The 70,500-nt window shown below is 32.6% G+C and overlaps 8 protein-coding genes and 1 non-coding gene across 13 annotated transcripts in view; 4 read left to right on the forward strand and 5 right to left on the reverse strand.

Annotated features, from left to right (window-relative positions):
• Nucleotides 1-1,427: 1,427 nt before the first annotated feature.
• On the reverse strand, nt 1,428-4,689 carry LOC105132296 (pectinesterase 2). Its single transcript, XM_011035707.1, has 2 exons — nt 3,723-4,689; nt 1,428-2,478 (listed from the first exon to the last, which is right to left on the reverse strand). The coding sequence occupies exons 1-2, from the start codon at nt 4,576-4,578 to the stop codon at nt 1,790-1,792; spliced, it is 1,545 nt and encodes a 514-aa protein (XP_011034009.1). The 5' UTR covers nt 4,579-4,689; the 3' UTR covers nt 1,428-1,789.
• Nucleotides 4,690-15,626: 10,937 nt separating this feature from the next.
• MAP1A (methionine aminopeptidase 1A) lies at nt 15,627-20,488 on the forward strand. Its single transcript, XM_011035716.1, has 17 exons — nt 15,627-15,882; nt 15,984-16,034; nt 16,114-16,272; nt 16,390-16,465; nt 16,724-16,771; nt 16,892-16,936; nt 17,984-18,083; nt 18,229-18,280; nt 18,365-18,406; nt 18,664-18,725; nt 18,811-18,909; nt 19,228-19,301; nt 19,396-19,465; nt 19,637-19,702; nt 19,790-19,878; nt 20,108-20,161; nt 20,212-20,488. Exons 1-17 carry the CDS (start codon nt 15,800-15,802, stop codon nt 20,233-20,235), a joined length of 1,194 nt encoding a protein of 397 aa, XP_011034018.1. The 5' UTR covers nt 15,627-15,799; the 3' UTR covers nt 20,236-20,488.
• Nucleotides 20,489-21,332: 844 nt separating this feature from the next.
• TTN1 (ARM repeat superfamily protein) lies at nt 21,333-30,505 on the reverse strand. Its single transcript, XM_011035728.1, has 17 exons — nt 30,097-30,505; nt 29,476-30,023; nt 29,285-29,387; nt 28,956-29,132; nt 27,968-28,159; nt 26,861-26,977; nt 26,650-26,754; nt 26,036-26,206; nt 25,736-25,951; nt 25,174-25,372; nt 24,276-24,481; nt 23,955-24,179; nt 23,306-23,863; nt 22,939-23,208; nt 22,528-22,572; nt 22,059-22,244; nt 21,333-21,960 (listed from the first exon to the last, which is right to left on the reverse strand). The coding sequence occupies exons 1-17, from the start codon at nt 30,262-30,264 to the stop codon at nt 21,670-21,672; spliced, it is 3,777 nt and encodes a 1,258-aa protein (XP_011034030.1). The 5' UTR covers nt 30,265-30,505; the 3' UTR covers nt 21,333-21,669.
• A 115-nt stretch (nt 30,506-30,620) lies between these two features.
• Nucleotides 30,621-30,693, reverse strand: TRNAE-CUC (transfer RNA glutamic acid (anticodon CUC)). Its single transcript has one exon. It is a non-coding gene; the product is annotated as a tRNA-Glu (tRNA).
• Nucleotides 30,694-30,962: 269 nt separating this feature from the next.
• Nucleotides 30,963-31,859, reverse strand: LOC105132320 (21 kDa protein-like). The gene has a single exon (XM_011035741.1). It carries the CDS (start codon nt 31,850-31,852, stop codon nt 31,172-31,174), a length of 681 nt encoding a protein of 226 aa, XP_011034043.1. The 5' UTR covers nt 31,853-31,859; the 3' UTR covers nt 30,963-31,171.
• Nucleotides 31,860-33,257: 1,398 nt separating this feature from the next.
• Nucleotides 33,258-34,917, reverse strand: LOC105138181 (myosin-4 protein (DUF641)). The gene is given in 5 exon segments (XM_011044209.1): nt 33,258-33,395; nt 33,397-33,483; nt 33,485-33,534; nt 33,537-34,141; nt 34,143-34,917. Coding segments are annotated over 5 exon segments (1,257 nt in total). The 5' UTR covers nt 34,520-34,917.
• A 1,795-nt stretch (nt 34,918-36,712) lies between these two features.
• On the forward strand, nt 36,713-39,388 carry LOC105132324 (arginase 1, mitochondrial-like). 2 transcript variants are annotated; one of them, XM_011035763.1, is made up of 7 exons: nt 36,713-36,879; nt 37,023-37,165; nt 37,237-37,396; nt 37,519-37,652; nt 38,064-38,273; nt 38,605-38,715; nt 38,824-39,388. In XM_011035763.1, the coding sequence occupies exons 2-7, from the start codon at nt 37,040-37,042 to the stop codon at nt 39,082-39,084; spliced, it is 1,002 nt and encodes a 333-aa protein (XP_011034065.1). In that variant the 5' UTR covers nt 36,713-36,879; nt 37,023-37,039; the 3' UTR covers nt 39,085-39,388. The 2 variants fall into 2 exon arrangements, with proteins under 2 accessions (XP_011034065.1, XP_011034056.1); XM_011035754.1 differs by having other exon boundaries at nt 37,038-37,165.
• Nucleotides 39,389-40,582: 1,194 nt separating this feature from the next.
• Nucleotides 40,583-46,075, forward strand: GCP1 (glycoprotease 1). Of its 2 annotated transcripts, none has more exons than XM_011035778.1 (13): nt 40,583-40,974; nt 41,056-41,100; nt 41,269-41,343; nt 41,448-41,544; nt 42,107-42,197; nt 42,403-42,452; nt 43,114-43,304; nt 43,442-43,561; nt 43,650-43,736; nt 43,838-43,921; nt 44,046-44,160; nt 44,740-44,828; nt 45,463-46,075. In XM_011035778.1, the coding sequence occupies exons 1-13, from the start codon at nt 40,711-40,713 to the stop codon at nt 45,592-45,594; spliced, it is 1,440 nt and encodes a 479-aa protein (XP_011034080.1). In that variant the 5' UTR covers nt 40,583-40,710; the 3' UTR covers nt 45,595-46,075. The 2 variants fall into 2 exon arrangements, with proteins under 2 accessions (XP_011034080.1, XP_011034089.1); XM_011035787.1 differs by having other exon boundaries at nt 40,584-40,974; nt 43,442-43,527; nt 43,661-43,736.
• A 23,234-nt stretch (nt 46,076-69,309) lies between these two features.
• Nucleotides 69,310-70,500, forward strand: part of RAD51C (RAS associated with diabetes protein 51C) — a 3,591-nt gene continuing 2,400 nt past the window's right edge. The window contains exons 1-2 of one of the 3 annotated variants that reach the window (XM_011035815.1): nt 69,310-69,475; nt 70,089-70,197. In XM_011035815.1, the coding sequence (XP_011034117.1) occupies nt 70,113-70,197 (85 nt within the window). In that variant the 5' untranslated portion in view covers nt 69,310-69,475; nt 70,089-70,112. Of the gene's footprint in view, nt 69,476-70,047; nt 70,198-70,500 lie in introns of all 3 variants that reach the window. The other 2 variants (XM_011035808.1, XM_011035799.1) reach the window with 2 other exon arrangements.

Here is a 70,500-nt window from a genome sequence, read left to right on the forward strand (position 1 = left end):
CATGGATAATCGTCTTGTTTTATGGAACATTGAGGTGTGGGTTGGGCTTGGGCCTCGAGGAAAATAAATTCTCCGGTTGTTAAAATATTTTTATTTTAGACGCATCACAGAATATTTTATGCTCAAGACTGTTAAAATATTTCATTTTAGTGTATTTCGTAGGCACCATGTGGTTTTGTAATTTTTATTTTTCAATATTCCCATTATGAATTATCATAATTAATTATTATTTTATTTTTGGCTTGATGGATGCACTTTCATACCATACTGATATGTTAAAAAAAACGTCTAATATATTAAATTTTAAAATTAAATTATAAAACTTTTAGAAAAGTAAATTTCTTTGATCCACTAACCGATGTTTTGAAGTTCATAATTAAGTTATTGAGTATTAATTAGGAATTGGTTGGGCTTGAAGGGAGAAAAAAATATTTGGTTTGTGAAAATATTTGAGTTTTTTTTAATTGATTTTTTTAAATTAAGAATTAAAGTTTATAATTTGATTTAATTATTTTTTTATAAATTTACAATAATTTTATGATTTTGATTGCAAGTTTGGAGAATTAATTCATATTGATTCGGATAATTTTTTAAAATTTAATCTTTAAATATTAAATTGATCAAATATTAACAAAAAAAAATTTGTTAATTAATTTTTTTAAATTTAATTTTTAAATATTAAATTGATCAAATATTAACATATTAATTCAAGTTAATATAATATATTAAATTTTTTTAGTCAAATTATATTTTAATAAATCATTTAAATTATTTTCTAACTATTAAAATTAATCAAGCTATATCAAATTAATCCTAACCTATCATTTTTTTTCCGCTAAAAAAAACTTGTTAAGAGCGCATATCGGTGAGAGAAAAATCCTCCAATTGCTAAAGTATGTTCCTTCCCTTTTCTTTGTTTTTTCCTATGTGGCATATTGTACATCGTGGAGTCCTTCTAAACTCAAAGTGAATAAGTTTTCCATTCTCGAATCAACTTGCTCACTTTCTTCAGCATCAAGGTGTACAAAAGTCAACATTTATGAACAAAGCATGCAATTTTCTCGGTTGATTTACATGGGTTTGAGTTTTTATTTCTTCGAGTCTCTAGCTTGATCAAATTGAACAGGCATGTTAACAACTATATACATAGACTCTAGTCGGACCATGATGTTGTTTGGTTGAAATATACAAACATGTTTTTTTTTAATATTTTTTTGTTTTGACAGTATAAGAATTTATTTTAAAACTTTTTGAGAGACTGATTTATTTTATATTATATCTCTTTAATTAAATATTTTTATATTTTTTTTTATATCTGGGACAGTAGCTAAACACAGTAAAAAAAAATTAGATAAGTCTTTGGGTTGGAGCATTAATCTTGCCGCTTTGACTAGACAAAAAATAAATAAATAAATCATTACAGGATAAAATCAAAAAGCTCTTCATCAAAATAATAAAATATCTTTAATTTTGCCAAGGAAATCATTAGTACAATTGCTATTACAATTGTGATTACATTGATATGAATGAAAAATCACATTTATTTCTTACACTGAAAATTTCTTTGAATCACATTTATTTCTTACACTGAAAATTACAAAGAAAGAAAACTATACTTGCTGGAATATACATGATAAACACCTTGTAAATTCTTCCCTTTTCTGCAAATGAAAATTTAATAATCTTATTTTTTTTTCCCAAAAGAAACTAAATTTAGTATACCCCAGAAAGAACATTATATGCAAATAACAGCCCCTTAATCAATCATCTACATAATCTGAACGAATGATTAAAGGCCGGCGGTGAATGGCACTTTGGTGGCCGGCAACCAATTATTTCCCGAAATGAAGTTGGCTACAGTGAACTGTGATGCCACGGATGCACTAGTGATAACGTGGTAGCCTTTCCAGTTAACTCTATTGGCAGTAGATGATCCAGGGCCAGTATTCATGTATTCTCCATAATATAAAGTATCAAGAGCAAAATTACCACTCCATGGCATCCAACCAGCTGAGTTAATCAAGCTGTCAAGGTATGTTTTCATGAAAACAGTCCTTGAGTATTTTTGCCATGGCCTGCCGAGGTATGTTTTAACGGAGCTTTGGACTGACTTTAAGTCGGAAGCAGCAGTTACCTTACAATTGTGAATTGAAATTCCGGTGTTTTGGTTAGGGTCTGTCCTCCCCTGAGCGGTAACGGTATTGGTCTTGTTAGGAGGGTTTCGTGCATAGATGTTACAGTTTTGAAAAACAACCGCAGCGTTGCCAAATATGAAGTCAACAGTGCCATAAATGTCACATTCTCTATAGAACTGTCTCTGAGAATGGACATAGAGGGTGTCTTGGTATCCTTCAAAGCTGCACTTGTAGAACACCGATAAATCTGAGCCGGAACGTAAGGCAACTGCCTGATGATTTTTAGCGCCGGCTGTGTTTCTAAATGTCATGTCTCGAGCAATAAAATTATCTCCAACCACGGCTGAAGATATTCAAAACGATGTTATTAGATTTCAGTAATTATATATTTTTATTAAAATAAATCATCGCGATTATAATATTGGTATATGCATAAAAGATGAATTAATTTGTTGCAAAATAGCAAAAATCGAAATTAACTTACTAACACCTTCTGACTATAATGGAGTATAAAACTCAGGATATATAATTATATAAAATGCCTGTCTAATCATTGATATAGTTAAATCATAATGATTAAGTATATATCATGAACCGACTTTTCTTGACAATTGATATCTGGTATCTTAAAAGACAGTTGCCATGTTAATTCATTAGGGAAAAACAAATGAATAGCGTTCGGTTTCAATGTCAGTCTGATGAAGCAAAGTAAATTAATAATTAATAAATAATAAACAATCTTAGAATATAATGATTGATGGCACAAAGATGATGCTTGTACTAAATTAATTATTCCTAGGCTAGCCTCTAAGACTTTCCGAGTGGGGAACCCCCTAGCTTAGACTTCTAGCTAAAAATAACGTTGTTTCTTCCTCTCAACGCAATCAAGAACCTATTCGCTACAATGCTACCTTTTAGCGTCGAGGACCATCCAAACCTATGTAGATACTGTATGGTCCCTAATTAATACGAGAGACGGGTTCCGAAAGATTCAAATTTCTAATTATCAGTTTTGTCCCTTTCAAGATGATATGCAAAACTAATTAAGGACCCTCATGACTTGCATTTTCTCGAGGTTGGAACTTCGCAAGTTCTTTCATGTGTAAACTAGTAAAAGAAAATAACAAATCTAACTGCGCCTTTCTATAATTTCTTCTTTTTTTTAATCCAATAGAAGATTCAGTTAGTGTTTGTGCACGCTTTGATAATTAAATATTTAAAATTTTTATTTAAAATTATTTTTTATATATTTTTAAATTGTTTTAATCTGTTAATATAAAAAATAAATTTAAAAATAAAAAAAATATTTTAATATATTTTCACATAAAAAACTATTTTAAAAATAACTATTACCCCGAAAAAAAAATCAAAAGCTAATGAACCGATGCATGGTTCATGTGCTGATTCTAAATTTTCATGGGACCTTTTTTTTTGGCGTGACGTGTCACCTTAACTAAAAAGCAATATCTATGAATCAAACTTTCCAGCCATGTATAATTAATTATCAGCAAGGTCAAAAATACTCATTAAGTTATCAAGACAAATTGATTGAAATTAAATGTTTATGAATTGATTGGGGATCCTCACCAAAAGTGGCTGACTTGAAAGTTGTAGTGCCTCCTCCGACGCTTTTGCTACCGGTGACAATTGTCTTCCCTATACCATCACCTACCACCATAACATTCTTCACTTTCCGTGCTATCTCAACGTTTTCGTTGTATGTCCCTGCCTTCACATATATCACATACCTCCCAGACCCTGATCTTTTCGATGCCGCATCTATGGCCTCCTTAATGGTCTTGACGTTCCCTGACCCATCTTGTGCCACCACAATGTTTGCCTGAGAAGCTGGTGAAGATGATTGTAAGAGTTTCCGGTCGCCAGGTCTGACCCATGAAGGGAACCCACCATTGAAACTAGGTTCGCGATATGGTGCCTTGTTAATAGCCAAAGTATTGCTGATTAACTTGGACACATTATTACTCATCAAAGGCAAAATATAGTCAGTCATCCCGAATTCAGCGAACCCGGTTCTGCACGTTGCTAGGTTGGTTAAAGCCGTGCTGAGCCATGTTTGTGCATCATATTTTGTGCACTTGCTGCCAGTAGTTTTGTTGAGCCAAAGAACGATCTCTTGATAGAGCTCAAGGCAATCTTCCCATGCAGCTTTTTCAAGCCCATTCCTGCATTTTGAGCCTAGGGAGTACGTATTGACTTTATCATGCATGGCACGGTCCAAGGCTAGTTCAATAGAAATTTTGAGAAAATCGGACTCATGTTGAATGGGGGTATTTTTTGGGTTATGGCTTAAAAAATACTCACATGGTTGTGGATTAGGTGTTTTGCTACACCAAGACTTTACCTCATCGTGATTGTACCCCAAAATGGTCGAGGAGAGAAGGAAAGACACGAATAGAAATGTTTGCATAATTCGAATAGCCATGGATATTGGCTTATTGAAGGCACACGATGGCAAGTGAAAAGTGGATTTCGAAGAAATAGATATGATTTATAGAAAGTTGATGAGGGTTTATGATCAGTTTGTGTGGATTCGTGTTATAAATCGATGGCCTTATATAGCAGCTGAGTAGTGAGTTGGTTGTGATAAACAATGGATTTTCAATATGCTTGCACAACCTTCTCTCTTGATTCAGCATTATTTGATTTGACAATTTGCTTAGACACCAACTGTTGGCTAGTTTTGGATGAGGAAAAATTGTAGATGATGGGAAGCAAGATTAAGTCATGAAGAATAAAATCAGGCGGGGTCTAGGATATTAGTTTTAGGGATTAAATTAGAAAAAAAAATTAAAATTAATTATTGTTAGAGTTAAAATTTGAAATCATTCAAGAAAGAAGCAGGGGGGAAATTTTCTCATCTTAAGACTCCTGTGTATATAATGGAAACTCCTGTGTATCGATAATTTATGTTAAGACTTGAAACTGGAAGGGGCACGAAACGCGACAGTGAAAATTTCTTATGCATGCGGCATGCCATTAAGAGTTATTAATTACTAGAACAAAGTAATTAAAGTATCCATGCACAGGGAATCAAGGCTCAATTAAGAAAACACTGGATGATTTGACGGGGGCGAAGGAGAAGAACACCCAGCTCCTTCGCGGATAGGCAGACCGTATTATCCAATACTAGTCAACGATTCTGCTAATCCGTTGATATTAATTATTTATATGCATTCATTTGGATGGCCAAATTAAACATCGAAACGGTGGCCTGTTAGGTGACTTGATTTTACTAACTGCTTTCCACCAAGGGAAAATGGGCCGCAGTTGGAAGTTGAATAACAGTATTAATACTGTTTATTTTTATATTTTAAAAAAATTAAAAGTTTTTTATGTCTTTGTTTTAAATTTATATTTTTAGATATTTTTAGATTATTTTGATGTATTGATAAAAAAAAATAATTTTTAAAAATTAAAAACTATTATTTTAATAATTTTTAAAGATTAAAAAATATTATTTTAATACATTCTTAAATAAAAAATACATTCTTAAAAAAAAAATACTTTAAAAAATAAACAAAACTCTCAAATATCTCCCTTGGATATCTTCCAATTACACTCTCAAATATCTCCCTTGGATATCTTCCTAGGCACCTTTACTTATTGTGATGGTAATGTTAGAAGAAAAGTAGTGATTATTATCTTCCTAGACACATTTACTTATTGTGATGGTGATGTTAGAAGAAAAGTAGTGATTATTATGTAGTTTTATTTCTCACGGTTTTCCATAGATGTTTAAATGATTAAGATTTGGAGCACCATTAAAAAGTTTTAAGCTCAAGACATCATGGGATTAAAAAAAACACTTGAAATTAGAATTTATACAGATATACTATTATATATCTTGTATTCTAAAAGTTATAACGGATCCATAAGAAAATCCTAGGATTAAATCAACGGGTCTTGAAAGACAAATCACAAGTGAAAAGGGTATTTAATTAAAAACATATCCTATGTTAAATAAAATAATAAATAATATGATTGATATAAAAATATGTCACCAACCCTTTAATATCTTATATGGATTGCAAACTCAATCACCATTGAGCCTTTTGTCCAACTAGATAAAGAAAATATTTTTGTAAATTAAATGTTCACAGTTTCAGTGCCTCTTCAAATTTAATGTTTTCTGTATTCATATTCTTAAGTTTTCTCTTGCAAGCCCGTAGGCTAATTGAAGAACACCACTTCAAAGCCAATTTTGTTTTTTGCGGGGGACCACAAATCCATGTAGTTCCCTTTTATTATTATTATTATTATTATTATTTGGCTTTTAATTTGAAACCATCCTAGATGGATAGAGACTGTAGATGATGGACTGGAGACTTTATTTCTACTTGCGAGCTACGACTTTTGTCACCAGCCACGACATCGAATAATTGAAAAATCATGGAAGCTGGAACTAGTAAATAACAGTCAAGTTAGACAGGTATATTTTTATGTAATTTTTTAAATAAAAAGTCAAGAAGGAAACATGTAATTTTGACTGCCAAGCAGAGTTCATTTGTTCAACGCAACTGAAATTTTAGTACTGTATGGTGCTGTTTTTTTTTTTAAAAATTAAAAATAATATATTTTCAGAATATTTTTATATTTTTAACATTATCATATCAAAGTCATTAAAAAATACTTAAAAATTATTAATTTAATATTTTTTAGATAAACAACAATTTCAAAAATATAATTTAGGATGAAATTTTTCTTTTCTTTCCTTTCCTTTTCTTTTCGCAAAAAGAATTGTATATATAAATATATCCATAGTTGTACCTAACGAAATGCATTAGGTTTATCAAATTCATACATATCTAGAGTAACCCTGTGGTCATTTATATTGGGGCTGGATATTTTAAAAGGACTTATTTATGTTCAAATATCATACAATTAAATTTTTGGTGTATATTTGTGCTTGTTTCCTGAATAAATTTAAGATTAGTTATAGCCTTGGAGGGTGGAGGCCCCTTCGGCTGAGGCCAGCCCATTCGTGGCCTCGAATAAATATTACTAGATTGTTAGTTGCCATTAGGAACGCTAAGCAACCTATGAAGCATCAAGCATTGATTCTATATTCATTAAATAATGCTCAAAATCTTCCTGTACTTTCAGGTGAAGGCTGTCTTAAACATTTTGGGGACATGAAATCTATCGGCGGTTTTCATTTACAGAAATACACAGCTATCAAATTCCCTTGAAAATAATTAAAAGAATTAGAGTATCTAAGGTCAAACTGAACAAGGAATTTGAATTATGATCTTCACCATGGAGTAGTTGAGCTTTAGCATTTTTGGAAAATTGAAATTGAAAACAAATGAAGTTGTACATTCACGGGTAACCTGTTATGTATATTCTGTTTTCATTATATCATGATATTCATGATTTAAAAGTTTTTTTTTAATTTAAAAAGATATTAAAATAGTTTTATTTTTGGTTAACTTGATACTCTTAACTTTCTGATGTGCAAAATGGGCTGGGTCTCATCCAACTCATTTTGCCACGCATACATACATGAATGGATGAGATATTAAAATAATTTTATTTTTGGTTAACTTGATACTCTAACTTTCTGATGTGCAAAATGGGCTGGGTCTCATCTAACTCATTTTGCCACGCATACATACATGAATGGATGAACTGAAGGAGCTCAAATTGAAAGCTGAGGGATCAATTTGAGAGAGAAAATTTGGTGAAGGGTTTGATCTCAAGTATCGATAAAATATATGTGTTTTCTTGACCGCAAGTATAAAGACTTGAAAGGTAAACTTTTGCTAGCGCTTAGCCGGCAAAAGCTACACTCAGTGTTTGTGTTTATATAATACCAAGTGATTTGAGTCTATTGTATCTCCCTTCGAGTATCTGGAAAGCACATAGAAATAACCGAAAGAATTTCTTTGGTCAAAAATTAAACAAATGTATGCTTTGAAATACTGACCATTTGGAATCTGCCTTCTGCAGTTAACATCTACTAAAAATGCAGGCCTACCAACTTTAACTAGTTAAAGTGTGTATGCATTGTTTTTTTTTGTTTTTTTTCCTCGTCTTGAGAAAAATTATATACATTGTTTTTATGGTAAAACATGAATGGTATACAATCATGTGCACGGTGCACCAATGTGGATGCTTCACGCAATACTTATCTAGTTGATAATTAGTATCATGTATATTGAATATATATAGCTTTGGAATCCAGGCTCAACACGGGGGATGTGATTATCTATTATATGTTTCCCGATAGTCTTGATGGTTCTTTTTCACATTAGTATAAGAAATTTTTTATTTGCAATTTGCAAATATTTTAGTTTTGTTTGAAACCCTTCACCAAAATTAAACCAAATTGTCAATCATTTGTACATTTAAGTAGCAATCCCTTGTTTTAAAGGGATTTATGCACTGTGAGCTTCATCATCATGCATTTTTATTTTTATTTTCCACAAGGAAAGTCAGCAATAGAAATTAAGTACATTTTTTTTAATATTATTGTACAACTATCCTGATCTTATCTGACAAGCAGGATTATGCCTTCCGGTTGGCTTTATATATGCCCTCCGATAATTAGCACCTAACTACATAATTGAAATTAGGATATTTAAATGTTTAAAATTTCTAATGTTCATGATTAACCAGATCTGTTTATTAGCAATCATGGAAGTATGAGATAATTTGGCTGTTGGGGAGGATACGTGAATAATTCTCCTTGCATTTATATATTCTTGAAAGAAAGACTAGCTAGGACATTCTTGCGTCTTTTTTTAGTAGAATGATATATATATGCATGCTTCTCTCTCCGCAAAAATGATATATATATATATGCATGCTTCTCTCTCCGCAACCCGCAACCACTATATGAGAAAACAATGCTACAAACAGTCTCTTCATTAGCTACAATTGTCAAATTAAGGCAAACGGAAAGCCCATAAAAATATAATATATATATTGCAAAATTAGATGTCGACATCATAATCTCCAAGATGATCAATAAACATTATCAACAACACAATCATTAACAACGGTCTCTCTTGGTTCTCTCGGTACAAGGCAATATTGAAACCACAGAAGCTTCGGTTGAAGAAGCTGATATGTTGGCTCGATCCAATAAGAAAATCAAGATAGATTCGATTCAATGAAACAATGCAATTTTGTCGAACGCTCTGATGCTATGAAAGAGGGGGGTACGTCGAACATGGAATTTAGTAAGAGGGACTCATATTTGGATTGAACTCTGTCAAACACAAACAATATACAAGAATTTCTGTTATATGATAAGAAGGGGGAAGAGGAGTTGATATTATATGAAATTGCGGATGGGTTTTAATGTTTCAACTGTTCGATGTTTGTAATTAGTTTCGTACACTTAAAACTCACAAGATTGAGATGATATTAGATCAACTAATACAAGATTGGATGACCTATTTTAATTGAAACATATAAATAACTCACTGCAAATTATAAAAAACTTCTTTCAATAATCATGAAGATAAAATCACATATTAGTGATTTGTGTGTTTTTTATTTATTTTTAGCCACAACTAATCTCTTTCTTTTTCATTGTCATCTCTATTTTAGATTTATTATATTTTATTGTCATCTCTATTTTAAATTTATTATATTTTAACATATAAATATTTAATTTTTATATTGTTTTAATTTCTTTTTATATATATGATTTTAATTTATTTTAACTTTTTTTCTACTATAATTTTAATTTATTTTAACTTTTTTTCTACTTGTGTTTATATATATTTTTTAAAAATATATATTTTAAAATATTACTGACGATGTTAACTATAGACCATATCCGTCAGTATATTTCATAGAATTGAAAAAAAATTACTGTAAATATTACTATTACTATTAACTCTTCAATAAAATTATATATAATTTTTTATCAATGATATGTTATATTTACCAAAACACACATATATCGATGAATAGTTAAAAATATTGGTGAAATTGAATATAGTATTATGTTAGTTATATAATAATTTTTTTGAAAAAAATATCGATGGAATGAAATGGATAAATATTTTTTGATATGTTTTCTATTTATAAATCACTCAGGAAATTTATTATTAATAGACCAAAAATTATTGATAAGAATTTTTTTAATGAATTATTTTTATACGTGAGCATGATATTAATAAAATATTTATAAATAAATTATAAATATAAATAGCAATAAAAAAATTTTGTCCATAATTAAGCTTTAAACCCCAATTAAAAAAAGTACACAATCATTACTGGAATATTTTGACTTCCTCCTTGTCCTCAGACAGCTTGGGTTCATCATTCAAAACACGGCAGTACCACAAAACCATAGTTGGTATATCAATTGAGTATATCAATTTCATATTGAATTGCTAGCTAAACCCTTTTGACCAAAAAGTAGTTGTGCAAAACGTTCCGCTCACAAATGTTTTCCTTCGCGCTTGTAAAGATAGACCAAGAGTTTTAGAAGTTAGAAATTAATAAATAACATGTGTGATTTTACAATAACGGCTGTATTATAAAATATTTATTATTTAAAAATATATTAAAATAATATTTTTTTATATTTTAAAATTTATTTTTGTTATTAACACATTAAAATGATATAAAATCAATAAAAAAAATTATTTTTATTTTTTTAAAATTATTTTCAAAACATAAAAACAAACAAACTAAAACAACATGAATATAAAGTTATCACGCATTTTTCAATTGGGCATCATGTATTACATAATGTATGTCATTTAGACGAACAACCTCAGCAGACATGGATAGGTGGACTCAATTGAAAAATGTCTAACACCTTTGAGGGAAAAAAAAAATTCATAGTTTAGCAGGTGCATGAGAATTGGTAGATAGTCGATGAGCTACTTTAAGGTTTGCTCATATCATTTTCATTTACGTAAGATATGGTTTGAATTGAAATTTTAGACTTGATGGCTATCTCCCCTGGTTAGAATTCTCAATTCTCATTGTATTTATAATAATAATAATAATAATAATAATCTCTTCCTTCTGATGCGAATGCCAGACAGAAATAAAACAAGATACAAAATTACAAATCAATTATCAAGGACAGTACTGCTACTAAGGAAGTTGTCTCATAAGATCAGCACGTATCAAGGACAGTACGGGTACCCAATCTACCACGTTGCCAAATCACCGCTATCTTACTTCTATTAAACATTTTTTTGTTAAGAAAGTATTTGGAACTCTTTTTTTTTTTGTTAAGAAATTATTTGGAAATATGGGAGAATTTATATTTTAAAACATTTTATTTTTTATATATTTTTTATTATTTTGATGAGTTGATTTTAAAAATAATAAAATTATTTTAATTTATTTAGCATTGAAAATACTATAAAAAACAACAGCAACTATATTTTTAAATAGCCTCATATAAAATAGCTTTTATTTTTTAAAATGTTATTTATTTGAAATTTATTAAAATAATATTTTATTATTTATTAAAATTATTTTTAAAATTAAAATGTTTTAATAATTTAAAAAAATTAAAAAAAAAAACAAAAAAAAAACATGATTTTAAACTACATCTTCCCAAACAAACTCTACCAAGAACATTGTTGCCATCACAAAATTTGCTTCCGCACAAAAAGCTCTAAAACAAAACCAGAGTGAGAGCCTTTTAGTGTTTTTATTCATCTCATATTATTGATGATTAAACAAAATCTCATGAATATTGCCGCATACAGCAAACATCAAATATATATCAAGAAAAATTAAAGTTATTATCTAGTAATTAAAATAAAACTAGTTTTAAAGATTCATATAATATAATGAATTAGTTATGTCTTAAAAAATAATAATGTCACTCTTATTATATTCTTTTTTATTAAAGGTTATCTTAACTTTCTTCTAGATTTTTTTTAATTGCCATTAATTATACTAATATTTTAGTTTATTTTTTATTATATAAAATAAAAGAGTTTTAACAATGATCCTAAAAACAAGAGACACATTGATTTGATTACTAAAATTTAGAATCAATCTTGAAAAAAAAAATAAACAAAAAACCCTTTGATGTCGGTCCTAAAAAAAACTTAATAAGAAGAAAAAAAAGATAAATTAAAATTAAAAAAAAATAGCAGTGCCAAAAAATTCAAAATCAAAATCAAATTCCCAATTGCTTAAAATATCGGCGAAAAAACTTAAGTGGGTGTGTGTGTGTGTGTGTATGAATTAATCTACTACTTAGTCTGAATCAACGCTAATTTAAACGAAACAAATCAACACGTCGGCCATGCAAATCCACAAAGAGCATTTGTGAGTCCGCAAGAAATATGCAGACCTAAACAAAACTAGAAGTCCAAACCAAAACAAAGTTGTCGGCCCATTTACAGGAAAAGCCCACAATAAGAATACAAAACAACAAAAGACGGACTCAACAAGCCCAGTAAACATTGTATAGTAACCCATTTTCACGTTTCGAAGATCAAACTAATTAACCACTTCCACTAAGAACTTGCCCAGCATCTATTTCGTTCTTTTATTTTCTTTTGCAGGTCAGATGTATTTACAAGGAAAAGAATTATCTAAATTTAATATATTTTTTAATTTAATATATTAAATTAAATTTTAAAATATAATTTATATTATTTAATAATATATTTTTTTAAGTGAAAGTTTTTCAAATTTAAAATTTATATAAACTCATATTATTTTATTTTTATTTTTTATCAAATAAATAGAAATAATGATATTCAAACTCGTGACCGCTTAGTTATCAATGATTTGATGTCATATTAAATAATCATTTTAATCTAATAATTTAAGTTATCAGGTAAGATTTTAAAATATATTTTATATTATTATCTAACAATCTGACTATTATTTTATATTCTCTTTTTTTTAACAATAAAAGTTGACACTACCCGTGTTCATCTGGCTCAAAATCACATACTAGCATTCATGTTCATTATATTCTATAAATTACAAGTGCTACAAAAATGACTTTTAGATGGGAAACAAATCTTCATTAGTCATAATTCATAACTGAATTAAGGTATTAAACATGAATTATCTAAATATTTAAATTAAATATCAAATACAGATTCTCTGAAAATTCAAATAACAAAAGTTGATGATTCGTGATATATAGTATTCATACACCCATACATATAATGAGAACAAATGAAAACTTAATGGTTCAAACAAGTGTTATATAAGGATATATTGCATAAAATATGATTCAACATCAGTATATACAGATTTAAACCTATTTTAGCAAGGATATTACTCTTAGGATGAATTGGATGCATTGAATTCAATATTATAATTGCATCTACCCCACTGTATGGTATTTAGAATTCTACCTCTTTTTCTTTTTCTTTTTTATGTGTCTTTGTCTCTGTCCCTCCTTTGCTTGGAATTGTTGCTATCTTTTTACAGATGAGTAAAAATTCTTTTTTAAAATGAAATAAATTCCTATAAATTAAATGCTATCAATATCTTGATTTGTGAAAAGAGGATTAAAATTTAAAAATTGAATCTTCTATCAGAATGAAAAGTTTGGGTTAGCTGATTTAGGAGCTGTGTTTAACTCGGAATATATAATATATCTTAGGAGTTAACATTGTAGCTAACATGTTAGAAGACAAGTTTTTTTTTTGGTTTCTACACCATCAAGGGATTCAGTTAGGACCAAGATTAATCTTTAAAGTTGTATAAGATACAATCATTTCTTTTTTTCTTTTTTTTCCCCTGAAAATCTATAAATTTATAAATAAATTACATTGTTTCATTCTCATCTTTAATAGACTTGTTTTTCTTTAATTTAAGCAAAACACATTATTTTACTTGGAATAAAATGACATTATTTTTGCTTCTTCATCAAAACTGGGTTTTTTTCTCTGTTTTATTTGCACCAACTTTAGATTGGTTCTCCTTTTCTCATGTCTTTTGCTCTTTGGTCTCTGGACTTCTAGCTTTTTTTCTGGTTAATTTTTTAAATTCTTTTTCTTTAATTTCTTTTAATTTTCCCCTATCAAATTACAACCTGCCCTCTAATTTTTCTATCACTCCCATATTAGTCCTTGTCATACCCTTTGTGTAATCCCCAAGGCAATTTTATCGGTATTGACACGTATATGACATTATTGATTTCATACCCGATGATGCATCAATGGTTTATGATATATTTGTAAGAAGGCCAATTAATCATCAAGACAACATGATATCAAAATACGAATTAATCATCGGAGGAATTTTGTTGCTCTCAAAAATTCATCTAGGATTTTTAATTCGGAGGAATTTTGTTGCTCTCAAAAATTCATCTAGGATTTAATTAAGTAGGCCATGAAAGAAGTACTCAAGGACAATAATTTTTCAATTAGATCTTAAAGGTTCAATGAATCCAAACGGGTGGAGAGAATGTGATGACAATTATATTTTTTCGACTTTGTTTTATATAAAGTATCAAAATACAGGTTTTGATGCATCTATTACTAGAAACAACCTAGTTTTCATGTATTAAAAGGTCTATTGGGGTAAAAAAAATATGATAGCTAATTTATAATAATGAAGCTAAAGAACAAAGAGAGAGAGAGAGATGATAGTTTATTATAGGATTTCATAAAAGATACACCTGTATAGCTTTTCTATATATCTCTTTATACTTATTTAAAATGTTTAAAATTATAAACTTAATTATAGAACTCTAAATTCTAGATAACCAGAGAATTAAACTATCTAAAAAAAATTCTACTCTAGCAAGGATTTTAACATTTTAATTAAATAAGAATTCCAATAAACTCGTCAATTATAAATCCTTCTTTAACAATGATTACGATATTAATTAGAATTTTTTCTCAATTAATATTAAAATTCTTATAAATTCTAAATCTTGTTAGTTTAAATTTATTAGTTTAAATTCTAGTTGATATTCAACTTTATTATCTCAAAGAGCCTAGTTCTTTCATGTTAAGCAGGTTTAGTTTTTTCATATTAAAAAAAAATCATATAAGAGAATATGTAAAAAAAAAAAATCAGATTATTTTGGGCATGGCCCACGCTCAAGACATGCCCAGCTCCCCTGAGCTCAGCCTAGGCGAGCCTGGGCTTTCAAGCACAAGATAGATTATTGTTTTATATACCAACAATGGGCATGTGAATTAATAACTAAACATATATTTAAACAAACGATACAATAATATCAAGAAAGTCGGAAATTATTATCCTCGCTGTAACCACCACCTCTACCTTTTGGATTTACTTTTTTAAAAGTTTGTGACTGTTTCTGTGAGATATTATAACATGTTTGGGGATTTTAGGTTAAAAAACAAGAGAAAAAGTATGAAAGGGGCAAGTTTTTGTTAGATATTTAACGGTAAAAGGTAAAATTGAGACTTCTTAAAAACTGTTTGGGTTATATTGGAAATTTAACAACCTCAAGGGCATACATGAAATATTGATGAATCTCAAGGTCAAAATTATATATTCCACCTTCTTTTCTTGTTGCAGTATGCGGCTCAATAAATACCCACCAGGTGTCTCGGTTGACCTTGGCTAAACCTTTGACTTATAGACATCTTCAAATTTCACCGGTTCATCTACGTCTCCTCCGATTTCATTCTTTCAAAACCCTAGCCTCCATCACCAATCCCACCGAAGCAGTACAAAGCCAGAAACAGAACTGATAGGGTTTCATGGCCGGTGGCTCTGATGCGACTGATACTACAGCTACTATTACCTTATCGTGCGCTCGATGTGGCAAACCTGCGCATCTCCAGTATTTAATTCTTTCAAAAATCTCTCTCTAAACCTGAATTATTTTTTAATAACAATTATTATTGTGTGATTGTTTATATATATATATTTATTTAATTTTAGGTGTCCAAAATGCATTGAATTAAAGCTTCCTCGTGAACCTGCCGCTTTCTGGTAATCAATAATTCTATGATTTTTTTTTAAAATATAATTAGATAAATCAAGTGTTTTTTCGTTTGTTTTTTTGAATTAGTTCGCAGGATTGTTTTAAGGCGTCGTGGAGCTCTCATAAATCAGTTCATACGAAGGCGAAGGAGGAAGAAAATAGGGATGGAAGTAGTGAAGGTTGGCTATATTGTGTGAGGAGAGGACAGGGTCGAACTCCGAAACTTCCACATTTTGATTGGACTGGGTATATCTCCACGATTTTTGTTGTTTTCGATTGGATTGCATGTATCAAAACCCTTTCTGTTAGCCGAATTTTAGTTCTATTGGTTGTGAAATAAGAATGAGTTTTGTTTTTGTGCAGGGGGTTAAGACCGTATCCAATATCTCCCTACCGTGTTGTTCCTCCTCACATTGATCGACCTGATTGGGCAGTTGACGTGAGGGTTTTTTTTTTGTTGAATGTTCAGTAGTGGCTTTTACTTATTGTTTATTTTAGCGAAATTTAACCATAAATTTTCCGGGGTGTTGACCACTTTTGATGCGTGTATTGTCCATTGACTCTTTATTTCTCATTTGTTTTTATCATGTTACATAGCCAATGAAAACTTCTTGTTTACATTGAACCTCCCTTTATTTTTGTTTCAAGGGCATAATGTAGTATTGATGCACCTTTCTTTTTTGACAATAATTCGCAGGGAATCCCTAAGATTGAACCCAGCAGTGATTTGCAGCATGTTGTGGAGGTAAACTGTATACTTAACCTTCTACATGGTTATGATTTCATTTTTTGACTTGTAGTCATGGTTGACTTTATTTTCTTTGTTCTATATTCCTCTTTCTAAATCTACTTATCTACGTCGTAGATCAAAACTCCTGAGCAAATTGAGAGAATGAGAGAAACTTGTCGAGTAAGTTGTTGCCCTGCCTCCCAACTCTTCCAAGTATATTCAAAAGTGAACCTGTCCTGCTTCATTCTTGTCTTTTAACCTTCATGCCAATTTCATGACTGTATTCTTAAGCTATGATTGCATTTGTGGATGATAGTAATGTCAAAATTCTGTATAATGGGATTAATATCTGATGAATCATTAGTGTAAGAAATTATATTTAAGATCTTCCTTGCTGCTATTGTTTCTATAAAGATAATTAAGTAGGATCTGCTTCATACCCAATCAACAAGCACCGTACCAGCATCATCGACCATTGCTCTATCTGTTGCTTTCTTTATTAGGTGAAAAACAAGAGTACAAAGAATTATATGCCCTGAACAAGGAAATCTAACTTGCAGATTATAAAAATAATGGATCATCTGGGATGAGAAGCCAACTCCTATGTGAAAATTAATGGATGATATATTTTTGCATGGACACCACACATGTAGGAACAGTTATGTTTTCCAAGTAACTTCAAAACTCTGTAGCTTTCCACTGTAGTTCACATATTTATTTATTTTTATTCATGTTTCTTTTTTGAAGGTTTTTCATTTGAGTTGAGGAGCCAGGGGTGGATATATTTGTCCTTAGGTTAGGTGTGAATTTTATTTTCATATTTAATTCAATCAATCTGGGATGTGGTAGTCTTATCTTGATTTAGCTTTGCAACAGCTTACAAAGTGTTTAGGCTAGAAAGAATTGAGTGAAGAAAGCAGATCCATGGGGTTGATTCCAAGTCGGTGGAATTGAGACTTCATTAATGTCTTCATTTTAAAGCTAAATAATGGACTGATAATGAGTAGAGGATGTGGGATATTTTTTCTTGAGAAATTGCAATTGAAGACAGCTTCCACCTAGTCATAATATTGAACATTTTCTGAAGAAATCAGCTTTTTTGCATGTTCTGACTCGGTTTTTGTTTGTAAAGAATGGTGCAATGTGTAACCATAACTGGAATTGTAACAACACTAGTTCACCTTGTTCTCTTGTTTGTGTGTGAATTTAAACATCTGTTAATATCAGATAGCAAGGGAGGTTCTGGATGCTGCTGCACGGATCATTCGCCCTGGTGTGACAACAGATGAAATTGACAGGGTTGTTCACGAGGCAACTGTTGCAGCTGGTATTTAGATGTTAATGATTTCTTTATTTATCCTTCTAGCTATGCCTGAGAGTTGTTCACAATTCATTAACTCCTAGTGAATAGGTGTCATTATTTGGTCTTAACTTTTGTTTGCTAAACCTTTTTTCCTTGAACCGTGCTGTAGGTGGATATCCTTCTCCTTTAAATTATCACTTCTTCCCAAAGTCATGCTGCACGTAGGTAGTCCTATTGTGTACCATTTCAATATGTTTCCTTCACTTGTGATCCATAATTTAAGAGGGTATAACTGTCTGTTGTAGGTCAATTAACGAAGTAATATGCCATGGAATTCCTGATGCCAGGTATGAGTCAAGTTCAATCCTGTAAAATTCTGTAATCTTGCTTTCTTGTGCACTGAATTTGCGCAAATACATTCTGGAACCATGGTGTTTTATCCTATTTGTTTGTCATATAATATATACCTTATAATTTTACCCATGCATGCTATCATATTTGGTCATAAAACTCCATTAACATGAGTGGACTTTACAACCACTATGACTGCTTAAGTTCTTATAACTTCCTGATATTTCTTCTATTTTTCTTTTCATTGCTTCAGGAAATTAGAGGATGGTGATATAGTAAATGTTGATGTGACTGTGTATTATAAAGGTGTCCATGGTAAGAAATTTTTTTTTGACTCGTTTGTGAATAAATCGAGTGTGATGAAGATAGTACTTGATCTAGTGGTTGATTCATTGTCCAGGTGATCTTAATGAAACATACTTTGTGGGAAATGTTGATGAAGCATCTCGACAATTAGTTCAATGTACTTATGAGTGCTTGGAGAAAGCAATATCGATTGGTATGTGCCATTTTTATTCTGGTTGTACGATCTGTTGAACTTATGTTCGAATTCTCCATGTGCTATCACACTCTGGCTGATGTCATGCTTTGCTTGTGTAAGTTTTCACCCAGGAAACTCATTGATTTTTAATTTTAAGAATAATAGCTAATTTAGAATGTAGTAACTGAAAAGATCTGATGTTTCACCAAGTTCTACCTGTTTGACTTTGATATGGATTTGCAGTATTTCTTTTTTTGGTGCAATTATCTTGTTAGATCATCCCATCTAAATTCTGAGTTCTTATTTCTGATTTTTGCACTCCTCTTTTACTTTTAGTGAAACCTGGTGTACGATTTCGTGAAATTGGAGAAGTAATTAATCGTCATGCTACAATGTCGGGGTTGTCTGTGGTAAAGTACTTCAGCACTGTCATTGGATGAAATCTTTATAGTTAGCTGTTGATCGTGTTAATAATTTCCCCGTTTTTTTTTCCTCTCAAAACAGGTGAAATCTTACTGTGGTCATGGTATTGGAGAGCTTTTTCATTGTGCTCCAAATATTCCACATTATGGAAGTATCCTCAGTAAATCAGCCTTTTTTATCCAGTATCTAGAAAAGAAAGCAAACCAATGTTTGAGACTTTGAAAATGCAAAATGATGCTGAACTGCCCCTTCAGTACTATATAACCTAATAGATTAAGCCTTTTTTTAGTTTGTGTGCATTGTTTGCCTTAAACCAGAGCAGGAAATAAAGCAGTGGGTGTAATGAAGGCTGGACAGATCTTCACTATTGAACCCATGATTAATGCTGGTAAATTTACAAGGTTCTATAATTGATGGAATTTCTCTCAAAGCTTTCATAGCCCATAGATTCTAACTCAAATGATTTCCTGAGTAGGGGTTTGGCGTGATCGGATGTGGCCTGATGGATGGACTGCTGTCACTGCAGATGGCAAACGCAGTGCTCAGTTTGAGCACACCCTTCTGGTAACTGACCTTTTGGTTTTATCTTCACCCTCTGCCTCTAATTGTTATCGCTGTTGACTTGGACAAGTGGCCCTGCATCTTAATTGCGTCAGGCTACCATGTCTCGGAATTTCTTCACCCTGCAGTGATTTTTCATTCTTAAATTTCTCATTATTTGATAATGGCAACTTCATGTATAATCGTCCTAGCATCTCATATTTATTTTTTTGCTGATTGTATTGTTACGCAGGTGACAGATACTGGAGTAGAAGTTCTCACCAAAAGGTTGCCTTCATCGCCGAAGGTTATCAAATGAATAGTTTGGATTTTTGGAGTAGAAGTTCTCACCAAAAGTTCTCACCCTGGCTAAATGAATAGTTATTGATAACTTGTTCAAGTGAGGGTGTCGTACCATCAAGATCCGTTCCTACGTTGTGCCATTCATGACAGGTCTTGAAATATTGCACGAGGACTTCTGGAATTTGGGTTTGTAACAATCAGGACACTAAACATTCAATTTTGCATCAAGGCCCCTACCTTTATTAGAGATGTACAATAATTTCATTTATATTTTTGTTATGAATTATGGTTGCAACTTTTTTAAAATAATGACGATGAGTGTTAACTTTTTGCAAATTTTTTATTTAAAAAGGCATGTTTGCAGGTTTTTGGCACAACCTAATTAGTGTTTTTTGGATTTTCCCAGTAGTGATTTAGAAGAATTTTGCACATTCCAGTTGCTTGGGCCCTTGCATTATGGCTTGGTTCCTGAAGTTTGGATTTTTTATTGTTTCTGGTTTTTTTTTTGGCCCTTTCCCTGACGACGAAATTGACTTGATCTTCACACACATTGAAAAACATGTAAAATGTATTTGGTAGATTTTTTAAATAATTTTTAATAAAAAAATTATATTAAATTTATATAAATTATATTAAATTTTAGCCAAAAATTAAAAAAAAATTAAATTTTTAAAAAATACAAGTTAAACGATATTCCCAAACTATTCACTAGTACCTCAAAAGGCTTTTGTTCATAATTGATCCACAGTCAATTACATGTCTTTTCTTCTACGTCGTTTTGATTCCGTTTTGATTCCATTCATATTGTGGACCTTTTATTTTTTTTTAATTTTTTTTAAATTATTTTGATATATAACTATTAAAAATAATTTGTAAAAAATAAAAAATATTATTTTAATATATCTTCAAAAACAATAAAAAAATCTGTTCAAATGAAAATTTTCTCGAGCATATTTGAACCTGTTTTTTTCCCATTTAAAAGAAAATAAAAAATGTTTTTAAATTTTTTGATATAAAATCTTATTATGTTTTTTATCTGAAAAATACGAACCAGGGAAAAACTAAGTTTTTATAAAATAAAAAATTAGAAAAAACAGATTGGTAATTTTAGGGAGGCTTTATTAACAAAGCCCAGTCCAGTATATGTAAATTTTCCCAATAAAAAATTAGAAAAATGGATTGGTAATTTTAGGAAGCCTTTATTAACAAAGCCCAGCCCAGTATCTGTAAATTTGTGCAAAACAGCAAACGGATTCAGGTTTGGTTTGGAACCAGATCAAGAAACACGTTCCGAGAAAAATTCACTCGGTTACACTGTGGACCGGCCATGACCTTCGAAAGGGTCAGACGGCCCGGACATTTTACTGTTTTAGACATGGTATAATTTACAAAAACGATACACGGACTCATCGAATTGTACAACTCCAAAAGTTAAAGAATCCTCACTCCATGAGAGAAAAACCTTAGGAAACGTACCTCGGTAAAGCGGGAAGAGGGGCGTGGAGATATGAATCAAAACCCAGTTGACCCGACTAACGAGGAATATGATGCATTTTCATCATTCGAGGCAGGCTCTTTCTCGCTGTCCTTGTTTGGTAGTTTATCTCTAGGCTTGACAAGAAGTCCCAGTTCCACACCAGCCATCTCGTACAATTCTAATTTTTGAAGCTTGGTTGCCTCAACGTCTCCATCCCAGCAGGTTTCAGAAATAATTTCCAGTGCTCTCTCCATCTTGTCCTCAGGTACAAGATTCCCATTTTGTAGTAGGACAATGTAAACTTGTTCGGCAGAAGCTTTCCTGATCTGAAAACAGAAGAGACAATGTAGATTTCAATTCACTGGGTTGCTAATCAACCAAAGAGAGTTCACATGCGATATGGATCAAATGCCAAATCCCAAACCTTGGGATATCGGTGGCTAAGCAAAGTGAGAAGATGAGTGAATGCCCGAGCATTGATGGTTTCCAAGAGTGAAGCAATATATCCAAGTATAGCAATACCAGAGTATAATTTTGCAAAGTCCTTTGATCCCTTCAATTCAACGGCAAGGGAATCCAAAACACTAGCACAGAAGACTGGAGTTTGGTCCTGGAAATTGAAATGGAAAGGTATTTCAGCATGTCGTCAAACCATGGAACAGAAAAATAAAAATAACAAATCAGCGGGAAATTTCATTCATGATTTCAATAGCAGCAGTTTGTATTTGTCCGAAGTAATGTTGAGATCTTCACTGTTAGTGACAGCAGATGTTTGCATCAATGAAATCAGAATCTGAAAGCAATATTCTTCCTGTGTACTAACAGTGAGATCCTCACATCAAAAAATAAGTAAATTGCGCAAGCCAACAGAAAAATAAGATAGGACAACCAACCTCCATATCCAAGAATATTTTTTTGCTGAAAAGAATCTCTATTGTCTGAAATACACAAGAGTAATGGTCAATATTCTGAAACTCCGTGAATAAACTTAAAATTCACGGAAAAAACAAACTTAAAATGTCAATGTCCCAAATTAAACAATGTGTACAGGCGCACAAACATTTGATAGATATAAATACTAATAGAAAGATGAAAAAAGAAAAGGGAAAAGAGAGAGAGAGAGCTCATCAGCTTATGGAGGGAAAATATGAATTGCAACTACCTAAGCATCATCGGCAAAATTCTTTAACCAATGCCTTTAAATAAAATTATTTTGCTATTAACTAGTCGCTACAGGTTTCCCTCAATAACTTGTTAAAGCAGAGAAAATGCATATCTTTAAGAAAAAACGACAATTCCATTACCTTCAAAGTGGGTACAATAACTCTATCACATTTCTTGTACTGTTCGAGAACCCAAAGCATGTCAGCAGATAGCATATGCTCTCTTAACCTTCTATCATTGGACTCTTTAGTTTCAACCGGTTGAAGATATTTCAATAATGCAGAGATTGAAGCCTTCCGTAAAGAATCTTGCAACCCACCAATCGAAATAACTAAACCAGACAATACAGATCTGCTATAACAACTAAACCGGAGTAATTGTACAAAGCGTTGATATGAAAAGGTGGGTACCTACAAGCAAGCCACAATCACCTGCTTGTCAAAGAACTCAAATCACAAATAACAACTAAAATTAAGTAACTATGCAAACAGTGGACTGTAAACTTACTCCCCACTTTAAATCCGTTTCATTAGGAACAATTTCTTCCAGATTTTCTCTGCAAGGGATAAATGGAATAAATATTGCCTTGTTGTACAAAATCCTCTGCAGAACCTTTGCAGCAGCTTCTCTTATTTTGTCCATCTTCTCCACAGCTTGCTTAGCAATTCCACCAATCACATTGGTAGCAAGATTTGCATCAAAAAATGAGACCACCTGGTTATTATCCGCCACATCATTATTAGGCCTCTCTGACACAGACTCAACATGATGTGATTTTCCATTGGAATCCTTAATACAAAGGATGTATGTACATGTTTCAAGGCCTTCCATAGCAGCCTCACGGACCCAAGAACCCACATCACCTCTGTTATCAACAGAATAGTCATCAAGAGCTTTAAATAAGCTCAGCATAACTTCATTTTTTATCAGATGATACAGAGATATGCCATCCTCTCCACAACAAATACTGGAACAGTCTCTTTCCTGAGTTAATGTCTTCAACACTAGTATGAGTCCTTTGACAGCATTAACTCGTGCTTCAGCATCTCTGTCCTCAGGTTTATTCTATAGAGATTATCCACAAACATGAGTCAGAAGTCCAGTAAGATCCAAAGCAAGAGTTTTTAGTAAGAATCACAACTTTCACGACAAGCACCTCTATCATGCAAGAACTAGAAAGCTTCAGAAGCACATCTCTCCACCTGTTAGCCAAAAGTTCATATGGCAAAACACCTAGCGCCATTGCAGATCCTCTTCTTACGGCAACATTTTGATCAGTTAGCTGTTCCAGGTATTTTGATGTTATACTGCTGGCACCTTCATTATTTGTGGTGACGAGGCATGCTCGAACGAAGTGTTCTAGGGCTTTAACAGCATCATTCTGTATATGTTTGGAGCAATAGATTCATAAATTCAGACTATCAGCATGAAAAAAAAAGGTACTGGCAAAGAAAATCTAACATTACAACACAAACACCTGTATTTGAGAATTAGGGTGCCGTAAATTTTCGCTAAGAGTATCAAGCAGACTCCTTTTTATCTTTTCTGGTAATAACAAATGTGATGATGAGATACATTCAATGAACCGAGAAACAGCAGAACGCATTATTTCTCCACCCTTCCCGCGATAAAGTCTTGCTTTCTCAATAGCAGGAACTACACCAGCAACTTGTTTCTGTTTTTCTACAAAATAAAAATAGCAGATACTAAAAACTGGTTTATGCAAGATGTAAGCTCAAGCTTCTTCCTTGAACTGGGATTCTAGAACCAGCATAGAGAAGATAGCATAAACTGAGTTATAAAATTTTGCTCATGTAACAATTCTTATCCATCAAATAAACAGGAATCTCATTTCCTCAAAATGAGAAAGAGTGAAAACCCCCAAACCTTGTTTTGCAGCCATCTCACAACAAAACACCTGAGTTAGTGCAGTTCAAATCCAGCATGAACTTTAAATTATTGTCTAAGATTTCATAAGGTTACTTCATTTGAAATCTCAACAATCATTCATAAAAGAAAAGCATCTGGACAAAAAGTGATTTTTCCTATGTAATATATTAATAATGTAGAGGATCTAATCAAATTGGTTGTATCCAATCTGGATTTCTTTCTCAATATCATTTCTTTCTCTCTCACATTGTTAGAAAAACAAACTCTGAAATCATTCTAGCATAGTATTAATCACATAAATAGCCTTAAAGCTACAAGCTCTTAAGGAAATAAGCATAAAATGTGAATGCAATAGAAAATCCTATAAGTAGGTATTTCTAGAAACAGAGGAACCATGCACATTAAATCTCTGAAAGTTCAAATAAAAAGATTTCATAGCATTTGTGAGAAAAATAAAAGCTGAAAGAAGAAAAAAGAGTACTAACCAGCAGGAAGAGCATAGTCAAATCGGTGCAAAGCCAAAACAATTTCTGCAGTTGCTAAGGTTGCACCATGGCGCATGCAAAGATCAGATGAGAGAGTACAAGGAATTAATTTCTCCAAAACAAAGCTTGCAAAATACTTGGGGTCATATTTGACAAGAGCAGAAAGGGCTTCTCCAGCAAGTTCTCTCAAGCCTTTATCCTAAAGTAACCAGCTACAACAGTTATCCACTTAAAACTACAACACAAGTAAAAACCATATGACATGCAAGAGTTAAGCCAAATAACTTATTTTATGCCAAGTGCTATGAGCATTTTACATCTGATAATCCTAGGCAAACCAACAGATACCCACCCCAAAACCTCAAAATGAAAAAGGTTGATGAACTTACCTAAACTTGATGATGTAACAAAGGTAGCAATGACCATGGTCATATATAATCTCTAGTCTCAACAAATAATTTGAAACAAAGAAAGACAAAAGCAAAGGGAAATAGATATAGCTAGCATCATTGTAGAGATAAAACATAGAAGAAGCACAAAATTTAAGTGCTTGAGTGCATACCCAGTGACCAATCTTGTTGTGCAGCAGTTCTTCTGCAAACGGATAAAGGTATCCTTCATACTGAGCAATGTAGACAGCAACATGGAGGTAAGAGTTTACTCGTGAAGAAAGTGAAAAATAATCTGCAGTATTCACTATGTCAATGCCATGTGGGTAGTTCCCTTGTCTTCCAACATTCTCCTGAAAAGCAGCTGCAGCTGATCTTCTGCAATTGACCTAAGCATCATGCATCATAAGCTTTGACATTGACATTGGTACAATAGGAAAAGGCTAGTATATCCTATCAGAGAGTACTCGCACCTCACGGTCATAGCAGGCTACTGTCAACAGGTGTGGAGCAAGCTGTTCCAGTACATTTCTCATATCAACGTGATAATATGCACGGCCAAATGCCCAACAAACATAGGCAGCAGCATCTCGAACATGAGACCCTACACTATGTGGACCTCTTCGAATATCATAATGCAGCGCCTGTTGAGAAAAATATAATATTGTTCAATTCCAATAAATTGATGCTTTGAGTCTTAGCACTGGTAAAAAAAACCATTTTCTACTGCTTATAAGCCAATAGACAATATAGATGTTAAGAGCGGAGAAGCCAATAAAACTGCAAAAAATTAGTTCACAATCACACCAGTGCTCATCATCCATGTGCAAAGTAGTTTATTCTTTCACTGGGTTTGACTTTTTTGCATTTTGATGCTAAGAATAATTTACTTTTCAACAGTTTCTTCTGTCTCCAAATAGAAATAGATCAGGACTAATAACTAGAAACAGTTAAGAAAAGGAAAAAAGAAAAAGAAAAACTGATAAACCAAAAATAGTGCAAAATTATAAATGGTCCACAAATCTTTCAATAACGAATGATTTAGCAAGAAAGAAGAGATTATCCAATCAAAATGCAATCATCCTACCTTCACAACATAAGGAACAACTTTGGGAAGACTCGTAGGCAATAACAATCCTCTACGTGCTAGTTCAGCAAGTGCCAGGCAAGCTCCATGCCATGAACCATCACTCTGGAAAGTTATGAAAGTTAATTATGGCTCTATACCTCAAAATTGGTAGAGAAGATCAAAATAAGAAGAAAATATGAAAAGAGTAAAAGAGAACATAGAAGCATACCTCTCCAGGGGAAAACAGCTCCAATATCGATGACAAGACCTCTTCTGACAGAGCAGATGTCAATCGTGAAGTTATACGGCCTATACCTTTGGCAGCAGACCAACGTACAACAGTGTCCTGCATTGTCAATGGTATCAACACAAAATTGCCCAGGAAAATGGTGAAATTAAAAACAAAGCATGTTCAACACCTCTTCATGGCTCTTATACATTCAAGAGTAGCAAAGAAGCAAAATGTACAAGAGTACAATCCAGACAATCATGTCAAATTTTGAATCCAAGACTCCACACTTTATAAGGTGATTGAAACTTCAGCCTAGGCTACACTGCTTGTTGCCAGGCATCATGTCTAAAACATGGGACTCCTCGAGAGACAAACAAACATGTGAACAATGCCTGCAGACCCACCTGTATTGACTGCAACAAGCACCTCAACAAGAGGCCAGTGCATTTCACTAATTCTTATACCAATACACTTTATTTGTTAATCAGAAAGCATATCCAACACTCAGCACTCTTCCAAGGGTTGTAGAAATAATTGCTGGGCTTCATAGAAGCCTGGAAAGAGTGATGGTCTGATTTATTTAACTTCATTATATTTTTCACTTCATACAATTACTGAATCCTAAATGGGTTTTCATAAATATTCTTTAGTACTAATTTAAAGCTTTGAAAGATTTTTCTGGTGTCTTACATAGTTTCCACCATGTTCCTCAGGCTGTGATTATATGTAGATCAAGAGCTCAACAGAGTAGTTACTTTATTAAGATGCATTCTTTAGTACTAATTTAAAGCTTTCAAAGATTTTTCTGGCGTTTTACATAGTTTCCACCATGTGTCCTCAGGCTGTGATTATATGTAGATCAAGAGCTCAACAGAGTAGTTACTTTATTAAGATGCCTGTATGTTATTTTAAATATAGCAGCTATTGAGGAGATAACAAAGTACTGTCCCATTAATGAGAAAACTCATCTGCTTCTAATACTAACTTTTGGACAGAAGAATAGGAATGGGTAACATTTTATCTAAAATTTAACCTTTGAAGCTGCTTAGTATTTGATTAAAGAAAGCAAAAAGCTCTAAATGGAATCTCACCCTTTTGACTTACCGTGTCTCTTAATCCAGCCAGTAACATCTCTATGATCTCTTCTACAATTTCTGGAACATCCATGGCTTCATCTTCAAGGCAGACAGCACTTTCTTCTGGTTTGACAGAATCAATATTTTCATCATGACTGCATTGATCAGCTCTTTTAGATACATTTAAGGAGACATTTTCCCCAAGAGAACTGGTCCTGCCCTATGGATAAGGCAAAAGAATGTCATGAGAGTAGCATTCTTTGTTTTGTGCTTTCGATTATTTAAATAATGGCAACAACTTTTACAAAATAACCATGTTAGATATAAGCAACAAGAAGTGATAGAGACTAAATAACTAGAACACACAAAAGAGAATGAGATAAATAATCAAGGAGCTTATAGTTGTATATACGGTATGAGTTACACACATAGCCATGCACTCAAGAAGTGGATACAAGTGAGGATCTGTAAGAACCAGCAGTTTAAAGAACTATTGATAACGTTTAGGGATAATGGCCTCTGCATTTTGCAAGGAAAAAACCCCTCAAATCTGTCCTTAGCTTATCATTAATTCCCACTTTGGAGATGCAAAGCGGTCTTGTCCACACAGGATGGCTTGGCACCCTGCATGCCCTGCAAACTTCAATTTCCACAAGATACACGAGTCATGCTACAAGCTGAACAGCCAGTGTACTGATATCATATGAAAGGCACAGAGATAATCGCTGGCCATGGGACATGTCAATTTTGATGTTGAAAGAGTAGTTTCTTACATTTATTGCACAGAAACCAGAAGGAAGATTCTAATTAATTATGCACATATTAAAATTGTACTTTTATTCTGAACTTGGTGCTAAAATGCAAAGCCCTTTGTAAGCAAAAGATTCGTAAAAGAAACTTTCAAACTAGAACATGTTTTAAAATTTTCCTGAAGATGGTTAGCAGCTCCCAAGGCCATACATTTGTCAAAACCTTGAAGTAAATCAGGATGTCCATAAATATTCAGAAATACTAACCACATAACACCAGGCTGGTGAACGAGGAGGGAGGCAAGTAAGACCTATCCGTTGTGTTAACTTCACCAAATACTTGCGAAGCAAAGGACTATGAGCAGCAGTACCGGACTTTTCCAGCAGTGACACATCAGTCCAAACAGTGGAAACCACACCCATTAACCCTTTGCGACCACCAGCCTGACCACAACAAAGAGTATATGAGAAAACTATAAATTAAACAAGGCAAAGAGAAATGCACACAAGAAAGAATACAAACAAAAGGCAGCATCCATTTCCCATGCAAAACTTATTTGCATCATAACAATATGACAAAATCAACAAAAGCAAACCTTGAAAATGGCAGCCAATGCCTCCACGGCACCCAATAACTGAAAGTGAGACGAGAAATCATCTGTGCCAGAAGATAAAACTTCATGTGTCCATTCAATAAAGCTGGCAAAAAAAAAAAAAAAAACAGATATTCAACCATGCTTATCCAACAATTCTTCAAAATAGACACCAACACGAGCAATGTTAAAACCTGGTAAAAGCCATTGGCATATCAGGACGCGAAAGAAGCTTAGAGAGCACTAATCCAGCCATAGTCCGCATAGGACCAGCATTCGAAAGATATTCTTTAGAAAACTTCAAAATCCTCAAAACAAGAGGAGCTAACTCAAGTTCACCGAGCTCATTACTACTGGCAATACTAGTATCAACAGAAGAAATATCAAACGGAACCAGAACAAGAATAGAAAGCCACAATAGCATCACACATTTCGCCTCCATCTCTCCCTTACTTTCCTGCCTCAACGAGGTAACAGAATTCGCGCCATGGCATTTCTCTAACAGAGAAACCGCAAGCTCTAAATCCGAAACTTGATGCGGAAAAAACTTAATAACCGCCTTGTAACCGCAAACGGTAACTAATGTGTAGATAATAATACAGACCGGCTTTATTATTTCAAGAATTTCATTCGATTCAAAACCAAATTCGATCGTTCGAGTACGAATAATTTGCATTAATGGAGAAACTATACTCTCCAGGTACGGCTCCAATAGCTCACCCTGCTGCTGATACTTATCCATCTGCATAAAAAATATAATAAAAATTACAAAAAGAGACAACAACAAAAGTTGGAGAGGAAGCGGAGAGTAGTACAATGGAGCGGATCTTGTGGACGGAGGAGAGATCGGAGACTTGTTGATTGGAAACGATGTCGTCAAGGAGGGATTTGACGAGTTTCCATTCCTGTAAGAAGTATTTTTGGAGAACTGTATCTTTGGAATCGTGCTCATCGTCTTCATCTACTGATTCCGATACCGGCATTTTAAAGAAGAGTCGGAACTTCTCTGGTTGCGGCAGTCTTTGTAGATATGGAAAAGAGCGAAGAGAAAGGAACGACTGAATTCCCGCCTGGATTTACTTAACGCTGTCGTTGATCTAAAATCTGGAGAGTGCGCTTTACAAATACCTGTAAAAAAAAAGGTCTTATGCGAGTGGTTGTACGTTGTGCTAATATTTGTTGTACACCGGTTAGTTTTGTTTACAAAACGTGATTAAATGTTTCTAGGGTTTATATCGTTTGGATTCTATTTTAAAGGCGCTGAAAGATCTGGTAGAGTTATATGCAAACCTTCATCCCGTGCACCCGCTCAGAGGAGGGTGAAAATGGAACTCAAAACTTCCGTTGCCGGGACTTGAACCCGGGTCTCTCGGGTGAGAGCCGAGTATCCTAACCAACTAGACTACAACGGATTGTTTGAGGCATTAATATAGTATGTTATATATATTGTAGTTTTACTAATTAGAATTAATTTTCCAACAATTTAAATAATTCACGTGTAGAATAAATGTGCTAGCTCAATTGAGAGATTAAAAAAAATCCTAAAAGGGGAGTTCTGGGTGGATTTATAGAGACGGACTAGTTAGGTCAAAAGGTTTAGATGAATCGGGGAGGGGAGGGTTAAAATTCATCAACTGCGGTGGATGTACGAAAAAATATTTCCACAGCTTATGCAAAAGGATGGGAGCTATTCAGTTATTACTGATTCTTGAATGTAATTTGTTTTACTTTCACTTTGTATATAACTTTACAGGAAATTCACTGAACTGACACTCACAAATGCCTCCTTTGAACACTTTCGTGCATGCATCCATATATATTACACAATAAGAAATGTTGACCTACAAAGTTTGATCCAGAAACATAAGCAAAGCTTAATTACATCTAGGCTTATGGCTTGTACTTTGCAGCATACCGGTGAAACAAGGCTAATGCATTGCTAGCAGTCTGAGCCACGTTCAAAACCTTGGCCTTAATCATGGCCCTTGACTTGTCCATATTCCTCCCAGGAAACCCATCCAAACAAGTGCTAGCATCAGTCATGGCAGAGCTTACAAAAGTTTCGACATTACTTATGTGCCAAAAGACGTTATCACCTCCTTCAGCATCTGTGCGTTCCAAGCGATGGAGCTCTCTAACTGATTGAGTAAGTTGGTCCACGCTATTACCAATTTGATCTAAGCAGTCTTTCACTGCTTGGTAATCCTTGGATTTCCTTGCTTTGAGCCCCTTAACCACTTTCAACATGAATGTTCTTGTTTGGAGGGCCTTGTATAGGCTCACGGATAAGGCAGCTTGGGCTAGTTGCTGTGGAGTTCGTATTGTCGTTGAGTTCGCAGAGACTGATAGGTATTGGATGCACAGGGATGGATAAAGGGTCTTAGTGCATGCGTTTTCGATGTAGGCCCGAGACCGGGAGCGTCTTGGAAACCTAGCTGGTTTCTCCGCGCCCGTAATGCAAACTAGAGAGAGTAGCAGCAGCAGTATGAAAAGACTGAGACGAGCCATTAATGTTGAAGGTTGTAGAATTGAGAGGAAAAGGAAATATGTCAAACACTGAGTTGAGGACATTAGGATGAGGTAATGTGTGTATATAAAGAGGCTGTCACATGCTAGCTAGAACTTCATCTACTTGATTTAATTACGTACACGTTACTTGTATTAAACCCAAATTATACTCAATTGGTCCTTGAAGAAAGCCTGATAGAAAAGAGGATTATGCTTATCTGGCTCGGTCAAATCATTAACACTAAACCTGCATCATCAAGAGTTTCTTAGATAGGCAGTAATGGAAAACAAACCTTTTTACAAAGATAATGGTAATATGAACCTCAATTTAACCATAAAACACTGGCACTGTTTCTCGGGAAGGAGCACGTTCATCTTGTTGGTCATTGTTTCAGGTTCTTTAAGTTTCTTATTGATTCAGAAAATGGGATCAATTTGGCAGAAGAGGCCATATGATGATCCCTTCCACGTAACGCATTGATAAATCACGTAAACTTTTTTACTTGGAATGGCCAGAATTCGTAGGATCAACTGACTATCTGATCCCTGCCGTTGGATCAGTTGTACTAGAGAGGATTCGGCGATGCCCGCGGCGGCCTGTCTATAAACATGGCAATAGCGATTATTTATTGCCAACAAGAATCATAGACTAGGTCTTCTAGGAAATTCAAAAGCATTTTTAATAATGTAGGGTCCTAAAGTCGCGTTCAATGGTGACGATACCTCGCAAACCATGTGCTACTGAGGATGAGTAATCTTTCGGCAAGAATCAACCACAAGACAATCAAATCCACTTCTTTTTCTCTCCCGCGGATCCTCGATCTTATACTTGTTTTCCATTAATAGCTTTATCTTACATTTTCGTCGATCCATCCCAGCGATGATACCACAATTTCAAGCAATATACACAAGTAATTAGCACTGGTTTTCTCATAACAATTTACTGATCATGAGACGGAGACAAAGTGAGAGGTAGTGAGGATATGAAAGCTCATCTAATCTCATTCAACGAGAAATACAATTACATAGATTACGACATAATACAACGAAACACACCACATAAACACTACAACAAATATCTGTTCAGGTTTGGTAATTGATGCGGTGTGTTCATATCCATAGTATGGTAAGTCCATCATAAGATATTGTTTTATATGATTTCTAGTGAGTTTTGATCTCAACAGATATTTGTAAGGATGAAAAGTGCTTTTGGTGTCATATAAGCAATCAATAACAGTCTTATTAGAGCTCCCCAGACGAAGGATTTGGCTGAAACACATAACTTGTTCTCACAGATGACGCATATGTTCAAATCCATAATATGATAGAACCACACGAGATATTATTTCACATAATTTCCCGTTAGTTATACAAAAAACATCTTGTAATGAGAGAGGTATTCTTAATATGATATAAACAATCAAGGCCCTCGTTTTCTAATCGATGGGGGATAATGCCTCAATAGTAATCATTCAGCAACCTTCACACCTGAGAGATTAACACGGCCCTGAATCAGACTGCCTCCTATCCAAAAACCAGGCATAACCATTAGGCCAACCCTAGGCTTTGGATCATTTTCATCCAATAACAGATTTTTTACAACACTTAATTTCCATAAAAACCTCTGAGAACTCACTGCCTCTCATAACTTGGAAGGCCTTGACATTTGGGTCAAAGGAATAAGCAAGCCTGTGAGAAAAGCCAGATCGAGTTGGCCAGTTTCAAGAAGGCCTTATAGGCGCTCCTGGATGCCCTCCCCTTTTTATATAGTTTTGCTTATCTAAATTTCCAAAGAATGAAGCCTCCAACTTAGGGTGAACCACCACCAGGTCGTTGCTCGTGCAAAATTTCCCAAAAACAGAATTTGGGTTCTGACATAGCATGTCTAAAGGATCCATTTCCCTCGTAGCAAGAAATTGATGAAAGAAACTCTCCTTTGAAACTGCCCCGCCGGCTGCTTTAATTGAGAAGTTCTCGTGATGAAACCCACTGAACATTCTTTGAGATATATGAGACTCAAATGCATACTATTTGTGAGCTCTCTTTGCCTAAACAACGTTGGATTCAATGGATGTAGCGGCGGCATCAAGATCCCGCCCAGCTGCTTTCATCATATTGATCAATGGTTTAGAAAAATTATGAATGGCTTTGAATGCAGTTTCTATGGCAGAAGTTAAGAGCTCTGGGGTCAGATCCACAGAATAAAAGTCATTTTCATCTCCAGAACCCTCTGATTCTTTGGTTGACAAACCCTTGAGCTTAAGATTCTTTTCCAGTTTTGCTCGTTTCTGGCTTGCTTCCTTAATCATCTGCTCAAACTGGAGAATCTCAGTTTCTGGATTTCAGATTGGAATGTTTCACCATAACCTCGTATGTTTTGAGCAGGCTCAGTTGTTCTTGGATCTCTGCAGCTAACCGAGAGTCCCGAGGAGAAACACATACTGGTTTTGTGTTATTTTCCCTGTAGATATGCTTGAGCTCGGATAGATTTTTCAGCTCAGAAATTACAACTTTGTCAGAAGCTTGTATTTTATCAGGATCATAGGGAGTATAAGCAGCTTGGAGCTGAATGTATGCTGACTTCAGAGAGGAGATGTTGGTAAATATTTTGGATATCAAGGCTTCCCCAGCTTCTGAATTTTGATTTGCAGAATCTTCCATGGGTTGAGGGTGGACCTTCTGACAGTTGTTCTCACAGGGTTGATTATCTTTCAACGCAGTGGGTTGCATATCTACTTTCAACGAATGGGTAGTCTAGTAGGATTCTTTCTGAAAATACACCAGTGTGGCACAACCTGCAAACTCCCACAAAAGCGTCAATAATATCCAAGACTATCAGCAAGGCAAGAAAGCAGAACTCAAGCAATTCCAAGCAATACATTCTAAATCCAAAATAAGCCTAAAATAAGTCCCAATTAACAAAACTCTGGCTCATGCCATTGAGCAAACTGAATGGAGAATGCTATGTTTGCACATGATGCAAGAGATCTTGTGAGCAGTGATCACATATCACATCACACCAGAGAGTTTATGTGAAACGACAAAATGTTTAATAAATACATTCAAGAAAACAAAATCTTGCTTCTCGTTGCTTACAACACTCCCAAATTCACAAGATTATACCCCAAACATTGTTAATGAAACTTTAAAGGGTGAAACCAGTAGAAGTATAAGCAGCTAGTATCCACGGAATGAAGAAACCAAAGATTTCATGAGGAGTTTATCAACATGACCCCAACAGGACAAGAGAGTCAGGAATGCCAGTATACCACACACAATCACATTTTCTTTAAATAAAAGATTGTATGTGGTGGGAGTTGTAACTAAAACTCTTACCAAAACCCAGATTGATCGGAGGCAAATCCCAATAACAAATTGATTAGAAGGAAAACCTTCAGTGCTCGACAGTTGAGCCCAAAGAATCAGGAGCCCAGACACAGGACACCAACTAAAACCTTAATATTGTTAGAAAACTACTTGAATTATGGATCCTAATGATGCATGAAAGATCTGATATCGTCTCAGTTCTTGAATACTCAGTCTGATTGCAGGACCTTATTCTGGCACAACCAACTAAAATATAAGGATTTTAATAGCTAGTTTGGAGTAAAAAAATATTAGCTCGAGTTTGGGAGCAAAACTAAAGCTGACAAAAAAGTAGGAGTGCGTGAAACAAGAAGAAAAGCCCACCAAGCATCCATCCAAAAATCCTTTTTTATTATTATAATTATTTAGATGGTGGTCAAGTCGTAAGTATTTAAGATCAAGGTGTTTACTTCTTCTATAGTCTTAAGTTCAAGTCCTTGGTTACTCATATAATGGCTACTGGAGGCTTACATGGTCGTTAACTTCAGGACCCGTGGGATTAGTCGTGGGGCGTGCAAACTAGCCCGGACATCCACGTTAATCTAAAAAAAAATCCCTTGTTATCAAAGATTAGAATCACATAATGCCAGAATTTTCGAAGTTAGTCCACCCTTGAAAACAAGCCGATTTTCAATAACTCACTTGTCAGTCCATCCTAAAACGCCACAACTCACTTGACTAAAGTCAATCCTCATTAGAAACTTGCAGCATGGAGTGGAGATTCAAACTTCGGATATATTATGAGCTTGCAATGACTCACTTGACTAATGTGAATCTCAGTAGAAACTTGCCGAGTAAACTGAAGATTCGAGCTCTATGTATATCATGTGCTTGCAATATATATCCTATGCACATATCTTATAGTTAGAGAATATTTGAGTCTAAAACTCCAAATATGGCATGCATTCCCAATAAGTGCATATGCTATAATAATCAACTTGATTCAGAAAAGAAGGCTAGTCACAGCATGGAACAACATTTGACTCGTTAAAAGAACATGCTTCGAGCACAGGTGGAAAAATCCATACATAAAAATACACAAATAACCAGAATTATAAGATTATAAGTTCAAATCTAGCACTTTCACTCTTTCACGAACCAAGACAAAATCAACTAACACTCTTCAAAAACACTCATACCAGTTCCGAGTTTTGGGCCTTAGAATTATATTTCTTTTCATTTGATTTTTTAAATGGAAATCGAATAAGAAAAAATTCATCCGATTCATGAATAAATTAATATTCTTGCTTTACCTATATTTACTTGCTAATTAAAAAAAAAATCACTTCTGCAACTCATAATATGAATAATAATCATACCAGCATAATTTAGAGTATATTTGGGAATGTAATGATTATTGTTTTTTAAAATATTTTTTATTTAGAAATATATTAAAATAATATTTTTTTAAAATATTTTAATACCAAATAATATATATATATATAAAATTGAATTTCTAATAAACATGGTTTAAAAAAATTCTCAAACATTACATGTATTCGCGAGGACAAAAAAAAAGCGCACCTAGAATGGTTAGTTCGTCGATCTGCCTCGTGACTCGGCAAATCACCATAATGGAGGACAGACGTCATCACTCTCCCTGTCTCTTGTCCTTGCATGACTTTCCTCCGGCATAGGAATTCTAAACGGCCATTTCTCCCTAAACAAGCGCCAACTCCCCAAATCCCTCTGCTGATTCTTCTGCTAATCACTGTTTCCTATTGGTAAACAAAAACCACCCCCTTCTCTTTCTTTTACTGCTGCAGTAATTGAAATCGTGCTAGAATTTTGATGACCAAGCTTTTTATTAATCTTTGGATTTAAATTATGATTAGTATGAGAATCGGTTTAGGTGATTAAATTTTAGTTTTTGTTTTTGCAGATATGAGAGGAATCCATTACTTGTCAAAGCTGAAAGCTGCAAATATCCCTCCTGAATTGCTAGAAAAAGGCCAAAATCGGGTCATCGATGCATCTCTCACGCTTATTCGCGAGCGCGCTAAGCTTAAGGTATAATTATAATTATCTTAATTGCAATTAAATAGCTTGTAATTATTTTATACGTTCGTTTATTCTCACAGGGAGAACTCTTACGCGCATTAGGAGGTTTTAAAGCATCTGCAACGCTTCTTGGAGTTCCTTTGGGACATAATTCATCGTTTCTTCAAGGACCGGCGTTTGCTCCTCCGCGTATTAGAGAGGCCATTTGGTGTGGCAGCACGAATTCGAGCACCGAAGAAGGTTGTGAGAACAGTCTCTCTTTTTTTTAATTCTGCTTACTGTTGGATTGTTTTTGAAGGGTTCCGGTTTGATAGATGATGTTAATTTTGATTAATGCTGATTGGAAGCTTGGCTGCTCGCAGGTAAAGAATTAAACGATCCGCGGGTGCTAACTGATGTTGGTGATGTTCCGGTTCAAGAAATACGAGATTGTGGTGTGGATGATGATAGACTGATGAATGTTATTAGTGAATCGGTCAAGCTAGTAATGGAAGAGGTGATTGCTTTTATCTTTGGGATAATTACGAAATCTCCTGTTTTAATAACATTTTACATCCTGGACATTGCATTTTGTTTGATTTGTTTTAATAACATTTTTTTTGTTTGATCTAAGATGGAAAATGTAATTTATAAAAATATATAATTTATAAAAGTATGGAGGAAAAGTAAATTTCAGATCAAACTACGATGGTTTTTGTAATTATCCTTTTTTTTTATTACTATATACTATTTTCTAATTTTGCAGTTCAGCATCTGTTCCGAGAATCAAGTTAATTTCTGTTTTCCACGTTTAATTTGTATGGTATCAGAGATTCTGATAAGTGGGAATTTTTATAAAGATTTTTCTGAATGAATGTCAGAGGCTAAGAAACTGAAGGTTTTCAACTTGTTTGATGAACTCTTTCAGGACCCATTGCACCCGTTAGTCTTAGGTGGTGACCACTCAATATCTTTTCCTGTGGTCAGAGCTGTCTCTGAGAAGCTTGGGGGACCTGTAGATATTCTTCATCTAGATGCCCATCCTGACATCTATCATTGCTTTGAAGGAAATAAGTATTCTCATGCTTCTTCGTTTGCCCGAATCATGGAAGGTGGTTATGCACGGCAGCTTTTGCAAGTATGTGTGTATGTCTCAATATGCTTTCCTGTGTCTCATGTTTTGTGGTTAATTTAGCATATATTTCTACTTTCAAGCTGTGATGTTAACTTTCTTGGTTCATGTCATTTATGTTTGAAGTTAGAATTGATTATGGTATGATAAATACCCAATTCAAAAGGTGTAGATTGGTGATATCCCTTTAAACCTTCCAGTGTGACTGTATTACAAAAGCTTCTGGTTATTGCAATACCGGTTCTTAAAGTTGAGGGAAATTGTTTCAAAAGTTACAAGTGCATCTATTGTTTGCACCCAAGATTGTTATATTGATGAGCTTGAATGCTGACTTTAGGTGGGTATAAGATCAATAACAAAAGAAGGGCGTGAGCAAGGCAAACGGTTTGGAGTAGAGCAATATGAAATGCAAACCTTCTCAAGGGATCGGCAGATGTTGGAAAATCTGGTCTCACTCTTCCCGCCCTGCCCCCCCTCACACACACACACGACATATACATGTAAAAGCTGGTTTAGGGATTTAACATGTTTTTATTTATGGTCTGTTCTTGGACAGAAACTAGGGGAGGGTGTAAAAGGTGTGTATATCTCAATTGATGTGGACTGCCTTGATCCTGCCTTTGCTCCTGGTGTATCTCATATTGAGCCTGGTGGTCTTTCTTTCCGTGATGTTCTCAACATTCTCCACAACCTTCAAGCTGATGTTGTTGCAGCAGATGTGGTTGAATTCAATCCGCAACGTGACACTGTTGATGGAATGACTGGAATGGTTGCTGCTAAGCTGGTAAGGGAACTGGCAGCAAAAATTTCAAAATGATGTTACAGTTCCCTATTGAGATGTTCCGAAGCTAGTAAGTCCTTGCTCTCAACTCATAAAGTTTGAGCAAGTGGCCCCAAGATTCCATCACACAAAATCCCCCCCCCCCCCCCCTCTTTTCAAAGGCATCACAGGAGGAATTGCTGAACACTGATCTTCAAGTGAGATATCTCTCCTTGTCACTCTAGTTCTCTGGTTGCTACAAAATTGTGGTAATAATTATTTTGTATTCCACACTGGGTGTATTGTTGTACCTCTTCTCATGATTGAAAGTAAAAGAAGAGTAATATTTTCGAGTTCAATATTGCTTCCCGCTATCTTCTTGCGTTTAAAATATTTAAATCTTGCATTTTGTCGCTCAAAGTGAATGTCAGATGTTGATGGTAGGATTCAGTATTGTTGTTTTTATTGCCAAATCTCGGTGCTAGCTAGGAGCTGAACTTTTTGGAATTTACCACTTGAGTTATCTCATATGCTCGTGGATGTTATTTGTAAGATTTTAGTATTACAATCACTACCTAACAGAACAATTCAAGGCAGCTTCGAGAGCTGCAGTCTGTGTTATATCCGACGCAACTGAGCTGTGACAGACGTTCAAGGCTGAAACAACGCAAGATTCGTTAGGCGTCTTAGTGAAAGTAAAACAGCTGAGCTTGTGTTTAAAATTTTTCACTCCTCAACCGTTTAAAAGCTGAGCTTGAATTAAAACATGAGGGTCGACCAAGAGTTCAGCCTTGAATCAATATAAAAATAAATTAATTATTATTATAATTTTAAAACTTAATTAATTATTATTATCAACTTAAGAAAAAGCTTGAGTCCTAATTTGAAAGGTTTATTAAAGTTTGATTTAAATTGATATAAATAAATATAAGTATAAAATTTGTTATTATTATATTTTTTAAAAAATTGATTCAAGATTGACGGGGATAAAAACCAGGTCATGAATTAAGAAGATCAATATAAGTTGACTGAAGTTAATAATGAATAAAAATAATTATTATTATAATTTTAAAATATAACTTAAAAATTAACTTAATATAAGTTGACTTAAGTTAATAATGAATAAAAATAATTATTATTATAATTTTAAAATATAACTTAAAAATTAACTTAATACAAGATTTAAGTTATGAGATCAATCTTGTTTACTCAATTTCTTTACTTGGTTTTCTTAAATAATTAAAGTAATTTTATTTTGATTAATTTTTTTTAAGATTAAACGAGTTTTAAATTCGTGACTTAAGTTTTTCATCCGACTAAATCTAATTAATATTTCCAATAATTTTCTTAAAATATACAAATTTGATAACAATATATATTATAAATAAAATAATATTTTTTATATTTTATCTATTATACCTAAGTCAAATATAAAATCATTTTATTTTATATACTGATACTACTGTCAACTATAATTATCTCTTTTTATTTTTTATTCTATCTTATCTTTTCTATTTTCACTATTCTTATTTCTTATAAACCGGACGGCAACCAATCGCTACTTGTGATTTCCCTCTTCTTATTTCTTTTGTCTTTTTTTTTTTCACGGAACAACAGCTATAAAATCTTTTGCACTTCGCTTCCGTGTCTCTGCTATTATCATCCGTGTCTGGTTCTAAAAAAATGTTGTCTTCCCTATCTTCCACAATTTCCCGCCTAATTCTGTTCTACCCGAAACCCTCAATTCCTTACTCTCTGTCATCATGTCTCAAAACCCTTAAACCCCAACCAATGATCCCCAGATGGTCACCTCTCCATTCTCTATCCACTCATTCCACTTCAAGACTTTCGACTTCACTAAAACCACAATTCGAAACTTTGGTTTCTAAGGATGATCTTGTTGTTCTTGGAATCGAAACTAGCTGTGATGACACTGCAGCTGCTGTTGTATGCCAATTGTGTCTTTCTTGAACTATTTATTGTTTCTGATTTTGTGCTAATTTTAATGGGTTTCGGCTCTTTTTTTAGGTGAGGGGCAATGGTGAGATTCTAAGTCAAGTTGTTTCTTCTCAGGTATTTGTTTAATGTCTTTAGTGTAATTTGTTTAGAGGCTTTTGCTTATTTGCCTATTAATGGACTTTTTGTTTACTTAATTGACAAAAATCAGTTGTAAATCTGTGTATTTGGGCAGTTAATGTATGATTCCATCACCTTATTTTTTAATTCTTAACTTTAATGAAGGCAGATTTGCTTGCAAAATATGGTGGTGTTGCTCCTAAAATGGCAGAAGAAGCACACTCCCAAGTTATTGATCAGGTATCATCTCTAACAAGGAAATTTAGTGTTTTTTTTGTAACTCTTGTTTTTAATTTTGTAATGGATGTGAGTTTGTGCGGGAGTGCACATTTGTGATTTGACAGGTCGTACAGGAAGCACTTGATAAAGCTAATCTAACAGCAACGAATCTATCTGCCGTTGCTGTTACAATTGGTCCTGGTTTGAGCCTATGTCTTCGCGGTAATTTGATTAGCATATGTTTCTGTTTCATTTTTTTCCCTTGTTGATCTTATTGAGAGTAAATTGTTGTCACCATTGTATAGTACTGTTGAACCCAGCACAAATTAGATAAAGAAACTCAATTATACTTTCAGACAACATTGGATAATCCTGTCTGTGTAGTGTCTTCTGCCTTATTCTGCTTTATACAGGGTACAGACGAATTTCTGCCTGTAAAAACCTGTGCTACCAGGTTGAAAAATGGCTCTATTTCTAAGCCTTATTGTGAAGTGCTTATGGAATATGTCAATGTATGCTTATTTGCATAAATAGCTAGACAAGAGCATTGTTCTAGTTCTAAGAACCTTAACTAATATTGCTAGTGTTGTGGTAGCTTGGCTTTCAACTTGGTTTTTTTTTTCGAAGTTCATGTTTGGGCAAGAGAGAACAGATAACTTTTCTTTCGATTTTATCTTGTGCTATGAGGTCTATATTCTGGCATCCCTCTGTACTGTTACGTAATTTTGTTGTTTCAAGTACAAAATAGCTCCTCAGGGCAATTTCTTTATGCATTCTGATGCAGTTGGTGTACGAAAAGCTCGTAAACTTGCTGGTAGCTTCAATCTACCAATCATAGGCATCCACCATATGGAGGCTCACGCTCTAGTAGCCAGGTATGTTAGCAAAAATGATATAATGAATGAAGAGCAAAGAATAGCTAAGCCACACAAGACAACAATGTGCACTAAAGCATACTAAAAACATGTTTATTTCCATATTGCACTGGACATTAAGAAGCTTGTATGTCTATGTTTTTGATTCATATTCAAAATTGAGATATAAAATGCTCATCTGCATCACCTGTGTTTCTTATGCTAGGTTAATTGAACGTGAGTTGCAATTTCCTTTCATGGCCCTACTTATTTCAGGTAAGACCATCATGTGATTATTGATTCTTTCTTTTCCTCTGCTGAATGTTTTAATGTTAAGGTTAGCATGTGTGTGAGTGGATGGGTTGGATTCATACTTAGAAAGTTGGGTATTTTATCTTAGGAACCAAGGGCAAAAAAGTCTCATTCAAAATCAATGGAATTGCAAATATTGTTTGAGTAGGTTTGGTTGGATTTGCTCTTTCCTTGGTTGTCAAATTAGGTCATATTTGTGTGATTTGAAAGCTGTGAGCATGCAGGTTCATGCAACACAAAGTAATTGTCATGTGATTATCAATGACTCAATTCTGCGCATCAACAGAGGCCCATCTGACTTAAGTTGATGTAGCTAAAGCTTATCAATCAATCATATTATTCATCAAAAGCTTAAGCTGGATTCTGATAGTGGTGTTTGCACGCAAGAGTGAAGCCAACATACTTTTAATCCAAACTTGCATTGACTGAGTTGATTGCTTTGTGTGTGTGTGTGTGTGTGTGTGTGTGTGTGTGTGTGTGTGTGTGTGTGTGTGTGTGTGTGTGTGTGTGTGTGTGAGTATCAACATCATGATACCATGGGTTTTAACTTAGCTTCGGGCATCCCACCTGGAGAGTTGTTGTGGCTGCAAGCATACTGTTGATTTCAGTTGCTTCTGTTTCTCAGGAGGACACAATCTACTTATCCTTGCTCATGACCTTGGCCACTACATACAACTTGGGACCACAATTGATGATGCAATTGGTGAGGCATATGACAAGACAGCAAAGTGGCTTGGTCTTGACATGAGCAGGAGTGGTGGACCAGCCCTAGAGGAACTTGCTCGAGAGGGTGATGCAGAATCAATAAAATTTTCAGTTAGTTATCTATCGTACTTTTTATTTGTTCATTTACTTATTTTCTCATTATTGTCATGTTTGCTAGAGTGCGTAAAATGAATATCATTTTTCTGTTTTCTAGCTCTCTCCAAATTACCTTATTTGTTTTTGTTCAGACTCCAATGAAACAGCATAAAGATTGCAACTTCTCGTATGCTGGTTTGAAGACCCAAGTGAGGCTGGCAATTGAGTCCAAAAACATGTATGTAGAAAACACCAAACTCCTACAATCTCTGGTAACTTATTCCCCGACGAGGATATAGTGGCCTATGCAAACAATGAGCCAATTTATACATTTTTTCCTGCCTATTGATGTGTGTGTAGATTATGTGCAGCAATGCTGAAATTCCCATTTCTTCTGCAAGTAGCCAAGACAGAAGGTCCCGAGCTGACATTGCAGCTTCTTTTCAGGTTACCTTCCTTTGGTTTATTTTGTTTTTAATCTTTATTGAAGTCTAGTATAAACACGCTCGTTTTGTTTGTTCCGCTCCCTCTAAGGCTGTTTCTTGCAGCGAGTTGCAGTATTGCATTTAGAGGAAAGGTGTGACCGGGCAATTGAATGGGCAAGGAAGATTGAGCCTTCAATAAAGCATTTGGTGACATGCCTTGCTATTTTAAAATTCTATTTTCTCCATCACAACCTGTTGATTTACTAATGCTTTCTATTAATTTCTGGCTTGTATTGATGATGATAGCTATCTATATTCTCACGTCCTGCAGGTGGTCTCTGGAGGTGTTGCATCAAATCAATATGTCAGGGCTCGGCTTGATCATGTTGTGAAGAAGAACAGTCTTCAACTTGTTTGCCCTCCTCCAAAGCTTTGTACTGATAATGGTAAGTTTTATTTCTGGTCTTACGCTCAAACTTCTAAATGGATTGCAGTGTGGTAAAACATGACCTTGGGTCAAAAAGGAAGGTTAGTTGTTGGGTCATTTAAAGACAATTTAATTTTGATACTATGCTTTAAATGGTAATTTCTTGGAACCCCTGAAAGTGCTATATATTTTGATATACATTCCCTAAACGCAAATAACTTTAGCCCTTCTAGAAAGAATGTCCATAATGAGTATATGCAAGGGTTAAAAGGCAGCTTTCTAGTGAGAATGAGTCATCTCTGACTTGTCATGTTTTCAGAGCTTGAATCCCACCACCTTCCTTTCAGTATTCACTGTTGCAATAAGGTCAATTTCCGTTTTGGTAGCTGAAAGATGAAGAGAAACTTCAATTTGAATAAAAAAGCCAACTTTGCAGCAATCTAAGGTTGTCTGGCATGTATACGTCTGCACCAAAAGCCAGCATAGAGTCAGTTTTTGTAATTATGTAGATCCAGAAGTTGACAATCAATATTGTTTGCAAATACACTATCATCTCAAAGAAGAAAGTAACTGATGGTGGTGCTTTTCATCGCTATAGGTGTAATGGTAGCTTGGACTGGCATTGAACACTTCTGCATGGGTAGATTTGATCCTCCACCCCCTACAGATGAACATGAAGATTATATGGTTTGTTCTTAAACTCATGACTGACTTGTTTTGTTTCATCACTTTCTTCCTATCACATAATTGAATAATGTAACACCATTGTTTCGATGTTTCTTAGAACTGGTCCAAAAAATTTGGAGGCGAATCATCATCACCATCTTGTAGTTATCATATGTCAGTTAACTTCCAAACAATCAGCATCCATAAGTGCTGCAGTAATTTATATTTTATTTATAGTTGAATATGATTGAGCTCTGGATATATTAAGCGTTATGGAAGTGGGCTCATGCTTTATATATGACCCAATCTTTCTCCCTCTTGTATCAAAGTTCCATTTGGACCCCGCTTTGGATAAACCATCAAAAGGATTTCAAGCCACAAAGTTTCCATTAGGAATTACCTAATAAATCTATAATTTCTTTTAGCAACATAATCATTTTATAAATGGAAGAGAATTATGGCTGAGACCATGCCCTAATGGTAGTCATACCTCTCTAACGAGCAGATTAATAGAAGAGAACCACTTTGTGCCTGATTAGTAGCATAGATGATGACATTTTGTTGTCTGACTTTTTTAGTTAAAGGTATGCTGCGTATGCCAGCTTATGGTGTCTTGTTACAGCTTTGACTAATACTTGTTTGCTGTGTGAATTAGTATGATCTGCGGCCAAGGTGGCCGCTAGGAGAGGAGTACGCAGAAGGGAGAAGTGAAGCTCGCTCTTTGAGAACAGCTCGAATTCATCCATCACTTACATCTATAATTCAAGCGTCACTCCAACAGCAATGATAGTGGTGTCTCTAAATTCAACACAGGTCCTTGTGATTAGCAGAGCAACATGTTTGGACTGATCATCCAGTGCCTTAACATTGAACTTCGCAACCTGAACTGAGTTTCTGATGTATAGATCTTGCGGGGATAGAAGTTAAAATTTGGGAAATGACACCAGCGCGTTATAACAGCTGTTGGAAAAACTCAAACTGGGACTTCCGGTTCCTTCCTGTAAGATGGCTATTTTTTAATTTTCAGTTATTGGTGCAAGTTCAAAAGATTTTATCCATTTATCTCTACCTTAGGCACGGAGCTTGAGCTCACTGTACAATCTGTACATCCTGGACAGCTTGTGTCTGCAGTGTGCATTAGTAAAAAGAAAAAACATGTCCAAAAACACGTCCCTATTTTCTTACTGAGAGACTATTGGTTGTCAGCAGAGATTTCCTTAATTTTTTTCTCAACTGGTTATCATTACGAGAACAAGGAATTCCTATTTTGGGATGCGTGGAATTATTCAATATTGCTCAGCTAGCTCTACTATGCTACCCGCAGTGCGTGCGTGGCAATCTCAATGATACGCGGCCACTTCAACTATTATAGTCTGGGAAAGCCGTAGGATTTTCATTTACTGTGGTGCTCGACGACTTGCAAAAAGTATTTGATGTGTTTGGTAAAAGTTTTTCTTACAAGTGTTGCTATTGAAACGAGAAAGAAAGACAATCACATGCCTTGTGCCAAATTTAATGAAAATATTTCGGACAAAATGAAAGCGCGGTGTTATTATTCGATACAATTTATTATTATTATTATTGTCGAACCCAAGTTTTTAGCAGTGTGTGCTTGTTTGGAAGCACGATGTTTTAAAATTTGATTTTTTTAGTATATTTTTTTTTATGTTTTTAGAATTATTTGAGGTGATAATATTAAAAAATAAAAAATATTATTTTTATAAATTTTTAAATGAAAACAATTTTGAATCAGAATTCCAATCATATTTTTAAATGTATTTATTATAAATCATAATCATTATCATATTTCTAAACACATTCAAAAGTAAAGAAGCATGCACTTGCGACAATTGTATCGGTAAGAAATGATGCAAGATGCTATTTCGTTTACCAAACGGCCACTTAACGAATGGTTTTCGATTTGTGAACTCAATGGTTCTAACTCGAAATGCCCTTTCAAACATTTGGCATTTTGGCTGTTCTTCAGAAGTAACTGCCACTGTTACCGTTGGTTGAGATTTTTCTCCTATTTTGGCCGCCGTTAGATTTCATAACTGAAATTGAATCTTATTTGGAAAAACTTAAATCTTGTAATGAATTATTTATTCAACATTTTTATATTATTTTATATTTATGTAATAGAAGATTATCCTGTCATGGTTATAATTTAATAGCTGTTATAATTTAATCGTTTTCTCACTTGACTTTCATTTTCTTCTTTAAAAATTACAATTTAAATCTAATATCAAAATAATATTTAAATTTAGATGAAAAGTCGATCTCCAAAATAGGAATTGATTTCAAAATCTAATTGATTTCTTCTCTCTTTAATAACACAAAATCTCACTAAAATCAAAAGCTAATTTTTGGTTTTTAACCTATTTGTAGTTGCAAATTGTAAATTAATTCTTATTTTTTCAAAACCCTAAAAAACTCCAAATTAATTTTAAAACCCGTTTTTTCCCTTCAAAAACTTCGATCATTCTTGTACTTCTTGACGGCCTCAAGCGAACCGGTAATTCATTGCAACTTGTTTACATCATTTTTCCCATTAAATTTGATATGACCAAGTAAGGTTTGAAGTAAATAAAAAATAATAATAATGTTCAACTTGTTTTTGTTTTTAGTCTGCGACCGCTCTGGTGATCCTCTAATTGGAAAGAGGAACTACAACTACATGGATGCTGTTCGGTCCAATCTTGGAAAAATTCTTGGTGCTCCATGGAGCTAGCTTGATTGAATCTTTTTAAAAACCCTAATTTATTATTTATATTTTCATTTTTAATTTTGTCAGACGATGGCCTCACGGTCAAGATACGTGGATTTGTCCAGCATCTGAATCATTTTGGAGTTGTCGTTGGCTACACAATTGCATCATGTCTTCTTCTTTAAGAAGCTCATTGTTATCATTGAAAAGTTTGGATTCTTTTGGTGAAGGTAGTATTATTTGCCAGAGAAAAAGGTGAGGGTTGCGATTCTTTTTTTTTTAAAAAAAAAATATTATGGTAATTTTGTTATTTTAATATAACGAGGGCTTTTTAGTTTTTTATTGATTTTTTTTTGTTGGCATTAGTAAGAATGTAATATGTTATCAAATTTTAAAAATTATGTTCATTCTATATATAAATTATAATTTCTAAAAAAATAAAGATAAAGTAAAAAAATAACTGAACTATAGAAATATCAATATAATTTTCACTTTATTTAATGTGAAATATATCCACTAACACTTTACTTATTTGCAACCTATCTTTTAGTTAGTGTTTATAAATACACAAAGACAATTAGAATAAAACACTCTTTAGCCTAACAAGTAAGTAAGGTTTCATTTGCATTCTCCAGAATAAAAAATTGATGGGTGATATATAGTTTTAAAGAGATTATTTGTTGAGTGTTCGGTTGAGGAATAACAACAGCAGAGGTGGCTACAGCCATGAGAGACAGAAAGACAATAACAGAGGCGTTGGTAATAACAACAGAGGAATTAATCGTGGTAGCAGATGAAGGGAAACCACCAAAGAATAACATCCACCAAATGAAGGAGCTACAACAAAGGAAGGGACGTCAACAGGGGAAGGAATCGTTGCAGCAACAGAAAGAATCGGTGTAGCCATGTGTGAATTTATGTTTGTAGAGTCCATTACAGAGATGAACACCAAGTATGCACTGGTACCAAGTTAGAAATAGAAAACAATAATGTATAGCCAGTGAAGTTGAGTTTATTTTTTGAACATTATGGATTTAAGTTTTATAAATTTTAAAATTATTAAAAATTTATATAATAATTAATTTTAAAATTTATAAAATTAGTTAAAATATATGTAAACTAGCATAGACATTTACATTAATAAAAATAATTAAAAGAGCAATATTTATTTGTATGAATAGTAATGATTCTGAAGAGAATAACAATAATCTTTTGTATATTTATATATATATTTTTAGGGTTGCGTATAATAATATTAATGGAATACATTACAAATGATAAGTAAACTATATACATGCTGTAAGAAAACAGAAAAATAAAAAAAGAAGAGAGACATCCTTTCCATAATACAAGTTGTCAGGTGATCTTCACTTAACTTTCCCAAGATTGCATGCCAGCTTTAATTAGATGGGAAAAGGAAATGCATTGTATCTGTACAAAATACGTATAGCTAGATGAGCATGTCGGTTCTAAATGGGTGATCAAACACCAATTCCACTGCAGATCTATAGTCTTACAGAGAGGGACTGATTTGACGTTGTTGCATACAATTAAGAAATCTAAAGGTTTCGCAAGTGAGGTTATGGTTTAGCGGTAGAAGGGGTTTGTCTTTTTTTTCTGTACCTGGATTCGAATCTCATCATGCACGTCTGTCATTCTCGCGGTGCCTTACCTGCTCACTGGGCTTGCAAGATGTTCAGTGGGCCATGGAGATTAGTCGTAGTGCGTGTAAGCTTGCCCGGATACCCCACGTAAATAAAAAAAAAAAAATCTAAAGGTTTCTATCAGAAGTTTTTCCACAGGTAACGACGACGAGGGATGCTGCCGTACTGGAAGAGGGATGCAGCTGGTTCCCATGTCATCAGTGATATGTCAGCCCATTCAACGCTATGCATTTCCTGGCTGTAAGGGAAACTTTACAACAATGTTACACCACACCACAGCACGTAAGCAACATTATAAAATATATAGTGAGAGTAACATTTCTCTGCAACTAAAGTTTCATTCAAAATGCTGTCCAGAAAAAGAAAAGGCTTCATTCAATATAATATTATGAGAGCTTATTTCATGTAAGTTTAACCTAACAATTTGTATACCAAATTGTTCCTTCAATAAAACAAATTCGATTCATAGTGATTTCAATTTAATCTAGTAGTTATATAATAAAAGAGGACTATCCAATACCATAGCTCAGGATTCCTTCGAAGGGTCAAATTAGCTCCACCTGGCTTTAGGTGGCGAGTCTAGCTATAGTACGTACTAGGAAGACAATCGAAACTCCCTTTTCTTTTTTTAATAATCGAGATTTTATTAAAAGAGAACCAAATTACTAATTAGTTAAGGACAATCTAGTTGATAGAGAAAATTAAAGAGTTCTAAACAAGAGAAAAAGAAAGATAGCAAAGTAAAAGACAGGAAAACAAGAGTTAAAACTATACACAGGTCAACGTTAATTAGATTAGATCCACTGCACACAAAATTATAATTTATAGTTCTTAGCCAAAGTGCTAGCATATGAAGAACGAGATCAAAGATAAAGTTCCGATCAAGCTCTTTATCTTAAAAAATGAGTTTGTTTTCGGCATTCCGAATTCCCCACATAGAATGGTAAAGTGATTGAGCCTCTACACAGAAATCTGCATTAAATCAGAACACCCCACTGTAGAATGACTTTATCTATAGTGTTTGCATTCCAAAATCCAGGAAGACAATGGGAACTTCGTGGTTATTCGAGGATAGTGGGGTTAATCTCAACAGTCAAGACAAGGACAAAACCTGAGTACCCCACTAGCCAGTAGCCACCCTTGAGTGGTATTTCATTCGGAGTTTTTGGTGGCTAAAACTGAATTATTCCTGTGATAATGCATGCGATGTCGCTAGAACAAGCACGACAAAAAAAAAAAAAGCGTCCTCTTTCCAAAAGCGAATCCTGTTATAATGCAATAGATCTTCTTGGGAAGGTTGGTGTGCAAAATGGGGCCAAGGACATGAACGCTGACAGATAATTTCTAAGGCTTCTGGACCACCGTTTGCATGCGACAACATACAACTCAATCTCCAAACATCCATGGCGATAATATAAAATAATTAAAGAAGATCCATGGATGGTTTCTGTGTTTGAAATTTAATAAAATAAAGAGAGTTTTTTACATAAAGCAGCATAGATTGGGCAAAACTAAACAAAAGTATCCATGTTCCATAATTAATTCAGTTGGGGAAGCAACGTCCCTTCTTTCTGAGTCAGCACTCTCCTTTTGAAAGATCTGTCACTGTTATTCTTGTCCCACTGTCTTATACCGTAACGAATCATCCCGATAAAAGCATTACGCGCTATATATATTGAATTTGTTTGCTTGTTGGTAAATCGAAATATATTAACAATATACTAAAAAGATTCAGTGGCTATATTACTTTTCCATAGATATAAATTAAAATAGTATAATAACAATCTAGCCATTAATACAAAAAATTACAAAGATAATAAGGAAAAGGGTGTGTTTTTTTTACATTAAAAAAATAGTTGAAAAGAAAATAATCAATACAAGTTTTGATAGAGTTGTAAGTCATCGAAAGTGGGTACTTGACACTGATACTATCTACACAAAGACACTTGTGCTTAAGCTGCCTGAATCTTGCATAGGGCAGACCCAAGTGTCGCATGGTAGATGGGCAACCCTGCCCTTGCTAGGGGCAAACCCAAGCACCACATGATGGAGGAGCAGCCCTGCTCTTAAGCGAGGCAGACTCGAACATGCTTGGGCAACTCTAATCGACGAGGCAGACCTCAGCACCAAATGGTGTTTGGATCTTGATACAGGCTTGATTGGTTATGACAACCACAATTTTCACATGGCACTTGGGTCTTGACAAAGACCTGATTGGCTATGACAGACCAAACGCTACGTGGCATAAAAACAGCACAAATATTAAGTTTTTGTTTATTATTATTATTATTTATAATAAAAATACTAATATTTATACCATAATTGATAATATTTTTAGAATTCATATTATTAATTATAAATAAAATAATAATATTTATAACACAAATAATATTATTTTTATATGAATATTTTAAATTTTAATAAAAATAATAATATTTTTAATGCAAATACTATTCATTATAATAAAATAATAATATTTGTAATACCAATTATACTATGTTTAAGAGTACTACTTTTAATTATAATAAAAATTAAAATAAAATTATAATAACAATTAAAATATTTAAAATTCTTCATCTAGACCTAATAAAATTGGATCAAGACCCATTAAGCTGGGGTTATAACATCAAATCTCAAATAATCGGGCCCTTTACCATGAACCAAACTTGCTAGCTTTTCCCAAGCCACCCCATTGTCATATGGCGCTCAGGTATGCATGTGGGGCAGGTGGGCTAGGGCTCACCCAAAAACTCTTAAGCGCCACATCACACCTGGGTCTGATTGCTTTGAAAAGGTTGTATGACGCCGCCATGTGGTGCTAGGGCAGACCAAGCGTTAGATGTGCGCTTCCTATTGTTATTATAATATTATTACTTATAATAAAAATAGTATTATTTGTGTTATAATTATTTTTTATTTGATTAAAAGTATTAATATTAAAAATAGTATTATTTTTATTTTTATCATAATTAAAAATATTAATATTAAAAATAGTATTAGTTGTGTTATAATTATTTTTATTTTCATTATAATTGAAAGTCTGGAAGCGTCTACACCTAACCTCTAGTTGGGTCTAGAAGCGGCCTCGCCATCTATAATTTGGATCTGGACTTATCCATATCCATCTAAGTTGAATCTAGACCCGTTTATATCCAACCACATGTTTATTAATATGATAATATGTGTTATAAATATATATCTTTTTTTATATATAATTCAAAGTGTTTATATCAAAAATATTATTATTCGTGTTATAAATATATTTTTATTATAACTTAAATTATTGATATAATAAATATTATTATTTGTATGGTAAGCATTCTTGAAATTCTTAATATAATTATTTATGTTATAAATAGTATTATTTTTATTATAATTAATATTATTAATTAATTAATTAATAATTTTTTTTAAAAAAATTATTATAATTTTTTATAAAAATGAAAAATAAACCCGTCACATAACACGGACATAGGCATCCCACGAGTACATGCTATAACAAGACAGAAATATTGGAAGATATATCAACGAGAAGGCAAACGACAACAAGTAGCTAAGAAAGAAGAGTTTAACGACAAGAGAGCAAAATAATAAGTCTCATTTTAGCTAATTAACATAATTATTTAAGTTGGCTTGCTGAAATCAAGACATGCATTGAATCCTATGAATAGTTAAGGTTTAGGGTTCAGCATGCATGCCTCTGCGTGCAAATATTATAATAGTTTGAGGCATGCAACTAAATAATTTTGAGGTATGATCGACGCCAATACCATGATTCGGTGATCAATGTCCTTTTTCAATACACACACACTTTATCTTTTATATTTATTCAAGTGAAATAAACTTTCTAACAACCTATTTAATTCAATATATATAGTATCAGAGTTTAAAAAAAAAAAACTTGTCCCACTACTAAGTATATATAAAAAAATTAATATATATATATATATGTATATATATATATGTATATAGAAAGAGAGAGATCATAGATTTAAATGTTGGGTTTGAATTCAGTCAACAAAGCTTAAATGAAATTTCTCGTAAATAATTAATGTGGTGTTGGTATTAGAAAAAACAAGTATAAAACCATTTATTGAATTTCACTTAACAAATGAAGTATTTTGATTAAGTGATTTTTAGTCATTTTGTCCAAGCTGTTAATTAGGGGTTAAAAAGTTGTTAAAGTATAGATTCAAATTCCATGAACGTTTGTTATGTTAGACTATAAAACTATTATTAAATTTTTATTTAATAATTTAAATTTTTGAATTTAGATGATTTTTAATATAATATAGAGCTTTAATGATCATTTAATTAAGAATTTAAATTTTATTATTTTTATCTTTAATTGAATTAAAAAATTTAAGTGTTAAAATATGAAAGTTATGTTTGTAAAACCTTATCTCTAAAAATTAATTTTTTTAACCTTGCTAATAAGTTTATTTTTCAAGATAATAGAATCAACTTGAATACATTCATGGATATAAATTATGGATGGGCATGTTCATTTTCAAGAGTTAAATTACATAAAAGAGTATGTCAACTCAAGATTCTCAATCGGTTATATATTTACATGAATGTTGAGAAATACAAATAATAAATTTTGAATTATAAATATTTTCTCTTTTAAATTAACTTCTTACTGCTTAATTATTATGGTTCGCCAAGCTCACTTGTAATAAAATCAATATGTAAACACAAAAACCATCTAGGTGGTGGTCAAGTGGTAAGAACTTGAGATCAAGGGGTTTGCTCCCTCTGTGGTCTCAGGTTCGAGTTCTTGGTTGCTCATATGATGGCCACTGGAGGCTTATATGGTCGTTAACTTTAGGACCCGTGGGATTAGTCGTGGTGCACGCAAGCTGGCCAGGACACACACGTTAATCTAAAAAAAAATATGTAAACACAAATGCTTAAAACCCAATTTTTAGGACGCTAAGTGCTTGAGATCAAAGAACATACTTCTAGAAGCTCTCAAGGCATTTAAAGTTACTAATTAACTAGGTTCACTCTGGGAATAGATTGTCATTGCCAACCAAGTGTCTTCTAGTTAAAGAAGACACGTTCGTTCAGCTGGTCGGGACCTTTCTTTAGAACGAGAAAAGATATAAAGGAGCTTAAATTTTCTAATACATCGGTATCATTTCATCGGTTGATTGGATCCGAGTCAGCAGCGCCTTTACGAAGGATCTTTCACTTTCAGTAACATTTTCCAGGGAATTGCAGTGTCCTTGGCAAGATGATTTAAAATTATGAAGTGGACAGACTTGTATCACAATGTAGCTTTGTATTTTTATTTTCTTTTTTAAACCTCTTTTCTATTTTATATATCTTTTATTTTTCTTTGTATATCTTTCTTTAAATTTTTTCCGGGCAGAACTTTATATATTTAATGGATTTTTGTAATCATTAATAAAATTGACTATTATAACAAAAATAAATACCATATCTTGTTTATATGTATATATGAAGTGTCCTTGGCATGCACATTTATTTAAAATTATGGAGCGTACATGTCGTGTATATATATATAAATCATTATTGGAGCTTTAAAATCATGGAGTTCATGTTGTTCTCAATATCATTGTGAGCAAACATCTTAGCTTTAAAATAATTTTATATTAAAATCAAACACAATCGTAAAATGAATGAACCAATGACAGAGTTAGGATATAATAAATATATAGAAGGGCCAAGATGAAGATATATAATTTGGGTTAAACTAAAACAAATGGGGTTATAAATAAAATAGCCAACATTTCTAATGGGTCCGAAAGAAAGAAACCTTCAATATAAGGGTCACATTTAACTTTTAGAATGGACTAATTAAAATAATTCATCAATATAAGGCTTAAAATTAACTTTTGAAAACAAAATAGGCCTATAACCACCATAAAAGTTGTAGCGCTGCCACTAAAACAATCCCACTACTATTAGCAAAAACTAAAAAATTAGGAGGCGCACTGGTGCAGTCACGGCAACAATCCCACATCCCCACTACTATTAACAAAAACTAAAAAAATAGGAAGCGCAGTCACCGCAACAATCCCACTGAGGCGGCCTATTATTGATCATATGAACATGGTTCTTCTAACCAATTTTTTCCTTTTTATTTCTGAAGTTTTTTTGTTCTATCAACTAAATCTTTCCATAGTCTAATTATATAAAATTAGGTTCCAAATCATAGTAGAAACATAAAATTATTTTGGTCTAAAAAAATATTTTATTTATTTTTCAATTCTTAAATTAGAGAGAGAGAAAATTACTAAAGAATAGTGAAAACAAGAGGAAATAACTAGATTCTAACAATAAAAATATCAAATTTGGTATAAACAAGTTAAATTTAATGATCATGGCTTTCCTTTTAAACTTTCCTTGAAAAAAAAAAAAGCCAAGTTCTGTTTTAATTTTTAAGTCATGGTTGATTTTGGTTTTTTTTTATATTTTGAGGTTAGTAGGTCATTTAAGAAGATTTTTATAGTATTTATTATATGTTTTTAAATAAAAATAAAGTTAAAAAATAAATATTCAACCCAAAACCCTTGCCCCACAATTCTCTAACCACCAAAGTGGTGGTGGTGGTAACATGTCGTGTACCTAGCGTGCAAGTAACACATCCTTTGTTTCATATATATAAAAAATAAACAACATTTCATTAGTTCATTATAAAATAAATAAATAAATAAATAAATATAGTGAGGAATGCAAGCCTAACCCAGCCCATGCACTTCAACTTATTTTTTAAGGTTTTGACACATCAGATCTCTTAATTTTGAGCGCCTGGCCTAATTCTTTTTTAAAAAAACTTTTATTATTTGGTTTTTGATAAATTTTTTTTATTAAATTTTTTTTATTTTATCATTTAATATTAGATATTTGGTTTTTGATAAAAAAAATTTATTATATTTTTTTTATTTTATTATTTAATATTAGATTGATCTTAATTTTATTTTTTTACATCGAATAATTAAAATATAAACTTAATTTTTTTTTTTACATCGAATAATTAAAATATAAAAAAGTATTATTGAATCTATTGGAGTCAATAACTTAAGTCACGAGTTTAACGAATTAACCTTAATCAATTGACTAAAATCAATCTAATATGTTATTTTTTTAAAGCGTGTTTGGGAATATGGTTCAATCGTGTTTTAAAAAAAAAATATTTTTTTTAAATTATTGTTTTTTGGTACTTTTAGATCACTTTATTAAGCTAATGTTAAAAATAAATTTTAAAAAATAAAATAAAAAGATATTATTATGATATATTTTCAAGTAAAAATCATTTTGAAAAGTAATCTCTATCATTTTTTCAAACATTCCCTTGATGTATTTATATATGTATATGATATTAGCTTCGATTTTTTCTAAAATTCAAATTGTTTTTCATTGATTTTTTAGGTTGCCTTTAAAGTTGTACATCATGTCTTTGTTTTTTCTTTGTTATTTTTTATTCTTCAATTTATTTATTGTTTTTACATTTACTGTATCAATAGGGTCATATTTAAAGTAATTTTTATATGATTTAATTTGAAATTCAAACTCAACAAAAAATTAAATCAAAAGTTTTTTGGTTTGATTTACTGTAATGGGTTTAATAATAATATCAAAGAGGTCCATGTAGCATGTATATTTTTTTTCTTACAAAACTTTAAAATACAGCCTGCAACGTTGAGAAATAAACTAGTTATATACTAAAAAGTTTAGTATAATTAGAAGATGATACGATTTATAATTCTGTTTACCTAATTAAAATAAAGAATTATTTTAATCTAAAAAGTTAAAAGGTAAGTATAAATCTTAGCAATAATTTTTTTAAAACGTGTAATAATCACAAGCCGTGTGGCACACGAAATTTGTGTTTAAAAACCAGCTTCGTCGAGAGAAAAAGCAATAGTGAGGGGCAAAGCACTCCAAAACTAGTTGCTAGCACGTTAATTTCAGAGAGAAACTCGAAGAAACTCATGGCAATCTTTTCGAAGTTACTAACCAAGACTGACATTGGGACAAGATTGTCAGTTCCAACAAAGAGTCTCAAGTCCTTGCCCTGCTTTGGAAGAGGCCATGCAATAGATTTTCACGTGCAGGATGCTCAGAGTGGGGAAGTGTGGAATTTTCGCTGCGTAATTCGCAAAAAAAGCCACCCAAAACCTGCTCTTTGTAAGAATTGGCGTAAATTTGTTTCCAGCAAACGTCTCAGCGTTGGTGATAAAATCATTTTCTCTACGCTGGCCGAAGGTCAAGCAAGTACTGGTGGTGCTCAATACAAAATTGAAGTGAAAAGGCAAACAAAGATATTTGGCGTCAGTTTGGGTTATTTCCCTTGATATATACATGTTCTAGATATTTGCCCTCTGCTTTTGAATTACTCAGTGCTATTTTGTTATGCACGCATGTTGTCTGCTTGTTTTAATTTAGGTTTGAAGTCTAGAGGAGGATTTTATTTGTCTTCTTCTTTGATTTGTCAGTTCATTTTGTCCGTAACGTTCATATTTGTTTCTGGATTGTCAATGGATATGATCAGTTCCTAGCTATTACCGCGTTTGCTTTTGCAGTTTTATACGCAGGCCTTCATTTTTCAACTGCTTTCTTGTTTTTAAACAGCCTTATAAACTTCTAAAAGCTTATTAAATTAAATTGAAAATTGTAATCTAAATAATAGCTTCCGAATCTAATTTGGGTTAGTTGCCATAAACAAACTTTTAGAATTATTATATAAAATTTCAGCTAAATCCTATAATTAAATAAAAAATTATGATTATTTTTATCATGTTATGTTTTGGACTCATTCTAACTCCTCACAACTTAAGAAAAATCTTAATAATTAAGAAAATAATACAGCCAAAAATAATGAAAATAGTGCCTCGTGTCAAAAAAGACCGATCATATGACTCAATCTTATAACCCCACCTATCTTATTGCTCCAGATAATAAATTATATTCCCAAGTAACTAACGTTGTCGCGGAAGCCATGATCTTAATTGTAGATGTAATTTTAGCAACTAGAAGGCTTATACCCTTTCCCAAAACATGTATTAATAGTTATCATGAAAAACTCAAGTGCATTTTTCCATATTTGGAAGTTTAATTATTCCTAGTAAACTTATTTGAGAAAATCCCTATTAATGAAATGAATATTTCTATATTAAAAAAGAATTATAGCACTGTGCAATCTTGTAAGTATACTTTTTGGTGGAGCTGGAGATTCGTCCCAATAAGATCAACTGTGTGGCTTGATCGCATCAAGTATGAATCATCGCGATTAGTATTATTGACTTACGACCCCTATCATCGATCCCAGCTGGTTGATTGATACAGGCAACAAAGCAAGATTTTGTCAAATTGAAAATCACCCTGAGTGAGTCATTGAATTCATGATTCCTATGACTTGTGTTCACCGATCTCGATATTTTCTTCAACTGCATTATTAATTAGTCCCCTCATTTTTATGAGCAATGTGCTGCTAAATAATATTGGAAATTGCCATTCCCTTTAGACCCTTCACAATTATTTTCCCATAAAAAAGGGCAAAAGGTTTTGTCTGGCTTGGCAAATAGATGAGGAGCAACAGGGGAGTGGAATGAATGGTCGCAGTGAACAGTGACGGAGCAGTGTGCTTGATGCGAGGGTAGGAGAGAGAATCAAGAAGGTTTGTGGTTTTAGCCTTTAGGTGTTGCTGGATTCCGCTTTCTCTAGTGGTTTTTTTTCTTTTATATAATAATTGAGGTATTATTGATGAAATAATTTGCCATTAAAGCTTTCAAAACACCAAGGATTTCCAGTTGTAAATATCAATTATTATTATCATTCAGGAATTTCAAAAACTAAAATAGAAAAGACTTAAGAATATCAATTATTATTGTTGTTGTTATTATTATTATTATAAAATATTTCCTCGATCAAAGCTAATTTCTTTCTTCAATGATTTTAAGTAAGCATAACTATATTATCCTAAAAACAAAAGTGCAGAAATAGATTTCATGGTTCAAATTTTAATGGTCTTCGACCCACATGCCTCTCTCGTCCCCTGTTTTAAGCATACGATGAACTAGCCTCTAACATTAAGCATGTGTGAGTGCTTAATGATATAAAGTTGATAAATAAGCAATTATTTAGGGAACAGGTAATAGGGACTTAGAGGTCTCTCGTGCATTTCCTTGTAAAATACAATTTTTTTTAATGATATTAAATGTTATATATAAAGCAGGAACAACACTATTATGCATTTTTTACTACTAAAATATTGAGTTTGAAATATAGTTTTTGTAAAATAATTTTTATATATTTTTTAATTGGATTTCATAAGACGTTATTTATTTTTATGTTTTAATTTTTTTTTTGAAAAACTTTAATTTTTTATTTTTTTCTTTACTTCAAGTATGTTTTAAATTTTTTTTTGAAAAACTTTAATTTTTTAATTTTTTTCTTTACTTCAAATCATTTTTTTTTGTGTTTTTAGATCAATTTGATGGACTGATATCAAAAATAATTTTTTAAAAATAAAAAATATTTTGATATATTTTCAAATAAAAAACACTTTACAAAACAACCGCAGTTACATTTTCAAACACAATTAATCAAATATTTTATATATTTTTTTATTTTACATAAATCTCAACTATAATTTTTATCAAATATTAATCTAAATCTTACTAACTATACCTAACCATATATTTTTTAAATTTATTTTTTTAAATTATAACTATAAAAATTATCTCAAAAACAAATACTCCAAGCTCCCTATCTATTGTTAGTTGTCTAACATTAACTTGACGAAAATCGATTAAACCCAGTTAAATTTAACTGATTGGACCTGCAAATCAAGCATCAACCTGTCATGTCTACTAAAACCAAACACTTATAATTTTATCATTTTTTTTTTGTTACGTCTAATCACATGTAATTACAAATGACCCAATAGTGACCCTATGACGTGACATCTTAATGAATAATTGTTCTTGTCTGATTTAGTAGTATTGCTTCTTTCTTTGCCCGTTTATGGGGTTGCTGGGTGGCTTCTTTGCCTTTTGAGTTAATGATGGAATACTGTTAGTTCCTTTGCTTTTTGAGAAATGTAGGAATTTTGTAAAAGGAAAAGGCTTTCAAAAGGCGTTTTTGCGACGCGTTTTAAGGCTGTCAAAGGATGAAAATCGGATCCAATCATAATGTTTCGGAATCTAGAATTTATTTAATGAATGTGTGATCTCTATGAATTTAAATCGGAGTTTTTCGATTGTGGATCCAAATCTGAATTTTAACGGTTCGGAAAGAATTTGGATATCCGTCAATTTCTTCAAAGAAAAAATTGAATGCATTTAAAAGTATAGTTTGATGTAAAATAAGTTTTGACCACAGCATGTATAAGAAAATATGTTATGATTATTTATAATTTACATATCAATTTTTTATTAAAAAAAACTAAATCAAATAATCATAATAAAAAAATTATATTAATGGTCAAAATTAATCTCAATCAGGAAAGAAACAACAAAGTTATAATAAAAATAAAAATAAAAATGTTTATGCTGAATCGCTCAACCTAAATAGCATGAAAGAAAATCCTAATCTTTTACAAAGAATTTAAATGGACAGAGACTCATATCCAATCAAGATATTATAAATTTAAAATTGTTATAAAATTTATAAATATCTAGTAAAATTCATGATGCTTGGATTTAATTTCTTGATTTTTCATGACACTTGAATTTTTTAGTGTTTTTTAATGTTTTTTTCCTTATAAATAAATTATTTGTCTTGGATTCTAAGTATTAAGAAATATAAAAAAAAATGTATGAATTTTTCTTTTAAAATTTTATTCTGAATACTTATTCTTTATTTTTTTAACAAAAACAATTCCTTTCTTTGTTTTATTGGATTTTTTTATAAAATTAGTTTGTGACTTGAAAAAGATAAATAAAAACACATCGTGTGATTGTTGAAAGAATAGTTGTCAATGTAGAGAATAGAAAGAATAAAAGCACACATATAACATGATTTAGCATTTAAAGTACATAAATCCTAAATAAAAACCTACAATTGTTTATTTTTCAAGAATAATATATTTTTCAAAAACAATACTAATATTAATTTTGAATTAGATTATTATTGTACCAGATCAAGGTAAAGCCATATTTGATCAATTTAATGAACGAATCGATGAACTCGGATCATAATTAAAATTACATATCAAAGTTATTAAATTGCTTTAGAGATTTCGATCCAGTGACCGAACTAGAGTCAAGCTTTCAATTATATGCACCCCACCCTACACTGTTATGTAAACCTATGGTGCGTGTTTGTTTAGCTCTGGGAGAAGTAACCATTCTCAAGCGGTTCGATATGGCGCGTGTTCGTTAAGCTGTCGGCTAATATTATACGTGGGAGTTAAAGTAAAGTGAGTCCTATAATTTAAGTTTAATATCGTATTATAAGTTTAATCCATTGTAATTATTTACATTGCTATGAATTCCACGGCTTTAACAAACATAATGAGTCATTAACAAATGAGATAATCTCAATTTAATTTGGATAATACAAACAAGTCTGCCTTACACAAATATTATAATCTCATCTAAGTACGAAAATAACAACAAAACTTATGTGATTGTGAACGCACGCGCATGTATAATTAGGTGCTATTTTCAAGTAAATTTCATATATTAAAAATAATCTCACGTCCTTGATCGAATTCAATGGTTAAAAGCACACTAAAACTAAAAAAATTATTGTTAAATTCTAGTGATTAAGTAGGGATATGTGTTTATTTTTAACCATCAAGTAAATCCTACACTCGACATAGACAATGTATTCTTGACTGAACCAAAAGGACGAGTTCAGCTGTGGTTTGAAAGCTTTTGTTTGTCTTAGGTGTTTTATCTGGCCAACTACATTAATGGGCTAGGCTTGGGGTTGGGTCATTAAGCCGACCCAAACCGAATAAGTTTCTAAACCAAGTGGATTTTTAGTATATGTATATTCTGTTATTAAGTTGGTATTTTGTCTTAATATTCGGAATAATTGTAGTGTCCTTTCACCATTATTTTATCATTTTATTTAATTCAAAGTTACGTTTTGTGTATATTTTTACAGGTTTGCAGTCTTACATACCTTATGATATTTCAAATGACTGATACTATATATTAAAATATATGTGTGTATGTGATAAGAAAAAACTTAACATGTACACATAAATTGTTGCATCGTGATTTTATAGTGAAAACCAATTTATATTACACTAATTTAATGACTCACATGTCCCTTACCTACCATTATGGATAGCTTCTATTCATCAATATTTCACTTATATCTCATGGTTTAAAATTCCTTAAATTTACCTTTATTATTTTTCAATTGTTTCAATCCCCCTTTATTACTACATAGCTAACGAAAAGGTGGCCTTTTCCTAGAAAATGATGGAAGTGGAATATTAATGAATTAAAGTGAGGTTTTATTATTTTGCTCTTTGATTCATGGAATTCCCTCTCCTTATCATTTCTCAACAAAGTAAAGCCCGGCATCTCTTGGCTTTTTTGTTTTTTTTTTGGAACATACAATTAACAAGTGCCAGTCATAGGATTGACATAAACAAGTAGTTTCGATCGTTACTTTGTAATGGAATCTATCTTCTCTAACTTGTCATATTTGAAAATCTCGAACTTCTGCTACCACCAGCTTCCTTTTGATATAGAAAGTCGCCAATATTAATGTAAACAATGTTGTTTGTAAAAGACCAATATTGCTATTATCTCGAGGAGAACAAATACCATGGTTTTCATCTCGTTAGCTACTGTAATATTGTAACGAAGCTTGGCCTGGAAATGGGGGCTTCTGCATGTGAAGGTCTGATCCTCCACCACCTGCAGACGAACATTTTATGGTTTATTCTGAATTATCTTCATGACTCTGTATTATGAAGTCTATTCTAACTACAAAAAAGTCTCCTTTTTGAGACCTCAGTGTTTCTACCTGGAAACAAGCAGTGTTTTTCCAACTTTTCGGATGTCTTGGAAATGGACTGCAACTCATACTGTTGTAAAATAAAGTAAAAAGGGCGCCGAACCAATTTGACCGACCATTTCTAAAGGCTTCCGACCTTATAATTTCTTATTATAAAGTGGACTAAATTTCTTAATAGAGAGTTGTAAAAAGACCGAGTTGATACAATTTGTCTGAAAAATTAAATAAACAATAATTATTACGTAACCTTTTAGCGTTGAATTGATTTTCTTCTAAATACCAAGGGCAAAGGACATACTTGCCCTCCATCTGCAACGTGAATCTCATCCTAATTACCATTTATATATATCAAATATTACCTAATTAGCCCCGAAGGGAAAATTAAAAGATTTATGGAAAAAAGGGTGTCATTTTATGGTAATAATTGTCTCTATTAAGATTTTTAAAATTAAAATTAAAGGCAAGATTTTTAATTAAGGAGAGCGCTAATCGTTTATGGCAAATGGATAGGGGATGCAATTGGATATTGTTTTTTTAAGGGATCATAACGAAAATTGAGTGATAGTTGAGGAATAAATGTGTTCTTTGTCCACAAAACTATCCCCAAACTATACATAAATTCATTAATTATAAACCAGATACCCTCTCTCCATTTTTATTGCTCTTATGCATCGTGTTATTCACTTGCTAGCCACTACTGCTTGCAATCTCTTTTTATTCCCATATATGAATCAATATTAATCTGATTCTCCCTAATCAACAACAAATCGTGAACTAAGATTTTCAGTCTCAAGTAATGCTTTTCTTTCACTTAAATATTAATTAGAAACACATGGCATATTTTAGCATCAAATACTTTTTTTCAAAGTAGTTTTGCACCTTATCAACATCTCTTTTTCACAACCCACTTATAGAATGTACAATTCCAACTAGACCATAAAGTAAAAGGTGCCGTGTCAGTGCAAGAGTTTGATCTAATATTGTTGTTACATGCATGCATGTTCTTAGAGATGAAACCTAGCTAAAGATTGGAAAAGAAGAAGAGGGAACTACGACGAAGACGATCTAAAGATTGGAAAAGAAGAAGAAGAGGGAACTACGACGAAGACGACGAAGACGAGGGTAGATAGTGGATGAGGGGGCAGGGCCACATGATGTTAGGATCGAGAGCAGATTGAGGCAAGGTATCTCCAATACTCCAATCAAGAAACGAACCAAGAATTAATCATTCAGTAGAATTTCTTTTTAGGTTTGCAGTTTGCACGATAGGGGAAACATTCATGGCAAACCAGGCCCGCTTGTGTGCCACTTGTCCACAAAAAGGGAAAAAAAATCAATACCCAAGATTAGTGAATATCAATGTTATTAAGTCCAATACTTGGACACTGACTAGTTGAAGCTACTAGATCATTTAATTAGATGGCTACCGATGAGAATATAAAGTCCTTGTATGTATATTTTGCAACAAGTTAAATAGTAACAAAAAAGGGTAAAATGATGAGCTATTAACTTTAATAGATAGAGATATCAAGTTCAATCCCTGTAATTAAGCTATCATTTTTTTCTTTTTTTTTTAATCGTATCAATGTTTTACCTACTAGCTCAACCAATTGAATCCCATTATGCGTCTCTTGCATGTCCGGTCTTTGGCTTCAACCTGAACTGATTATCTGGCCAAGTCATAAGCTTTTTGGTCGTGACCAGCTGTTCGGCCGGTCCGACTTGAAACACTGGTCAATATAGTCAAAAAGATGGAGTTCCGAAATTGATTGAGGAGTATCCTGTGAGAGGTTACATATTGCTATAGAAAGAGCTGACATTAATTAACACTTGGCAGACATAAAGCATCAAATCATGCATTCAGCCAAAGAAATGAAAGACAAATCATTCAGTTCTCAGACTCTGCTTCTTCCCGAAGAATGTGTCAACATCATCTGTCTCCGGGGCAAAGCTCCAATATTACAGTATATACAATGAGGGAGCTGTACTATCAAGAGGAGGATTATACATTGATAAAAGCTAAGGAGATGAGAGTTGTAAGGAAATGAATTAGAACAGATATATCCATTAAAGATAGTGTGCATACTATTTTAAATGGAATGATCTCAAGTATAGGAACATAATTAGTCACAGTGTTTTCAAGATTTGAAGCTATAATATAGAACACCTAAAGTAGCATCGAACTTGAAGGTCTAGTTGACGAGTAATAAAACAATCCATACGAGCCAAACAAGTGTATCGGGTTTTGTAAATTAAAATTATCTGATTAAGTGGTGTATATATTATATGATTGGTTTTGTTAAAATAAAACAGATCCAGAAAATAATTTCTAAAATTTATTAAAAGAAAAAAACCGTCACTGCAATCCCCTGTTCTATTGCAGCTCTAACTTAGTGATAGCGAAATCCACAAAAACTATCAAACTAACCTTGTCTATATAAAGCCAGTTTTTCAGAAATAAAAACCACTTGTAAGCTCAAGCACTTCAAACCCTTCCAGCACACATACCACAGAGAGAAATATGGCAATCTTTTCCAAGTCACTAACCAAAACCGACATTGAGAAAAGGTTGTCTTTTCCAACCAAGTGTCTCAGGTCCTTGCCATGCTTTGGGAGAGGCCATGCAGTGGATTTTCACGTAATGGATGAGTGTGGGCAAGTCTGGACTTTCCGCTGCACCATTCGCAAGAAGAACGATCCGAAACCTGTTATCTCTAGGGATTGGAGCAAATTTGTTTCCAGCAAACATCTCGATGTCGGTGATAAAATCACTTTCTCTAAGCTTGAAAATAAAGTTGGCTGTGCTTTTTACAAGATTGAAGTGAAGAAGCCGGTCAAGCTATTCGGGGTAAATGTGGGTTATTAATTCCATTACCGGTCATCTGTCTAAATTAAATATAAACCTTTGTTCGAGAATCCTTTCTGGTTTTACACCCACCTATATGTGTGTAAGTGTGTGTGTGGATAAAGTTTGCTGTAAATTATGGAAGTCTATAATCTTAAGCTATTTTCCATCATCTTGGATCTTCTTTAATCATTTTTTTTTTCATTTAGTTGTTCGTGCATGGAAATATGTCTGTTTATACACGGCTCCGTATCATTATGATCTGATTGGTTTGTATTTTTGCTTTTAGAACGATAATTTGCTGTTGTCTTGGACATTAGAAATACCTTTAACCCAACATTCAAGTTACCTTTTATTGTTTAGTCAATGAAAATCCTTCGTTTTATAATATAATCTTTCGTTTATAAAGAAACATACTTTTTCTTAACAAAGATGAATGGTTGTATTTCAGTCAATTTGAAAAATAATAAATGTTGTTCAAAGTGGATGACTGAAACAATTACCATGTACGTATTAGGCAGTAAGAATTTCTACTTCCTTAGACAGCAAGAAATTATTATTCTTGCTTTTCTATTTGTACAGGGTAGGCCTTCGTTGGGGTGCTGTTTTTCTATTTATTTATTTATGATTTTACGATGCTTATACTACAATAAGAGGACTAATATTTGATCTAAGGTTGCATGGTGTCAATAAACCTTTCCTATTCCATTAATAATATCTTTATGCTTAATTAATATCTTTTCCAAATATATATATATATATATATATATATATATATATATCTCCTCATTTTAAGGGAACTAAAGTTTGATCCAACGATGGAAAAAGCAGTGCCTTTTTTATTTTCCTTCTGAGTTGTTCATGTATAGGTCCAGATCTTCATTGTAAAATAAGAGTTTCTTACTGCATAGATCTATAAATTACTTTTTATATTTTATTTGGTTTTCTTATAACCCAGCCAATGTGGAATATAGTATCGCATACAGAAGAAACTCATACTGAAATATCGCTAAGTTAGGAGCCAGAGCCTTTTATGAATTCTTATATAGTGTATAATTAATAAAATTTTGAATTTAATTGTAATAATTCATCATACTAGATGAATCCTAATATTTTCATAAATAATTATTTATTATTTATATCAAATCTATATAAAATATTGATGATAATTAACATGTATTAATTAATTATATAAACTAAATAAATTTGTACATATTGGTTTAACTTAAATTTATTCAATCTATTTTAATAATACTATTAATTTATTATTAATTTTTTATATAAATTCAAATTTCTATATATTTACAGAAAATTTCAACTCAACAATAAAATCGATAAAATATAAAATTAACCTATTAAATAAGTTATTATCTATTTCATCACAAAACACCTAAGTCACAAATCCAAAATAAATTTCATTAATTTATAAATAAATACAACTTTACAAAATATCAAACAAACCCTAACATGTATAAATCATATATTCATACAATAAATTTATATGTAAAAATATTATAAAACAAATAAACACTCAAACAAAATACATATGCTATAAAAATATACAATAAAAATTTAAAATTTAAAATTGAGTTCAAATTTAAAAAAAAAAATTTTGCTTACTTAAAGCGAAAAATCCTCAATAAAATTTAATTCAAGACATAAATGCTAATAAATTAAGTAATGGGGCTATGGATTTATAGTGAAAGGTTAATTTATAATAAAAATTAGAGAGGGGTGTGTTGTTTATTGCAAAAAAAAAAAAAAATTAAAGAAAGAAGAACAAATAAGGGAGGGAAAAGATGGGTCACTCATTAAGTTATAATTAACTATTATATATGAATTTAAATGACGGATTTAAATCTATCAACAATTCTATTTGTAAATATGATATGTCATTGTATTTTTTGAATTTTTTTATAATAAAAATATTCAATTGTAAGATTTATAGTAATTACTGATAGAGAAATTTCATTACTGATATATATTGAGTAAATATTTTTATTAATATTTATTAGTGGTTGTAAGATTTATAGTAATTACTGATAGAGAAATTTCATTACTGTTTCTGTTTGTAATAGTGTAATAAACCGGAAAAAAAAAGATGTTGAAGTTCTGAATTAATCTGTCTGCTTTTTCAATCCAACATCGTTAACCAAATTAGGGTTTGGGGTAAATGTTGTATCAGTAGAGATATTCTGATTAGAGTCACTCAAGGAGTTAGAAATAGGAGTAGACATCATTGTTAGGGCAAAAAAGGTTGACAGAGGGATGGATTGACAAAGAGCATGAGAAATCTAGATCACATGATAAATTAGTATTTACTATTTACCTCTTTTTTAATTTAAAAAAATGGATTCAAGGCCTTTTAAATATAGAAAAAAAATATCTTATCACCAGTTGAGCTAAATGTTCATTAGTTATTTACTATTTACCTCATGGTAATTAGCAATGCAATGAATTTATTTATTGAATAACCAGGTGGCTTTTCATGGGAACGGTTTTTTCAGACAACTACTTGTAATTATTTACTATCCCCTTCCACTTACAATCATGACAAATTAATATTTATTATTTACCTTCTAGAAATTAGGAATGCGAAGGTGTCAACCCTCCTAATTAATATCCACTTCAAACTTGTACGTGTCAGATCTTCCCATAACAATTTTTTATTGCTTCTATTTTATTATACTATTAAAATTAAAATTAAAATGATAAAATAATTTAATTAACACAAAAATAAATACAAACATAAAAAAATTAGAATTCTTCTTAATTGATTTGTTTTAAAGTACTTGCTTTAATTTAAATACAAAAAACTTATATAGGTTAACATAAAAATATTATTTCACCCTTAATAAATAAAACAAAATAATTATACTATTTTACCATAAGATAGGATTTTAATTGAAATTCTATTAATATGGTGGAGTAAAATGCTCCTGAAGCTAGTGCACAACACGATAAATGAAATTAAGTCTTTAAATTTAAAACTTAGCAATAAAAATAATATTATGAAAAATGAGATTTAATGTAGTGACATAAATAATTTTGAATTCCTTAAGTTTAAAGTGTAATATTAACTCACTAGTCTATCAGTTTTTTGTACCAGAAACTATTTAATCTTCTTTCTTACTATCTCCCCATTTTTAAGCTCGTGCTCTCTATTTTTTCGTTTATATAATTTTTAATGCATTTCAAAATATAATTCTGATATTGTATTTTATTTGATACTCGTAATTTTATTTTGAAACTTTACTAAAAGAATATACCATATTGTTAAACATTTAAAAATGAAAATTAAATTTCATTTTTAGTTAAATCAGCGGGGTATTTCCGTAATTTAAAAAAAAAAGACGAACATTTTTTACTCGCTCTCGAAATTTCAAGGATACGAACGTCAACGAAGCAGAGAGGGAAAGAAAGGAGCGGGAACAGCCAGCAGGCTACACTTCCCTCGCTTTACTTGCTTCTAGTTTTCATTCAGAGCTTGCTTCTGGTAAATACTTTCCAAGCACCATAGTTTTCTTCTAGTCACTCGCTACTTCACATGCTTCTCTGATCTTTCTGTTTCTTTTCCTATCTTTCTTGCACACACCAAGTGTTTGTCGTTATTCGTACGTGAATGGTGTAGCGCTTTTTACCACTGTAATCTATTTCTTGAATCAATACTGGTAATTGGGTTTTGTATATAATGAATTTTTCGAGATATTTCATAATGGGAATGGGGTTTCAGTTTGATGTTTATGTTGTAATATCACTAGAAGCATAGCCTCTTGAAGTATACGTGTTCCTTTGTGGTTTTGTTTTCTTTAAGTGGAATATGTAATCTTTTTCATCATTGGGTTGCTGGAAATGTTCTCTTGAAGTATACGAGTTCCTTTGTGGTTTTGTTTTCTTTAAGTGGAATATGTAATCTTTTTCATCATTGGGTTGCTGGAAATGTTCTAGTTCTTGCATCCATGTCACTTTTTTGCGGGGATTCCGTTGCTGTTCCGCTTTCTTTTTGTTTTGTTTTAATATTCCTTTAGTGTGATATGGTTTCATTTTGCTTTGTTTGTGCTCGAAAAGATTTAGAAATTTCAGATGGTGAAGCTCTTGAAACTTTGAAGGTAGCATCATCACCTGGTAGTCTGATGGATGGATTGGATGGAAGCGATGCTATTTTACAACAAGAACAACAACAACAAAGCCTCAATCCCAAAGACTGGATTGCAGTTGGTAGTTTATTTTGATTTTAGTCTTGTGTCGTGTCCAACTTCTCCTAGGGTTGTTGTTAGTCCTAATACAGCCAAAAAAGATTTGTAATGCTGTGACAACGATTAGATGGTGATATACTTGGCTACAAAACGATTCTGCCGATTGATATTTTTGTACGCTAGACACTAGACTAGACACTTTGCAATTCATCTCGCAAGTGTGACCACGTGACTTTTCATGCACTACAGAAATGGTTTGCGGCGGTTGAAAGTTGCTTACCTTTGCTAAAGGCACATATCTGCTCATTTTAAATTTAATTATAAA

Source organism: Populus euphratica, unplaced genomic scaffold (assembly GCF_000495115.2).
Source record: "Populus euphratica unplaced genomic scaffold, PopEup_1.0 scaffold2.1, whole genome shotgun sequence".
NCBI lineage: Eukaryota > Viridiplantae > Streptophyta > Magnoliopsida > Malpighiales > Salicaceae > Populus > Populus euphratica.

Excerpts from the sequence above, each read along its gene's own strand:
- TTN1 (XM_011035728.1), bottom strand. The coding sequence starts at position 30,264 with ATGCCGGTATCGGAATCAGTAGATGAAGACGATGAGCACGATTCCAAA. Across the intron at positions 30,024-30,096 it reads TCCACAAGATCCGCTCCATT|ATGGATAAGTATCAGCAGCA; the intron begins GTACTACTCTCC and ends TTTTTTATGCAG. Across the intron at positions 24,482-25,173 it reads TGACTATGCTCTTCCTGCTG|AAAAACAGAAACAAGTTGCT; the intron begins GTTAGTACTCTT and ends TTTATTTTGTAG.
- GCP1 (XM_011035778.1), top strand. The coding sequence starts at position 40,711 with ATGTTGTCTTCCCTATCTTCCACAATTTCCCGCCTAATTCTGTTCTAC. Across the intron at positions 43,562-43,649 it reads CCAAACTCCTACAATCTCTG|ATTATGTGCAGCAATGCTGA; the intron begins GTAACTTATTCC and ends ATGTGTGTGTAG. Across the intron at positions 43,737-43,837 it reads ACATTGCAGCTTCTTTTCAG|CGAGTTGCAGTATTGCATTT; the intron begins GTTACCTTCCTT and ends TGTTTCTTGCAG.
- LOC105132296 (XM_011035707.1), bottom strand. The coding sequence starts at position 4,578 with ATGGCTATTCGAATTATGCAAACATTTCTATTCGTGTCTTTCCTTCTC. Across the intron at positions 2,479-3,722 it reads TTTCAAGTCAGCCACTTTTG|CCGTGGTTGGAGATAATTTT; the intron begins GTGAGGATCCCC and ends GAATATCTTCAG.
- LOC105132324 (XM_011035763.1), top strand. The coding sequence starts at position 37,040 with ATGAGAGGAATCCATTACTTGTCAAAGCTGAAAGCTGCAAATATCCCT. Across the intron at positions 38,274-38,604 it reads ATGCACGGCAGCTTTTGCAA|GTGGGTATAAGATCAATAAC; the intron begins GTATGTGTGTAT and ends TGCTGACTTTAG. Across the intron at positions 38,716-38,823 it reads GGCAGATGTTGGAAAATCTG|AAACTAGGGGAGGGTGTAAA; the intron begins GTCTCACTCTTC and ends GTTCTTGGACAG.
- MAP1A (XM_011035716.1), top strand. The coding sequence starts at position 15,800 with ATGGCCGGTGGCTCTGATGCGACTGATACTACAGCTACTATTACCTTA. Across the intron at positions 19,703-19,789 it reads TGAACCCATGATTAATGCTG|GGGTTTGGCGTGATCGGATG; the intron begins GTAAATTTACAA and ends TTTCCTGAGTAG. Across the intron at positions 20,162-20,211 it reads GGTTGCCTTCATCGCCGAAG|TTCTCACCCTGGCTAAATGA; the intron begins GTTATCAAATGA and ends TCTCACCAAAAG.
- LOC105132320 (XM_011035741.1), bottom strand. The coding sequence starts at position 31,852 with ATGTCCTCAACTCAGTGTTTGACATATTTCCTTTTCCTCTCAATTCTA.